Raw genomic sequence first — 72,089 nt, forward strand, 5'->3', positions numbered from 1 at the left:
TTTTATATACGTCGTGAATGAACATTGTATATTAATGACCTATCTAATATGAATGACTGCATTCATTGCAGTCAACATGTTGATGGTGAGATAAAGTCAGGCATCTCTAAAAACCGTATTGTGCATGACATGCGTGTTCCTTTTCTCGTTGTGCATGCAATGACAGTGTAAATGTGCTGCACGTGTAAGATAAATTTCAATTCAAAAAAGTTAACCAAGGGTAGCATGGTATTTCAACGTGTCTGACGTGACTTTCTGCTTTGGGTTCTCTCTTTTATCTTTATTCTTGTGAGAAAACCCTAAACACTCCATTTTCTCCGCCCACGCACCCTCACCCTCAACTATAAGCTAAACCAAACGGAGGTGACACCCTCTCATTTGTCTCACTTTGTTAAAAACTTCAAATATAACTTGTAATTTAATTGAGGAACAAAATATTAATGTCATTAAATATATAACTACAAATTTCATATTTATATATAGATACCATTAAATTGTTACGATAAATAATTAATTATGTGGATGAATGAATGCAAGGATTAATTACATGAATAAACTCATAATGTAAAAATATTGATAGAAAAAAAGTATGGATTAAAGCAATGATATATATAGATATAGTATATAATATTTTAAAAATAAATTATAAATACAAAAAATATATAAAGTTTTACTATATCTGAATAAATGACGGACAAATTTGTCAATTCCGAAGATATTTAGATTTACTTTGGAAAAGATCTGATCTGAACACTATACCTGAGAATCGGGCAAAGTCCATATGCCAGTAGATCGGGTCGGGTCGATTCGAGAAAATCCAACCGTCCATTCTGCTTTGCACTATCTCATCAATCTTCTATTCTCTTTTGCCGCTTCCTTCCGATTCCGCAACCGTCCTTCGAATTCCGGCCACCGGAGTTCTCTCGGTTTTCTGTCCGGGCGGTCTTTCTTCAATTCCGTTTTCCCTTTGATCTCTCTCAAATATTCTTTCTGCACCTTCCTAGGGTTTCCTTGACACCATGACTTTCTCCGAGGACGAGGACGAGACTCTGGCACAATTTCTGGAATCAGAGGTTCTCTCGGAGGTCTCTGACAAGGTATTGCGACTTTTCACGATTTTAGATTCTGTTGTGTGTTAGACGATAGATTAGGGTTTTTGATTTGGGGGTTCGCAGAGAAAATGTTTGTTTTGTAATGGCTCTATTGGAAATTGTGGCGTGGTAGCTTTAATTTGAGTTCTGTTGTTGCAGGAAGAGGAAACTGGGGAGGAACGAAAGACAAAGAGAAAGCGGGTAGAGGAGGATGAGAGTACTAAAGAAAAACCAAGTTCTGATTCATCACCTGCACAGAAGAACATTGTTGTCAATAATTCGGTGGTGCTGAGAAGGATTGAGACTGGTTGTTTCAGCAAAATTCCACCCGAGCTTTTCCATCATATCCTTAAATTTCTGTCTTCTGAGGTACCACGTAGCGCAGTTTTCGTTTTCTGTGTACGGAAATGTATCTTTTTAAGTTGTTTTTAATAGAGAACTCACCTTTAATCGTGGCACCTTATGTAGATGAATTTTATTTTCTTGTCTGCCTTGGCATATGAATTAGCTGACTTTTTTTTATATTGGTGCAGGACCTTGTTTCTTGTTCCTTAGTCTGTCGATTTCTAAACTGTGCTGCATCGGATGAGGCATTGTGGCGTCGTCTGTAAGTACATATTGTTTCTTACTCAAAGTTGCATCTTTTCAAAGTGTTGTTGAGATATGATATTTGTTAGAGATTTAGCTTAGGATTAGGTTTGTGGACTGGTTTGGATTTTATATCGTTTTGATTTGGGAGTTGATCACTGTCAATTAGCTAGTCTTGATGTTCTACTTGACTCAGGAGTGCCAGTCCCATATCTGCTGGGTATGAGAGACGGAACTCCCTGTTTGAAGTGGAGGCTGCTCCTATTTTATCAGCTTGGCTTTGAGGAGTTGGTTCTCCTCTTTTTAAGTTCTTGTTATTTATGTTTCCTTTTTTACATGTTTGTTATGCCAATAGTAATGGTAAAAACTTTCAGGTACTGTATGCGATGGGGCCTTCTTCCCCCTACACGGAAGTTAAGGGAATGTCCATGGAAAAAGTTATATATTCAGGTATTTGCACTATTTATATTTCCGTTTTTCTTAGTAGTATTTCATTGTTTCATCAATTTGTGATTTTTGGTTGAGGATTTTGATTACATAAATTGAAATATACATAACTCACGTTGAAGAATGTATTTTAATCTTGACTCTTAGAAACCTGGATGGAATTAATCAACTGTACTTTGTGAATTTGTGTGATCTCATATGCAGCGTGATGGAGAGGACATGATTGAACTTGTTAGGAACTGCCAAAATGAGTTTAAGGAGTACTACATTCAAATGCAAGCAGCTAAGCGAAGTCAAGCTCCTCTTCCTTCACAGGTAATGATTGAAACTATTATAATGTGGAACTCTATACTGGTGTGTTGAGTTCCTTTCAGCTATGTAAAGAAAAGCTAGATTAACAGTTCCAGTCCTTCTTCAAATTTTCATGATCTGCAAGTGTCTCTCCTTTCAGTCGAAGGGGGAAGAAGGGACGGAGCTGAAGTTTATATAGCAATGATTGTTTGCTTTTGTTCCTACTGTCTATCTTGATTGAGATTTTATAATATTATTGCTAATGTTGTTTTGGATAGTAAATTTTCATCTTTTATATTATGATTTCTTTCATCTACTTATTTATACATCTATATGCTTCATAACTTTTTGTTATTTGTCCCCTTTTTTCTGCATATGAAGTTGAAGGACGATAGGATAATTCTTGACAAAACATTAGCTGATCAAGTGGAATCATGGAAAAGCAGCAGGGGCCTAAGTAATACAGTGGTGACTGATCATACTTGTACTGGGGAAACATGCTCTTACTACCAAATTGGAGATGTATTTATTTGTGAGAAGACTGGACAAGTTCATGGTGGGAGCATTATCTATGTCTGCCAATGCTTCTAAGTGCTTTAATTGACGTTTTTTTACATTAAACTTTGGTCTGAGTGGAACTTATAATTTGCGTTTATTTTCTTTTGTAGTTTGTGATGATACATGTAGAGAAGTAATTATGGATCCCACAAACGAGCTTTTGGTATGTACAATATCAGGGCACTGTTTTGATAGATTATTGTCACCTTCCGAAATGGAGCCTGATACTGTAAGTCTGAGTGTTCTTTAACATGGTATTTTATACTGTTTTACTGCATCTATAATATTTTATATTGATCTTTTAAAGCGCCCAGTATCTATAATAAATTTATACTGTTAACAGAGTTAATCATATTTATAATAAGTAAGTTGATGGTTACTTTTGTGAAACCTCCTATTGGTTTCTATTCTTTTAAAATTTCAGGAGCAGCTGCAAGGTGCTGCGACTGATGAGGCAGAACCGTTTATGGGATCTGGCCGTTTTGGTAAACTTATCTCTTTGGCTTCGTTCCTTTTATCTGGAGTTGTTAAAATCAGCCCTTGCGCATCATCGCATGCATCTTCATTATTCTGACGCATCTTTCCATTTTAACAGCACGAGCTTATTTGCTGGGGTACAATTGTGCTGATGAAAAGGAGCTTGAAGCTACTTTGAGGTTTTGCTGATCCCCATTTTGAGCTCTATATTGGATGATCCTAGGTTTCATCATTTACGTATTTGGCGTTTACATTAAATATGATGTAGTTTCTATTGGCAGAAGAATACTTGCTTAGGTTAAGATTAAAACTCTGCTTTTGTCTTGTCTTATATATTACTAGTTTCATCCTTTTAATGTATGTATAGTTGAACTTAAGTAGAAAAATTCCTTTTCTCTCGTTACTGCAATAGTTGGTTCGTTATGTTACAAAATTAATATTTAGTGACATTTTAAAGTTGTTATTTTCCAAAGTTATTGCCAAAATTAATTGCGTTCTATACCTATATTACATGGCTGATTTTTGTGCCTTTTGTTTTTTTGCTTAAATTAAGTTCTTGTTGTACTGTTTAAATTAATAAAATCTAATTAAATAATTAACACTCCATCTAATCTATTCTTATAAATTATAAAATACAATATGAAAATTGAAATCTTGCTCTGTTCGTTGTTCTTAACTAGACATTCTTGATACTTTCCTCTGTTTTTTTTTTAATCTTTTTTATTTATTTCTAAATTGAAAGAAAATTGACAATAGTTAAAACTAGTTTTATATTACAATTTAAATTGTGAATTTAAAATTCAAAATTATATATTAAAATTTTATTATTGTTAATTTTTTTTATCCAATTTATTATAAAGTGATTACTTACCTTTGTCTTCATTCTTCTCGTATGAATGTGGAGAGAACATAATGCAATTGAGAATTAATTTACTTTTGGTTCAGACTAGCTCTCTTTATTGTATTTTCCTTTTTCAGTCAGGTTGTCTTTTGATATTGCAGGTGTTTAGGGTTATTGGCTTCTTTTGGAACTTCTTTGATTTTCTTTAGACTCTTCCATAAACTAAATAAACACATGCATACCAAAAACTGTCGTGTACTGTACTTATATATCATCTTAAGAGAATGACTCATTCTCTATTTGCTAGTAGATATGTCTAGTCTTTTTAAGTATACACTTTATTTCTTTTATTTGTTTAAATCAAAACACGAGGATGCCATAAAACATTTTTTAACCTTACAACTATTATTGAATTTATCTTTAAAATGATTGAATTAGAGCGTATACGAAAACAATTCATATTTTTATTATGAAATTAATCAAATATTTTGTTTTTTGAATTAAAATTGCAATTAAGATTTTGTTTGATTTTAAAAATAAATTTAATTATTTGGATAAAATCATATCCCCCCTCCACACTTTCTCATAAGTTGACTTAAAAATCCCTTGTACCAATGTCTTTTATAGTATTTCCTTAAATTATTTCCTCTTAATTTTACTTTCTATTCCAGGCAAGTGAAATTGGCTTCTACCTTGTCCTAGGTTTTAAAAACTAAACTATCTATTAATTGTTGTTAAAGTATTATTGATTTGAAAATTATAAAGATCTTATTTAAGCAATTGAAAACTCCAAAAACAAAAATACTGATTTCCGAAAGTTAAATAACTAAAATATATGATCACTAATAAAAAAAACAAACCACTTATTTCTCACTTTAAACCAATTTAAGTATGCATATTTTCATCAATAACCCTGCATCTTAACCAAAGGAGGAAACAGTACACTTGTGGCCAATGAGATAGTTAAGTAGAAAACAAAAACAAAAAACTATGCAAAACATCAAATACGCAGAATAAAACGGCGAATAATAAAACTCGAAAGTTAAAAAACTATGTAAATATTGTGAGCCCCTCGTATATTATATGAATGAATCAGATCCTCTTTTTTTTTTTTTAAGAATAGAATAGGATGCGTTAAATCAACCAAAATTTGTGAATATAAAAAGGTCATGACATTTTTTTTTATTTCCTTTACAATGGTAGTGATGAAATTAGAATCTACAACCTCACTAGAATGACCTAGTGGATTGAGTACAATTCCTTTTAAATAGAAGAAAAAATAACTTCCTTTATAGTTAGTGACATATATTTTAGTATTATTGTTTTGGGCATAAGCTTTATATTTTTATATTAAGTCAAATATATTTTCCCTTTTAGTACTAAAACTATAAATATTCCCATTTTTTTCTTGTTAACTTACTCATTTATGTTAAACAACTAACTCAATTGGGATAACAGATAAAATAGTAATATGTCTTAAACGTTTTCAAAATAAATAAATAAATCATAGAACAACAAATTACATATTTTAATACTAAAAATAATGAATTATTTAAAGCACAAACAAAATTCACGGTCAAAGAATGTATCTTTAGTCATTGTTGAAAGAATGATTTGTAAATTAATATAGTAACTTTTTATATGTTCAAAGGAAAAGTTTAATTTTTTATTTTTATGTATTGATATATATTAATGATAATTTATCATATTCCCAAATTTATTTGTTGTTTTGTACATAAATGGAAACTTTGGAATGGTCCCTACCAAAAAAGAAAGGTTTAAGCAAAAGCAGAAGCGTGACATTTATGCGCATACGATAGTTAAAGAAAGTGGGAAATTCCACGTGTCTCTCTGCTAGGGGCTTGATTGCATGCTACGCGTCCCTGACGCGTTATCCACCCTTCTTTTGACCATCTATAAGATACATTCTCTTCTTTCTATTCACAATAATAATAATACTTATTATTATAAATACCTATTTCTCACCCTCTTTCTTCCTTTCCAATTTCTCAATTTCTTTCTCGCCTTTCTGCAAAATCTAAATCTGTGAGTTCTTTCTTTCTCTTTATGCTTTCCCAATTATTAGTAACTCTCCACTACCAATTTTCATTGAATTCTGTGTTTTTACCTTCTTCATCTGCATAATAATCTTCCCTTTTTCTTTGTATTTCTGATGCTATATTTCTTTCAATTCATGATGTATACATGGCTGCTGCTTCAATGTTGTTGTGCTAGTTCATAATTCAGTGATGCTTAGGCTAATGTTATTTTATAATGGTTTCTCCTAAAATACCGCACCTTCTCATGTTCTTGTGTTCACAATGGTTTAATCAATATCGAAAATGAAAGTTCTGATTTGCATGCAAGATCTGTACGGCTTGATTCATTTTTGTGTTGGGTTGGATTGGAGAATGCCCATTTTATTTAATTTGTAAAGCTGTGTGTTTTCTTGTTTTCTTTATAGCTATGTAACTAATGTGTTATTTTTTTGAATTTATAGATTCCTGATAGTGAATCATCAGCTTTTTCCCTTGAAAGATGGGAGGTGGTAAGGACAAACATGGTGAAGAAGAAAAAGGAATGTTCTCAAATCTGGCTCATGGGGTAGCTAGTGCTTATGGTCACGGTGGCTACCCTCCACAAGGGGGATATCCTCCTGGCTCCTACCCTCCTCCAGGGGGATACCCATCTGGTCATGGCTACCCTCCACAAGGTGGTTATCCTCCACAAGGCGGTTATCCTCCACAAGGTGGTTATCCTCCACAAGGTTATCCTCCTGCTGGTTATCCCCCTGCTGGTTATCCCCCTGCTGGGGGTTACCCTCCCGCAGGTTACTCTTCACAAGGCTATCATGCTCCACATGGTATTATTCTTTCATTTTTATTTATCTTTATTAAATCTTTTAATCAACAAAATGATTGTAACATGGGGCTCATGGTTTAAAATGATCTTTTTGACATACTGGTGTCTTTTAAACCAATCTATATGCTGTATGATTTACATTACAAGTTCCATCAACATAAACTTGTTTAGCTAATAAACAGTTCATAAAGGAGATATGTTAACTTGGACCCGTGGTAATGGTTGTTAATGCTTTATGGCCACATTCTTGCTCTCAATTGTAGATTAATACTGTCTACACTGATGTTTTCATAATTTCAGTATGTATCATGACTGTCCTCTACTATGTTTGAAATTCGCTATCTGTTTTGTTGTGTTTGTTTAAACTCAGTTGACTTATGCATTGCGCATTTAAAAGGATTTTCCCCGCAGTTGGAAATTTTAATAATATACTTGAAGGAATCTAACTTCCATGCTTTGTCATTAGGATCTCATGGGTCTAGTGGACACAGCGGTATGGGGGCAGGGGCAGGGGCATTGCTCGCAGGTGGTGCTGCTGCAGCAGCTGCTGCCTATGGGGCTCATCATTTGTCCCACAGTCACCATGGACATGGTGGATATGGTGGTGGATATGGTGGTGGATATGGACACATGCCCCACGGCAAATTCAAAAATCATGGCAAGTTCAAACATGGGAAGTTCGGCAAGCATGGGAAATTTAAGCACGGGGGGAAGTTTGGCAAGGGTATGTTCAAGAAGTGGAAATGATGATAGTTTGTGTATATGCAACCGCAATTCTAGATGCTGGTGCGGATTGCTTTTATAAATAAACTCTACTTTGTTTGATGTCCATCTATACTTTGGTGGAACTCTAGTGTTTTTTATTTCTTTGACATAGACAAAGATGCATCATCAATTCCTTATGAACTGCAAATAGATCCCTGGATAATATCTGCGAGCTTGCAGTTCCTTTAGCAAAGGATTGATTCATGTAGCCTGGGTTTATTTTACTGAAATGAGAATGGATTCATCAATCTTTATATGAAGAATCTTAAACAGAATATCTTGTATGTATAGTGTATATGTTGTATTGTGTACTGGTGAAAATACTTCAAGGTTGGTTCATATATAACATATAGTATTCTGGTGACTGCTGTCTGAATGGGACAAAGTCAAAAGGGTTGTATTGACACTATCTTTTCATCACCATTGTGTTCTCCTTTTCTCCATGTAGAGGTTTAGGCTTGACCCATGACGGGTTTCATCTGCGCATCCAATTTTCTATTTATTTTTAAAATAATATGACATTTATGGTTAATGTTCATTTTAAAGTTAAATTTTTTTATATATTGAGTTTTGTTTATACTTTTATTATTTGCTTATTGTTACATATGATCTACTTTATTCTATTTCTATTTACTGTAGAGTAAGAAATGCTATCTTTTAGTATGAATGACAACTTTTATATATTATGTTCTCCTTTTTTCATGCTTTTGTTTCAAATTACTTTCAATCAACTTTGCATCAAAGCCTCAATATACCTCAAATCAACGAAAAGCTCAAATTAATATTCCCACACTTACATTTTTTATCAATTTCCAAAACAAGTTCAAAGCTACTTTAATCCCTAAGGTTGGACATATCATTGGATTTCCACTTTCAAAACTTGTAATGAGCTGCAAAATCATCAAGAAAAATGTTAATAAGGCTCAAAATAATATACTCAAAACACTTTCAAAACTTGTAATGAGCTACAATATCATCAAGAATTTTTTTAATAAAGCTCAAAATAATATACTATAAACACTTTCAAAGCTTGTAAAATCATCAAGAAAAATGTTAATAAGGCTCAAAACAATATACAAGTGGAATTAGTGCAAAATATGTTAATTAGGCTAAATAGTACAAATGAAAGAAGGTTTAAATAATATCAAAATCAATAATTCATGTCTGAACAAGTAGTATAAAAAAAAGAATCAATTCAATTTCACCACGGTATGTTCTACTAGAAAAATCTATAGCCTAATTATCATGTAAAATTTATTACACTGGGAGTGTAAGAAACAAATTATATTTTAAACCTCTAATTAAAAATGGAGAAAAGTAGATTGTTCATCAAAGTTTTAAAACTTAGTGTTCATTGATAACTATGTGAAACTATGCGAAACTAAACTAGTAATACACTCCATCAAATCAAACATTGTCTTCAATGCGAGAATATACTGCAGAAAGAATATCAAAACCAAACAAATAAAACAAGAAAAAATCAAAACAATGCACAATTTTTTTGTTAATACTTAAAACCTGCAACATGTTCAATGAAAGTTATTAAAGGAAAGAAAATAAAAAGAAAAAAGCATGGCAAGTAACCCAATATGACAACTTGTCAAAGTATATTTTCTTTAAATTTATGCAATATTGTTTACCTTTTAAACTATTCACAATTATATTATATATACAATTTTGAATTTTACTAACAAAAATATATATTTTGAAAAATACATTAAAATTCTAGTCTATTATTACCAAATTGTTTTGGAAGTAAATATGGAAACACATTCATTGGATATGGAATTAGGGAGCTTGTAATTTGTATACAAAGTACACCACTTCAAATATAAAGAAGGTGGTTGTTGAATGTGTGATAATGAAAGTGTTCTAACATAATTAATCGCATCGTGTGAAAAAAAAAATTGACACCTATAAGTATAATAGAAACTAGATGTATGACATAATTAATCTCATCACATGTAATATATATGTCATACACATATCAGAATCATAAGTACAACTTGTATGAGTTTTTAAAAATTGTGATAAATTAAAATCTAAGTGATGGCAGAGGCTCAAGCCCAAGTTCAAATACAAGTTCAAGCTTAAGCTCAAGTCCAACACATAGAAGATATGGGTCAACTACAAGAGCTATGGCTAGAAGAATTCAAGAGGATTGGAATACTGCTACTGATGGCAGAGAAACGTTCCTCTATATATTCAAAATGCCATAAGCTTAGTGTAGAGTATTATTTATTTTCTGTCAAAATTAGAATAGGAAATTACTGTAACTTTTCTTAGAATTTAATTTTGGCACATAAAATCAACCTAGGTTAATTTAGAGTTTCTAAAACCTCTAAATTTACCTAGACCAGTTTAAGCAAGGTAAAAGAGTACACAATTAACACATGCTCCATGTGTAAAATGTGCTGCAAGGCTACCTCCACATGATCCATATGAAACATGTGCTAAAAAGCTTTTCAACACATGTGCTAAAAAAGCTTTTCAACACATGTTAAATATGCTTCATGAGCTCCATGTGCCAAGATGCATTAGGCAGACATTCCAAAACTATTTCACTTGCATTTGAATTTCATTTGACCAGTTCTCCATTGCTATAAAAAGAGGAGTCTACCTCATGTAAAAAGGGAGATTAATCATAGAGTGAAATTGCTGCCAACTTTTTGTGCCAATTCTTCACTCTTGTCTACTTCCTCTCTAGGATAGGCAAGTTTAGTCTTCAACCTTCATCTTCCAAGTGAGTTGGTTGAACCACTCACCTTCATACTTTACCTACACCTCCAAGGCAACCATGATCTCCATGTGAGAGCCTTGTTCGTGAGCAATCCATGAAAGCTTCCGCAACTCCACCAAAGTTAATCAATCGGATGAAAGCATGCACCTATCAAGTGGTATTTAGAGTCATGGTCTTCAAGAGATAAATGCTTTCATCTTGTTTCTCTTTTTAATTTTGTTCTTCATATTGTTCCATGTTGTTCTTCCATTGTTCTTGCTTGTCTTGTTGTATTGAACCTTGTTTTTTATTTTGATTGTTGTTTGGATCAATCCAATCGGTGCAAACATGTTCAAATTGATCTTGAGCTTCTATATTGCAATTTTATGTAGGATTCTTTTGTATTTTGGTATACTGTTTTGATTTTGTTAGATTTTGAGTATTTCTTGATGATTCAATCGGTGCAAACTGTTTAGTTTCCGAGTCTTTTGATTTAATGAATCTATACATGTTATGTCAAAGTCATGTGCTTCCAAGAATTGTCATCAGATCTTAGTAGTACTTTTCTTGATTTGATCTTGAGTCCAGTTTATAATATGAATTGTTTGATCCTTTGGTGCATTTTTCTTTTAGATTTCAGATCATATTTGTGTGATAGGTCCATACAAATTCTTATACAATCCTTTTATCGTGTCTTTGCAAGTTCTCAAAACTATTTTAATTCCATATTAGGATTTCTGGAAAAAGTTTGCAGACTGTTTTTTATCTAAGAATTTGATACTGATGTTAAAAAATTGTGAAATTCTGGATTTGGAAAGGTTAAAAAAAAGAGAAAGAAAGAAGTGACTCAAAATTCGTAGTAGAAAAAAATGATAAATCAAATGCTATTAGTGTTCAAAACTAACACTGGAAAAACAGTGTTTTGGCAATAGATTTGGAAATTTTATTGCAATTAATTGGAAAATGTTTTTAATATGATTTCAGTGCCAAAATTCAGTTAATATATTGAAATGACTGTGGTTAAAATTTCAAAGTCAGATTTAGGTAATTTACCCCTCCTATAATTTCGGAAACAGCTCTACGACCCAGAGGTTAGCGACTGCAACTAGCGTTGGTACGAGGGGAGAGGGAATACTACTGGAACTGCTGCTGAGAGCGATATACTTTCCAACTGAGATGGAGAGGATGCGCTCCTACTCTCTTTCAATCGCCGATGCTAAAACAAAGAGGGCGTAGACCCTATGAAGAGGGGAGGTTGGGTCAGCAGCTAGTTTTGCCGGAAGGAATAGGAATAAACGATGCAATTCAATCTGTTGGAGGAAGGTAGAGCAATAGACGGAACAGTTCAACATAATTGTTTTAAGTCATATCTTTTGACACTTAAAATTTTGTAGTTCAATTTTGGTTTTTCTAATCCAATTCTAGTACCTTTCCCTAGGTTCACTTTGTGTGCTAGCCTTGTTGATTACCTTAGTTTTCTTGCTTGTCAATTTGTTCAATTACTCTTTCAAGTTGTCACATAATTATTCCCTTTGTTGTAGTCCAATTCCAAATTGAAATCTTTTTGTTGCTTTGAAATTTGTTGACCTTTATCTTTGGTGGAAGTTTTCAAAAGTGGTGCTTGGTTAAGTTTGGAGCTAACCTCTATGGTGAGTCCATTATTACTTAGTAGGTGTTGTTTTGAAGACTTAACTTGAATACACTTGGGAGGTTGAACAAGAGTGCAACAACTAGTGAGTTTACAAAATACACAAAGAGTGGGTGCCAATAGCAAGAGTAACAACAAGAAGTACCAACAAGCAAAAGAAGTGCATAGAATAGGATTTCTAAATTTTCTTTTGTAATCCAATTTCCATTGTATTTCTTTTGAGTTGTAAGTTGTTAAACATTCAATAATTAGTGGAATTAATCATGCCAATTAGACGGTCAATGTGTCTTTGAGGTTCTAAGTGCTAAAAAGCCTCACCATTAGGAATTCGACTAGTTTAAAGCTTTCTAGTTATAGTTAATCTTCAATTTTTGATTAATTGCGCATTAGACAGTGATTGTGTCTTCAAGGTTCAAAGTGCCAAGAAGCCTTACCTTAGGAAACGCCTAGTTTACAAGCTTTCTTAGATAGCAATTTTCTAGTAAGTATTTTATAGTTTTGCATTGTTTTTCTTGCATAAAATTGGGTATTCATTCTTGATTGTGCTCTAAGTGAATTACTTAGAAAAAAGTTTGTGAAAGTCTTGAACGATAGAATCTGGCTAGGAAAGGTTTGGTACTTAAGTGATCCAAGTGATTCACCTCCCTTTCCTGGGAATCTACCTACATTACTACATTTATCTTTCTTGTGGTAAATTACTTTTAACACAACTTTAATCATGTCAGCTCATTCTTCCAATTCAAGTGAAAGTGATAGAAAGTCAATTAAAGCTATTTTAAAACAACTATCAAGAGGCTTTCAATCACTCTCATATAGACAACTAGAACATAAGGCCCAACTCAAAGAGAGGGATGCTATCAACCACCCCCTAGGAGAACTAGAAGAGAAAGAAAAGAAAACGAAAGTGTTAAGGAGGTTAGGGTAGATCTACCTTATTTCCATGGGAAAAATAATGTATAAGCTTATCTAAATTGGGAAATGAAGGTAGAACAATTGTTTGCTTGCCATAGGGTAAGTGAGGAAAGAAAGGTACCCTTAGCCACCCTAAGCTTTCAAGGAAATGCTATGTATTGGTGGACTGCCTTTGAAAGAGACAGGCGCCTTCATAAGGATCCTCCCATAGAATATTGGAATGACCTTAGGGGAGCCTTAAGACGCCGACATATACATTCATATTATAATAGGGAGTTAATGGACAAGCTCCAAAGACTCCAACAGAAATCTATGAGTGTGGAGGAGTATAGGCAAACTATGAGTGTGGAGGAGTATAGGCAGAAGATGGAATTATATAAGATGGGAGCTTTCATTAGGGAATATGAAACCACCACCATAGCTAGATTCTTGAGTGGACTCTTTCTTGAGATTAGAGATAGGGTTTTTACTGTATACTAATATATCCACCCCCACGTGCTTCCCTCCCAACTTGCCTCCATTCCCTCACCTTTGTCAATAGCCTTTGCAACATCTTCGTCTTTTCCCTTTCCCACCTTAGGAACCTCACCCTCTTCAACTTCACCATCAAAGCCTTTGCTCCCTACGTTCTCCTCTCTCACATCTCCAACCTTCAAACTCTCACCATTTCACATGCCCACCTTGTCGGCTTTTTCCCTAAACACATCCACTCTCCCAACCTCACCTACATCGATCTTTCTTCCATCAATCTCTGAGTAAACGTACCCTCCTCCATCACCATGTTGGACGTCTTCTAAGTTTTTATCCTTTCTTATAATGAACTCAAGGGTGAGATACCCTTTTCCATTGGGGACCACATTTTTCTGAAAAACTTCTCCTTAAATTCTAACTCCTTCTCAGGCTTTGTTCCTGACTCCTTGTTTTTCATACCCGGTTTGGTTCACTATGATAAGTTTGAAAGATCTGTGTCTCCTCCATTGTCCAAGCATTCTTCTGCGGATGACAACAACAATGATGGAAATTATGATGAGGGTGATTATGATGATGGTGGTGCCATTGCACTTTCTGCCATGTGTACAACAAATCAGAGTCCACATTTACAGTTGTATATGACACATCAGAAACACTTAATGTTGTCAATCCAAAGTTAATAGGAAGGACCAACTTAAAGTATATTTTAAAAAATGATAAGACCAAATTGATTTTTTTAATAACCATAATAGTAAATTGAATACTGACCTCTAAATGTTAGGACAAAAAAGATAATTATACTTATATATATATTTATATTTTTGATACGTTCCATATAATCTTACATCGCTTAAAAATTAAGATTAAAAATAAGATTGTGATGAAATTCCGATCTCTATAATATCTCAAATACAATAATATTCACTTTATGATAACATCTCAATAAACTTGAAATTGATATATATATATATAATGAGTTTACGTATGTTATTCAATGAATCTAACAAGATAAACTAGTATAATTTCAATTTATTTATTTAACAAATTCAATTTTGACTAAAGTTTGAAGTATTAACTATTAAATCAATCTCAAAATTAATCATTGAATCGAATATCAAATTAGTTTGGAGTCAATGTGGTCAATATTAAGTTTAACAGTGATATATAAAAAAATCAAGGAGATAATATAATATAATTTATACCATTAAATAAAAATAAACATTTGATAGTTTTTGTAGAGTTATCTTTAGTTAAATATTATCTTTTATTAAATGTACTAGTACGACCGGACGACTCACTGAGTTGGCCAACACTCGGATCGAATCACCGCCTAAGCCATCGCGAGAAGGTCACGTGATGACACGTGACCGACCGACCCTTAACGTTGAGTCAGGGGTTGGTCAAGTCAGCAAAGTTAATCTGTGGTTAATGGTTGTTTACCGCAACCCTAAACACGAATCAATTCCCTAATCCGACCCACCAATGAAGGCCCATTAAGGTAATATAAATAGCACGCATTCCAAGGATAAATGTACGTCATTATCTATAGTACTCTGACATTTGAGTGTTAACACCCCGACTGACTTGAGCGTTGGAGTGCCTTCTGCAAGTACCATCCCCGCCTGTGGAGCCAGACGACCGAGAGGAGGAAGGTGTACCATAACTTGGAGTATTGTAGACCAACCGAAAGTGGAAGTTGAGAACCCGTTCAAGAACAATTGGCGCCCACCGTGGGGCCGAGAGAAGAGTGTGAAGAAACAACAGTAGATGGTATCGACCCACAGTATGGCAAGTGAGAGGATGTCCGAAGCAAATCAAGCAGCAATGATGTTGGCTCTTCAGAGGGAATTGACAGAGATGAAGAAGGCCCATGAAGAGGCAACCAGGAAGAATGAAGAAGGGATCTAGAACCTCTGAGAGGAGAACAAAGAGATGAAGAAGTTGGTGGATGGGGGACCGTCCCTTGTTCCAACCAACCAAGTTGGCAGGTCCTTTGCCACAGCTGTCGGCCTCCAGACCGAGAGGGAGTCGAAGAACAAGAACCTCACCTTGGAGATGGATGGTGAGTCCCACCCTAATAAAACAGTGAACACAACCTGTACTGTCGCGACTGACCGTCGTCACCCTTTCACTATTTTTGCACGAACACTTCCCTACCGGACAAGTAGAAGGGATTTAACAGAGATCGGTACGATGGGACGACCGATCCCGATGAGCACATGGACGCATACACCACTCACATGAGTCTATATACGACCGATGATGCGGTCCTATGCCGAGTCTTCCCAACTTCCTTGAAGGGAGGAGCTTTAAGCTGGTTCACAAAGCTCCCCCCGAACTCAGTGGATTGTTTTGAAACGCTGGTGGCTAAGTTCGATGTCCAGTTTGCAACGAGTCAACCCCACCACCTAACGTCCACTGCCCTGGTCAGCATTCGCCAGGAAAAAGGAGAGTCTCTGAGAAAGTTCATCGATCAGTTCGGGAAAGTCGCTATGAGCATTCGAAACCTCAGTCCTGAGGTGGCAATGCATCATATGCTGATTGCCCTCCGACCGGGCCCTTTCGCAGACAACTTATGTATACAGCCCGCGACGAGCTTAGACGAACTTAGGCGCCAAGCTCGGGCAGAGGCGAGTGGCGAGAAAAAAGATGAGAAAGAACGACAGGGAAGGTCCGGGTCTGGACGAGGTGATCCCAAATGAGACAATTGTGGGCCTCGGTTCTCATGGTACACACCCCTCAACGCCGACAAAGGGAAAATATTATAGGAAGCCCTTAGCGCGGAGTTGATCCTACCACCCCAAAGGGCTCTTACTCCCGACAACGCTGACCGTAGCAAGAAGTGTCGATATCATAAAAATACTGGTCATTCGATCGAAGAATGTCAGGCCTTGAAAGACAAAATAGAGGAGTTGATTCAAGTAGGGCACTTGTGTCGCTTCGTGCAAGGCGGTCGCACCACCAGACGCTCCCCCTATAGGGAGGAAGCACCAAGGAAGAGATATTGCACCCTTCTAGGGCCCAAGGACAACGACCGTCGTCAAGAACACCATCGAAGGAGGGACGATCCTTCCAAGGATGACCGCAGAAGAGGCCGCGAGGTCATAAATACCATCGTCGGAGGGTTCGCCAAAGGAGGGAGTTCTAACAGCGCGAGGAAGAAGCACCTGCGTGTTATCCATCAGGCAAACTCCGTGGCCATCCAGCTGAGGATGCCACCCATAATGTTCACAGACGATGACTATAAAGGGGTAGACCCCTCCCAAGATGACCCAATGGTGATATCGATCGACATCGATAACTTCACCATCATGAAGACCCTGATAGATTAGGGAAGTTTGGTCGACATCCTTTACTGGATGACCTTCAAAGCAATGAGGATCCCAATAGAGGAGATGATGCTCTACGATGACCATGTGGTCGGTTTCTCTGGAGAGCGAGTTGGGACGAAGGGGTACATCGAGTTGTACACCACCTTTGGCCTTTACAAGGCCAGCAAAACCCTAAAGATAAGGTACTTGGTTATCGATGCCAACACCTCATACAATATCCTTCTTGGACGATCATCCCTCAACAAGCTCGGGGCAATCGTCTCCACCCCTCACCTCACAATGAAGTTCCCCTCCCTGTCGGGCGACATATTGACCATTCACGTGGATTAGATGATAGCAAGAGAATGCTACACAGAAAGCCTGCGAGTGGAACCCACTCGATAGAAGGTCACAAATAGTTACTCACCCAGGCGCAAAATGCCTGGACGAGGGAGGTCCCCTTGAAGGAATGCACTACCGGCTGAACACGTGGTCGCCATGGTCGATCTCGACCCAAGAGAAGTTAAACTGAGACTCAAAGCGAAGGATGAGCTATGCTGCGTCCCCCTCATCGATGAGGAACGGTACACGAGCATCAGAACGTCAATGGCAGCCGCTGACTTCGAGCTCATCCATCAGACCCTAAAAAGAAACGTAGATCTCTTCGCATGGACGACAACTAACGTCCCAGGCGTAAATCCTGAGATCATTACTCACCGTCTCTCGGTGTACAAGGAAGCGCACTCGGTCCCGCAAAAGAAAAGAAACCACGGCGAAGATAAGAGACTTGCAGCCAGAGCTGATGCCGAGAAGTTCCTCAAGGTCGGGTTCATCCGAGAAGCCCGATACTCTACCTGGTTAGCCAATGTGGTGATGGTGACCAACTCAAACGACAAATGGTGAATGTACGTTGACTACAAAGAATTAAATAAGGCATGTCCCAAAGACTCATACCCTTTGCCTAACATCGACCGAATCGTTGATAGAGCAGCAGGGCACAAGGTGTTGAGCTTCCTGGACTCCTACTCTACGATAAGCATGCACCCCAAAGATAAAGAGAAAATAGCATTCACAACCGACGGTGCAAACTACTTCTACGAGGTAATGTCGTTCGGCCTAAAGAACGCAAGGGCGACATACCAGAGGTTGATGGACAAGATCTTCAAGGGAATGATCGGCAAAAGCGTGGAGGTCTACGTGGACGATATCGTTGTCAAGTCCGACTCGTGCGACCAACACATCAAGGACTTACAGGAAGTCTTTGATGCCCTTTGGAAGACCAACATGCGCCTCAATCCCGAGAAGTGTGTGTTCGGGGTTGAGGGGGGCAAATTTTTGGGATTTATGCTGACTCACAGAGGGATCGAAGCCAACCCTGACAAATGCAAGGCAATAACTGAGATGAGGAGCCCGAAGAATTTGAAGGAAATCCAACAACTGCTCGACCGGTTAACGACGTTGTCTAGGTTCGTCCCTCGCCTAGCCGAACGCATGAGACCCATGGCGCAAATGCTTCACAAAACCGCAAAGTTTAGTTGGAATGAAGAATGTGAAAACATCTTCACCCAGCTCAAAGAATTCATGTCATCACCGACCATCATTCTAAAGCCACGACCCGATCTACCAATTGTGGTCTACCTGGCCATGTCAGAGGAGGCGGTCAGTGTCGCCCTCGTACAAGACATCAACAATGAAGAGCATCAAGTGTACTTTTTCAGTCGCAGGCTCCACACGACCGAAACAAGGTACCAAATGATAGAGAATGTGGCATTAGCATTGGTTCTGACAACGAGGAGGATGCGACCATACTTTCAAAATCACGCCATGACGGTTAGGACTAACTATCCCATATCTAAAATACTGTCTAAACCTGATCTTGCAGACCGAATAATAGGATGGTCGGTCGAACTCTAAAAATTTGACATTCGTTACGAACTAAGAGGTGCCATCAAATCCCAGTGTTTGACGGACTTCTCAACAGAGCTGCCACCACAACCTGACACCTCCACGACATGGACACTATATGTCGATGGGTCGTCCAACAAACCTCGTGCAGTGCAAGTGTCGTCCTCGAAGGACCAGGCGACCTACTGATTGAACAAGCGCTACAGTTTGCCTTTAAAGCAACAAATAACCAGGTCGAATACGAAAACATCCTGGCTGGCCTCAGTTTAGCCCACGACCTCGGGGCACACGTGGTGACATGCAAAAGCGACTCCCAATTGGTAGTCGGTTAAATGAATAACGAATTTGAGGTGAGAGAGCCCCTCCTCCAACGATACTACCACATGGTCAACAACTCCATAGCCAAATTCGATAAAGTCATTATCGAGCATATACCTCGGCAAGATAACGAACGAGCAGACACACTGTCCCGCCTCGCATCCACCAAAAAGCAAAGCCACCATCGATCAATCATTCAGGTCCACTTGAAGCAATCGAGCGTTGGAGAGGCTGAATGCTTGGCCATCAACGAAGTCGATACTTGGATGAGCCAAATCATCCAATATCTGGAACACGACACCTGCAAACCAGACACTGAAAAAGCAACTAGACTACAATGCGCCCGATACACCATGATCGGCCAAGATCTGTACCGAAGGGGGTATTCGACGTTACTCCTAAAGTGTCTCACCAAGGAGCAAGCAGGCTATGTATTGCAAGAAATTCATGATAGAGCGTGCGGTAACCACTCTAGGGCATGAACAATAGCAGCCAAGGTTATCCAAGCAGGATACTATTGGCCGACCGTCTAAGAAGATTGTGCGGAGTATGTCAAGAAATGCCTGAAGTGCCAAGAGTTCGGCCCGCTTCATCACTCGAAACCAGAGGAACTCCACAGCATGACGTCACCGTGGTCATTCGCCATATGGGGAATAAACATCATTGGTCCTTTCTCACCTAGCAAAGGCCAAACAAAACACCTGTTGGTCGTTGTGGACTACTTCACAAAATGGATAGAGGCCGAGCCCCTCGTCGCCATATCTGCCAAGAATGTCCAGAACTTCGTATGGAAAAACATTGTGTGTCGGTTCAGAGTGCCGAATACAATCGTATTCAACAGTGGCCGACAATTCATCGACCAAGGCCTCCAGAGCTTCTACGATGACCTCAACATCAAATCCGTAACTAGCTCGGTCGAACACCCGTAGACAAACGATCAAGCAGAAGCGGCCAACAAGGTCCTTCTAAAATGAGTTGAGAAAGAGGCTCGACACGGGGAAAGGGAGGTGGACCGAGGAATTATTCGAAGTCTTGTGGGCATACTGGTGCACCGCCCAAACCACGACACAAGAAACGCCATACATCCTCACGTGCGGCACCCAGGCGAGAACTATTCAATTTATCTCTCAACAAGGAAAGTTTGTCGGTCGGGCTCGACCTCATCAACGAACTCCGTGACAAGAGTAAAATCTGGGAGGCAGCGTGCAAGCTTCGAGCAGCAAGAAGAAACAACACGAAGGTTCATACAAGAAACTTCCACAAGGGTGACCTCGTATGGAGGATGCGAAGCAACGCCAGGAAGGCGGACGACAAGTTCTCGTCAAACTGGGAAGGACCATTCCGCACTCGAGAAGTAGGAGAAGAAGGAGCGTATCATCTTGAATGGCTATCGGGAAAAGTTGTACCGAGGACGTGGAATGTCACACACCTGAAGTTTTATTTCAGCTAAACAATGAATAAAAGTTATGCACTCTTTCCTCGCTCGATGGAACCAGCAGTCCGAGAGGTTTTAAAGAAACGTTTTCATCAAACAACGTGCCAATCATAAAATCAACTTAAGAGACGCGGCTCGGTCAGGACGAAGCCTTAACCGGCATACCCTCCTAACGCTTCACACATGATTAATTTTTGTGGCAAGTGCACCGCGTTTGTCAGAAGTAATAATTGTCCCTAAGGACGGATATCGATCCCACAAGGAACAATAAATTATCAAGTACAATATTCGCTAAATATAACAACATAACAATAAAAAAAGTTTAGAAATGATTGTGTTGGCACTGATCAATAAGAAAACAAACAAAGAATTAGTTGCTTCAATTAGAAAAATAGGGATTAGGTTTCATCTCTCTCACTCTCATGTATTTTGATTAGCATGTTAATACTGAGTTCTTTGATTGAAATTGATGCACGTAGAAAATTCATTTATATCGATCTCTCGCATATAAATCCTTAAGAATGTTTCCTAAATATCGATCCCTCGCATATTTATAAAAACAACTTCACACTCAAACGTTAATGGCAATTAACATTTCAAGTCTATCCCTAGCACTCAAATATGCTAAGTATTGATGTTTAGGTCCAAACCCTAAAAATACCTCTCGGTCAGATTTAAGATTCTCAATTTGTCACGGAAAGTTAAAAGTAAAATAACAATACCAATAATCAATCAAGAACTGAATATTAATGTATAAGATATCACCTCAATACATAAGAGTTTGAGCAGATTACTCCCAATCCCAAAGGGTAGAATTAACTACGCATATTTCTAGCACCTTCCATTCTCCCAATTGGTTACAATTCACTCTATGGTGTTTTCCTCTCAATCTGGAACACTAGGGTTAAGCCTCTAGCCCTCTATTTATCCTAGTTTTCTAGGGTTAGGTAGCGTTGACAAACACCTTGTCACCTTTAGCCTCTGGCCAAGACGAAGCATCAATCGGCATTCCCTCCCAACACCTTGTCACCATAGTTCGGCTAGGACAAAGCCCTTACTGGCATACCCTCCCGAAACTTAAGTCCAGGTGTCGATCAGGACGAAGCCCTAACCGACATTCTCTCTCGACACTCATTTAAGCGTATCGGTCCATCTTGATATCGCTAACCATACCGACCATATATTTCAACTTGTCTAAATAAGACGTTCTTTAAACCTCTACATTTTAATGGTCGACCACCCTTAATTTGACAAACAATTCACTTGCAAACGACCGATCATTTCAACTTACACCAATTGAATTCATTTAGTTGGTTATTATTAACTCACGCTCACACCGACCGAAAGATAAGACTTGTACAAAAAGCCTGAATTTTAAGATGACCGATTATATTCAACAGGAAAAAGGTGGAGGCCACACCCCGACCTCAAGGGAACAAAACGAACAAAGAAAACCTAAAAGCCTAAGCTCCAGTGTCTTCGTTCGGGGCAGACTGATCGACGCCATGTGCAGTCTGAACCTTGAGAGCGGGGACCAGCTGGCCATCAGAGACCTCCATATCCATGCCAAATTGATCGGACGAACGAGGTCTGCCGTACAGCACCCCAGCTTGTCGAACGGCCAAGTCAAAGCTCGGGGCGATCAAAACCATGGTGTCTTCCATGGTCTTCAAAACCTCGGCCTCCGCCGCCTTCTTCCCTTGGCGCAAAGACACGACCTCCTCTTCTAGGGACGCACGTAGCTCGAGCTCGGTCGTCTAAGCACACAACTTCCTTTCATAAACTGTGTTGGCCTTGAAGACTTGATTCAGATTGTTGGATGCCTCTTCAAGTTGGTGTTCGAGGCGCGACATCTCCTCGATGTGCCGCCTACGAGCCCCGACCCCTCGCGGGTTAGTATCAGGTCCCGACATATCATCTCGACGCCACCGTCAAGAATGTCGTCCTTGTGAACGAACCCGATAAGCTTTACAAGGCGGGGGGCAAGTTGAAATTCATTGCCTGAGTGAAGCACTTGCCACCCCCAGCAAAGTCAGGGATGACTCTTCGGCGGCCACCACAGGCACGGTGACTACTATTTGTACGTCTTCGACGACACGAGCCGCCTCGACCTCTACGGGCGCTCGCCTAGGAGTGGGAGTTGGCATTTCACCGACTGCCCGGTAGGTCCAGGCTATATTACTACCCTCCCTTGACCTTTTCTTGGGGTTCTTCGACGAAGAACCCACCCGAGCAATCTCAGTCAAAGGGGGTCTGGCCCCAGTGACCGCCCTTTTCTCCTCAAGCTTTTCTTTGAATGAAGATAACATTCTAACCGCTTGTTGGACTTCTCGCTTGGCTATAACTGCAAACAAAAGCAAAGCGTTAAACGCAAACATAAGACGAAAGATCCAAACACTATAAACATTATGCATACCCTCGAAGGCCGTCACGCGATCGATCTCTATGTACAACGACATCAGTGGCCGAGCGGGGAGCTTCTTCGAAAGGTTATCAAACAAAGCAAAAACCTTTCGCTCGCCTTCGTTTGGATTGACCGGACGTGGACAATCCTTTATCTTTGTTGGACTCCTCGTTCAAAATAAGGGAAACCTTGACTGGTCGGCCTCGTCGAAAAAATAGTGCGTACCTGCTAGCTTCACGAACATCTTTAAGAACTTTTCCTTGAAGTTCTTATAGGAGGTCGAGAAGGGCTTGAATAACATGCTACCTTCCCAACTGACCAACGAATGCCAGCCGAGCAGTTCGGAGGGATGGGAAGCATAAAAATGCAAAAAACGAGTAGAAAGGGGGCACACCCCAAACGTTCGGCACACAATGCGAAAAGCCTGCATGCATGCCCACGTATTAGGGTGCAATTGGCTCGGCGCCACGTTGAGCGACCGAAGGACACTCACCATGAACATGTCAAACGAAAGCGACACATGCAAATTTGCGAAAAGACAACTATACATGAAAAAGAAAGGGGGTTCGATAAAAGACTGTTCCCTATATACACGATCATCCAATGAATAAGGGCCGAATGATAACAGAGAATCCTCGGCCAAAGCCTTCAGGACCGCGACCTTGTTCAAAAACTCAGTCACTGAAGCGTCAGTGTGAAACATAGACACAATCTCACACACCTTGGGATCAACCCAAGCAGGGCCCACATGAGGGTGCGGTCACTCAGAGGAGCTCGACTGGTCTGACACATTTCTAGCATCATCACCCCTTACTACCTCCACTTGTGGGGCAATAGTTTGAATTGCCCCGACCAAAATCACTTGGTTGAAGGAGGAAGTAGAAGAAGAGGATGAAGATGAAGAGGACGAAGACGACGAGCAAGAGGGGGGATCCACATGGAGGAGACCGAGCGAGAGAAGAATGAGACGTAGGACGCGAACGGGAAGACATGACTAACCTTAGGACGAACAAGGAATGCAACAAGGATCGCTCGGAATTGTTCAGGTATCGGAACTCTAAGAAGTATCAGAACGCGTGAGAAACCACTGTTCCCAACCCCTATTTATAGCCCGAAAATATCAACCGTTGGATCTGTTGAATCCAACGATCCATACCTCTTGGCGCCCAAAAAACCACTCATAAATGCACGTCACGTCATCTGCTCAGGTTCCGTTTCCAGTTACTTCACCCATCATTACACCACCGACCGGATCCCAACTCTCAAACTCTTTGGCTCTACCAGCTCTCGAGCCTAGGGGGCAACTGTACTGATACGACTGGACGACTCACTGGGTCGGCTAGCAGTCAAATTGAATCACTGCCTAAGCCATCTCGAGAAGGTCACGTGATGACACGTGGCCGACCGACCCTTAACGTTGAGTCAAGTCAGCAGGGTTAATCCGTGGTTAAGGGTTGTTTAGCGCAACCCTAAACACAAACCAATTCCCTAATCCAGCCCACCAATGAAGGCTCATTAAGGTAATATAAATAACACGCATTCTAAGGATAAAGGTACGTCATTATCTACAATACTCTGACACCTGAGTGCTAAAATCTCGACTGGCTTGAGCGTTGGAGTGCCTTCTGCAGGAACCATCCCCGCTTGTGGAGCTAGAAGACCGAGGGGAGGAAGTGTACCAAAACTTGGAGTATTGTAGACCGACTGAAAGTGGAAGTTGAGGTCGTTCTCTAGGCCCCAAACCCGTTTGAGAACATTAAACTTATAATATTATATAAAAAATATAATTTTATAATTAATTTTGATATATTTAAATTTATTCTTTTATCAAATTTAAATAATTTTATTATTTAATAAATACACAATTGTATAATATTGTAATAAAAAATAACTGTATAATCCACTAATCAAAAAATAAAATTATAATCTCATAATTTTTATTCTTACCCTCGAGGGAAGGCAACTTCATCTTCATGTGTCTCGTAGAGGCCACCGCTCCAATCATGTTCAGAGCAGGTCTACCCTAAAGTATATTGTAGGCTGATAGAGCGTTAACAACGAGGTACCTGATGTTTACAGTGCGTGAAGTTGTGCCATCTATGAAGGTCGTCCTCAGCTCTATGTGTCCACACACCTCCACCTGATCTCTAGCGAAACCATACAAGCAACCGATATAAGGTCTCAACTGGTCTGGAGACAACTGTAACTTGTTGAAGGTCGACCAAAACATCACATCGACTGAACTTCCCTGGTCCACGAGGACGCGATGCACCCTCCTTCCTGCTGTCACCACCAGAATCACCACCGGGTCATTGTCATGTGGAACAACGTCCTAGTGGTCGGCCTTGGTGAAGACGAGGTCGACATAGGGAGTCTGATCTGCCTCATGTACCTCTACTGCCATCACCTCTCGTGCATACTTCTTCCGCTGGGAGGCGGTTCTTGAGAACCCTCCAGAGATGGTATTGATCTCACCATGAATGGGCACCTCGCTCCCCTGATCTACTTCCATGGCTGCTAACACCTGATCCCCCTGCGGCTCTAGGAGGTACTCCTTCAAGAAGTCGTTTTTCACTAGCTTGTCCAACTGGTATCCCAGTGATAAGCAGTTGTGTATGGCGTGGTCATATGCTTGGTGGAATTCGCACCAAGCGTTCTTGCTGGGCCCCAACTTTTTTTCGGTCTTTGGGGGCGTATTCAGCCTTGTCGCTATGTTAGGAATAGCGATCAGGTCCTTGAGCTCTACACAAAAATTGTGCTTGGGGGGCGAGTCTTCCCGTGTGTGTGCCCTAGTATGGGGCTTCCCGATCTCGTAGGGTTGTTGCTTTCCCGAGTTTTTCTTCTTTGTTGTCGCCTCGTGCACCCTCATGGGTTGAGGTCGACCTGCTGCTCGAGGTCAGACAGAATCGACGCTGTCGCGTTTTTTTGTGACTCGATCTTTCGCGGTGATGTGCACCATAGCCCGACGCCTGATCTCGCAAAACGTCTTCGGGCAATATCTAAGTAGTGAGTCACTAAAGGGCCCTGGTAGCATTCTTTTGGTGAAGGCATGCACCATTATGGCTTCATCCTTGGGGTTTAGCCTCACCACTTGGATCCCAAACTTGTTCAATAACTCTTTCAAGGACTCTCCACTTGTGAAGGTGACTTTTGGGCCCATGGCCTGAGAGAACGGCATGGGGCGTGCCCTAGGTGGTATGGGTGGGTGATGCGGACATCCTCCAAGGTCTTTCTCAAGACGGAGGGAATGATGCGGACATCCAAGCCCAAGGGCCATGCACAACAAGATTGGAATATTAAAATAAAATAATATTATTATTTTATTAGGAGTTAGGATTTGAACTTAGGACCAAGTACAGAGTATCAACCTAACCACTGGACAAATGATCATTCTTGAAATATAAGGATTGTAGTATCGTCTTATTTTTTTACAAACAAGAAAAGACCTTTGTAATTTACACACTGTTGAAACTCAGAAGAGGGACGAATATTTTGACAATTTTTTAGAGTGTTTCTCTGCTAAGGTTTTTCCCTGTATCTTGCGATCTTATCAAGAATCCACCAATTCTTGTGGCGATCATCCTTAGGCTTATCAAACTTTGTTTGTGGCGCCTTCCTTTATCCAGGTTTTTTATTGTTACTATTTTGAATTTATTCTGTTCCGTAACCCTAAATTCCCAATTTTATTGTCATTCCTATTTGGATTCATATCAGTTGGTATTCAGAGCAAAGGTTTGAGTCATAATATAATTGTGCATCTTGTATTTTTTTCCCCTCGTTACTGTTCACGTACTGTTCATGACATTAGTCACGTTACTGTTCACGGGATACTGTTCATTTTTTTTAATTTTTTTTTATAAAAAAAGCAGAAACAGAAAAAAAATAGAAAAAAGAAAAGAAAAGAAAAAAATAGGAAGAAGAAGAGGAAAACAGAAATAGAAAAAAAAAAGAACAAGAGGAATACAGAAAAAAAAATAGTTCTTATTCAGTGCATATGTGGTGTTTGTTAAAAGTTCTAAAAGTGTCCTGTCTACATATTTTATTTTCTCTATATATTGTTTTTGCTTGTTGTTTTTTTTAATTGTCTTGCTTGTTTGTTGATATTGAAATTGTTCTTCACTATTTTGTTCTTTACTATTATTTTTAATTGATTCTGATTGCTACTTTTGAAAGTGATTCTGGATTATTGATTGCTTGATTCTTGTAAGAACCTTAAGTAGAGAAAGAGTGGTAAAAGGCAGTGTGATCATTAGAAAAAAAGCCTTATTGTGTGAAACACGAGTGTTGAGTGTAAACACGTGAGAGAGTGGTGTGAGGCCAAACTTATTGTTATTTGTAATCTGTTTACTTGAGCATGGCAGGGGAACCGTCAGATAGTGGACTGTCTCAACTACAGATGCAAGCCTTAACATAACACTTGGAAAGGATAATGAAACAACAAAGTGATGGACTCCATGAGAGGTTGGATCAAATGGAGCAAGCACAACAAGTAAATCCAGAAAATAGAGGGGGAGATAGGAGGAGGAGAAGAGAAAATGATGGAGAACAAAGAACTCTGAGAGTTGATGGAATAAAATTAAATATTCCCACATTCAATGGGAAAAGTGATCATGATGCTTACTTGGAGCGGGAAATTAAAGTGGAGCATGTGTTTGCTTGAAATGAGTACAATGAGGAGCAGAAGATGAAGTTGGCAGCAGCTGAATTTTCAGCTTATGCTTTAACTTGGTGGAATAAATACCAAAGGGACAGAACTAGATATGAAGAACCCATGGTAGAATCTTGGACAAAAATGAAAAGGATTACGAGGAAGAGATATATTCCAGCAAGGTACAATAGGGATTTGCAACTCAAACTCCAGAGAATGACTCAAGGAAATAAAAGTGTGGAAGTATTTTAAAGAGATGGAGGTAACCATGATTAGAGCTGGAATGAATAAAGAAAATGAAGCAATCATGGCTAGGTTTTTGAATGGACTGAACTACAATATTAGGGATGTTGTGGAGCTGCAAGAGTATGTTGACATTGAGGACTTGTTGCACAAGGCTAACCAAGTAGAACAACAACTCAGGAGGAAAGGAATCATGAGGAGGAGTTCTAACAATAATAATAATTCCAACTGGAAGGATAAGATGATGAAGGATAAAGGAGTTCCCTCAAGTTCAGCCATGTCTTCAAGTGGGAAGTCATCTAATAGATATAATAATTCACCACCTAAAAGGAAGACAAGTGATGTCAAATGTTTCAAATGCTTAGGAAGGGGACATTATGCTGCAGAATGTCCAACAAAAAAAACTATGTACATGTTATCAAATGGACAAATAGACAGTGAACCTTCAAGTGAAGAAGAGAAGGAGGATGTAGAGGTGGAGTTGGATGCATTGGAGGGTGATTTGTTGATGATTCGAAGGCTTTTAGGAAGCAAAATGCAAGCTTTGGACCAAACCCAAAGGGAAAATATTTTCCATACTAGATGTTCCATTCAAGGGAAAATATGTTCACTCATAGTTGATGGAGGAAGTTGCACCAATGTAGCTAGCTCAAGACTAGTTACCAAATTGAATTTGGAGACAAAACCGCACCCAAGGCCATACAAGCTTCAATGGCTTAGTGAAGATGGAGAGATGAGAGTAAGCAAGTGGAGGTGAACCTATCCATAGGACAATATAATGACAATGTCTTGTGTGATGTGGTTCCAATGGAGGCAACTCACATTTTGTTAGGGAGACCATGGCAGTTTGACACCAAGGCTATTCATGATGATTTCACCAATAAAATCTCTTTCATGCAGAATAATAAGAAGATCATTCTCAAACCCTTATCTCCTAGAGAGGTGTGTGAGGATCAAATCAAATTGAGAGAAAAGAGAGTCCAAGAGAAAAGAGAGATGAGTGAAACACCTAAACAGAGCAAGAGTGAAACACTTAAAAAGAGAGAAACACATGAGAGAAAAATGAGTGGATTACTGAAAGTGAATGAAGTGAAGAAGTTGCTACTTTCTAACAAACCTCTTTATTTACCTTATTGCAAAAACAACACTTTGGTTGCTGACCATTCTAACCAAATTAATTTTCTTCCTAGTGTTGATTCTATTTTGCAGGAAATCCAAACTCAAGTTGAAGAATTGATGAACAAAGGATGGGTACAAGAGACCATGAGCCCATGTGTTGTTCCAGTAATTTTGGTGCCTAAAAATGATGGTTATTGGAGGATGTGCATAGATTGTAGAGCACTCAATAACATTACCATCAAGTACAGACACCCTATTCCCAGGTTAGATGATTTATTGGATGAACTGTACGGTGCTTGTATATTTTCAAAAATTGACTTAAGAAGTGGTTACCATCAACTTAGGATTAGGGAGGGGGATGAATGGAAAACTGCCTTTAAAATAAAATATGGATTGTATGAGTGGCGTGTGATGCCATTTGGGCTAACAAATGCCCCAAACACTTTTATAAGATTAATGAACCATGTTTTGAGAGAATTTTTGGGCAAATTTTTTGTGGTGTATTTTGATGACATCTTGATCTATAGCACTAGTTTGGAATTACATGAGGAACATTTGTGTGTTGTTTTAAATGTTCTTAGAACAAAAAAGTTGTATGCTAATTTTGAGAAATGCACATTTTGTACTAAACAAGTTAACAAGGAAGAAAGAAAGTAATCTTTGATCCAAGCCCAAGGGCCATGCACAACAAGATTGGAATATTAAAATAAAATAATATTATTATTTTATTTGGAGTTAGGATTTGAACTCAGGACCAAGTACAAAGTATCAACCTAACCATTAGGACAAATGATCATTCTTGAAATATAAGGATTGTAGTATCACTTTATTTTCTTACAAACAAGAAAATACCTTTGTAATTTATACACTGTTGAAACTCAGAAGAGGGACGAATATTTTGACAATTTTTTAGAGTGTTTCTCTGCTAGGGTTTTTCCCTGTATCTTGCGATCTTATAAAAAATCCACCAATTCTTGTGGCGATCATCCTTAGGCTTATTAAACTTTGTTTGTGGCGCCTTCCTTTATCCAGGTTTTTTATTGTTACTGTTTTGAATTTATTCTGTTTCGTAACCCTAAATTCCCAATTTTATTGTCATTCCTATTTGGATTCATATAAGTGGGGCATGCTCATCCACTGCGCGCTCCCCTGCTTGTTGCAAACTTTTGCGCAGTTCCTCGTTGGTTCTGCGCAGCTCTTCGTTGTTTGCCTGTGACGCGACTATGTCAACCCTAGACGTCGCTACTGCCTCTTGGAGGGTGCGCATGGTCTCCATGATTTGTTGTATGGTGACGTTGTCCCCTCCAGAGGGCGCAACAAATCCTTGCCTCATACTCCTCATATTGCTGGTAAACTCTTAACATGATTGTGAGTGTGACCTTGTTTTATCGGACCCCACAGTGGACGCCAAAAGTTCTCGCCGCCGGTTGAATCGTTTGTCGGTTGACTCGAACGTCAGTCTTTGACCCGCCTCTCTCCGCCTCAGAATCGAACTTCCTTGGTTGAAGAATCTCTCACCTGCAAAGACAAAGGGCGCCTTGGCGGCCGTTTGCACTCCGACGCTCAAGTCAATATTGGGCAAAGAAACAGTAAGTGTATAAAGTAGTTTCAGTCTTAGAAACGGTGTACCTTGTTAGGGTTCTTAGCACCCTTTATATAGGTTGTAACTAGGGTTTACTTCTGTTCTGTTACCCATGTCTAGGGTTCTTGGGGGAATGTCCTTGCGTCGCTATTACACAATCCTAGCGTAATCTGACACATAAACTTCTTCTTTTTGGAGTGCAACGCTTAATAGAATGGTCGTCAAGGTACCAACTCATGCAGTAATGCTACAGGACCATCTGTTCTATGGGTGCCCTAAGTATTCACATGCCATGCATGCAATCTTCCCTTGGAAACCCTAACCCTAACGGGCCTTAGTGCCTCCAAGGGTTGTTTATTTGTGTCGCGCCCGAATTTGCTATACACACCACATGCAGGGATCCCTCGTGACTCAGATATTTTCTTAGTTTCTAGAAGTTGACTTCATGTTAACTCATATTGTTTGTGGGACCCAGTTTACGTGACCCATCTTTACTATCTGACACCGATGTCCAATGCCTGAGGTCTTCTCTAAAGTCGATGACCGAGGACTGGTCGGTACAAGTTTCACATTGATATATAAAAAAATCAAGGAGATAATATAATATAATTTATACCATTAAATAAAAAAATAAACATTTGATAGTTTTTGTAGTGTTATTTTAGTTAAATATTATCTTTTATTAAATTTATAATATTATATAAAAAATATAATTTTATAATTAATTTTGATATATTTAAACTTATTCTTTTATCGAATTTAAACAATTTTATTATTTAATAAATTCACAATTGTATAATATTGTAATAAAAAATAACTGTATAATCCACTAATAAAAAAATAAAATTATAATCTCATAATTTTTATTCTTATAAAATTATTTATATTTTAACATTTTAAAATTATAACTTTTATATATGAAACTATGATCATACGCGCACAAAAATCAATGAAATGAAATGAATTAATGTTAATTAAATTGTTTCCCAAACCACTAAGAAAGGTAATAGAATGATGACTATTATTATAACAACATATGACAACCCACATTACACTCTTAGTGTTATCATTTTATACCATACCAAAATAAATTACTATAAATTACAAAACTTATAAAATGACAGCTACAAACATTAAAAGTAAGATAATAAAAAAAATATGTAAATTTTTTTATTTATTAATTGTCATAACTATATATACAAATAAATAAATAGTTATTAAGATATTAAATGTAGAATTATAAGAAAGTAGGTGAAAAAAACAACTTAAAAATATATGACTGTAATCTATCATCTTGAATTCAAACTAACAAGGTGAAAAAATAAAAATAGAAGAGTGATAATCCCTGCAAGCAGAAGAATGATGTTATTGAAAAACACCTAAAAAAATAACTTATAATCATGAATTAAAATATATATTTGTCAGAGGTTATTTTTTACACACCGTGACTGTATTTTTTTTTAATTCTACCACAGAAATTTTGTTAGATATTTACACACTGTCATTATATTGTTACAAAATAAATTAATTGATTTTTAAAGTTTTAATATTACATTATTTCATATAATTTTGTTATGAAAGGAGTTCCTAATATTGAAAAAAAGAAAAACTTTTACCAATAATGCACTATATTTCATTTAGATTATTAAATATTATTATATGCTTTTATTTGGAAATATTTCATTTATTTTAATATTATTATATTGTTTAATGTAATTTATATTAATTTAATTTATTGTGACAAAAAAAATAACTAATCTGATTTTATTTGGAAAAAGTTATATACTTATATAATATGTTACCAAAATAGTGAGAAAAAAAGTAGAAGTGCAAAGACAAAATAAAAAATAATATAAAAATAAAAATATTTTTAAATATTAAATACTTTTTTCATATAATAAATATATAAAAATTAATGACTTAATTTCTCATATAACACTATTTACTCTTTTATTTTCTCCATCTAACATCTTTTTGTTTTTATTTCCCTATCTAGCACTATTTTATTTTTATTTTCCTATCTACCACCTTTTCAAAAGTAAAAAAAAAATTAAAAAAATTAATAATTTTAATTTTAAATGCATTAAAAAAATAAATATTTGTAATGTTAAAATAGTTATTATTGAATAAAGAAATGAGTTTTTATAAAATAAAAATAAAAGAAGTAATAAATTAAAAATGTGTAGTTTAATAAATGAAGAAAATAAAAAATTAAACCTTACAATAACATAAAAGTTGAATTTATAAACATAAATTAGTATTTATTTTTATTATTATTGATGATGTAATTATGTTATTTCAAGTAAAAGATATATTATATAATTATGAAAAAATCAAAATCAAATAGTGATAATATTAAAGGGTCTACCTTAAATGTAAAATTATGTGTGTCCATTATTAATTAATAATAATTAAATATATTTTTTTTATAATTATATAATGTATTTTTTACTAAAAATTAAGATAATTACATCAATAATAATAAATAAAACAAAAGATGATAGATAGAAAATAAAAAGTGAAAAATGAGAATAAAACCGGATAAAATCCGTATAAAGCCGACCCGATATCCATAGACCCAGTTTGAGTTGCAGGGTGAAGCAAGTAACCCTAATGCTATATGCTTTTCTGAAACGTTCTCACCACACGCCTTTCTCTTCGAACCGCTTTGCTCTCTTCCTTCTGTCAGGGGAAAACGAATCTCATCCTTTTCAACTCTTCGAACCGCCATGGCCGATCGCTTGACGCGTATTGCCATAGTGAGCAACGACAGGTGCAAGCCCAAGAAGTGCCGCCAGGAGTGCAAAAAGAGTTGTCCAGTGGTCAGAACCGGTAAGATCTGATTCCTCCCCCTTTCGATTCCAAACCCTAATTTTCCTCACTCTCTCAATTCTAACGGCTTTATGGGAACTCGATGTCATTACAGGTAGATTATGTATTGAGGTTACTTCAGCCTCGAAGATTGCTTACATTTCTGAGGAATTGTGCATTGGATGCGGTATATGTGTTAAGGTATTGTTGGAGATGCTGTTACTGTGTTTCCAGGTGGATTTCTGTGTGTAATCAGATTGTTGTTTGTGTAGAAATGTCCTTTTGAAGCTATTCAGATTATCAACTTGCCAAAGGACTTGGATAAGGATACTACTCATAGATACGGTCCCAATACTTTTAAGCTGCATAGGTGAGTTCACTCTGTTGTTTTGTAGTAGAAATTTGAGGCTGTGGGTTTTGTTGTTTGTGATGAACTGTGTTGTGTTGTGGTGGCAGGTTGCCCGTGCCAAGGCCCGGCCAGGTGCTTGGGTTGGTTGGGACGAATGGGATTGGGAAGTCCACTGCCCTTAAAGTTTTGGCTGGGAAGTTGAAGCCGAATTTGGGTCGATTCACTGTAAGAACTGGGAATTTGCCCGTCTTCACTGCTTAATTGTTTGGGTTTTATGTTGACCCTGTTTGATTTTTGTTTTTGGTTGCAGAACCCCCCTGATTGGCAGGAAATTTTGACCTACTTTCGAGGATCTGAATTACAGAATTACTTTACTCGGATTCTCGAGGATGATTTGAAGGTGAAGTCCACTTTGTTGTTTAATATGTATGCAAGCGAGGATGTCTTAATGGCTTAGACTGGCAGTCTAATACTGATTAGATAAAATATTCTCATTGATTGCCGTGTGATTTTCTGATTTGGATATTTTTTCTTCTTAATATTCTACTTATTCTTGATAGTGTACTTACTGGACCAATTCCCAATCATGTGATGTTAGAGTCCATGGAACTAGTCTGTTATAATTGTTTCCAGTGAGAAGGGATACACTAATTTTGGGATTGGCAACCGAGTTGGGATATTGATAGCATTGTTTAGGAATGAAGTTAGGAGAGCTTATTATTATACTGCAACTTCATTTATGGTGGAGTGCAGCTCATAGTGGGAAGGCAACTATCCATCACAAAATTATGACCGATGGTGAAGCCTTACGGTGGGAGAACGGAGAAGCATGATACACACTCACACACAAAGTGCACTAAAAAACTGCAGGTACAATGAAAGAGAAGTTATAAGTTTATATATGAAGATCAATAAACTACAAACATATAAAATTAATATATAGCTATCCAAATTCTCAAACTCGAGGGGTAATATGATAAATCTCATATGAAAATGAAAACCTGAATTATTAGAGAACAAGTTGATTACTGTCAGCTCTGATTAATAATATTTGGTGCTTCAGTAATCCGTATCATTATTGATATGCTATAATTATTACTCTATTTCATTTGTTTTAAATAGTAATTCACCAATTTTCCATGAATGAGGCTGTGTCATACATTGATTGATACATTAAAATGGTGTATTTTCATAAATAAATTGTCTCACTAAATACCACAATGCATATTTTAAGGTAGAGCACATATATATGTTCGTTTATCAAATGTCACTAATTGATAGGGATATGGGCCCATTGTTAATCCAAGTTGATGTGACTAGTCATTGACTAGTATGTAGTAGGAGGAAAAAGGGGAGACATCGAGGGGAGAAGCTTAATAAGAGAATGTTATAAGCAAGTCAATTATTTGGGGACTAGAGATAGGAGGTGGCAGGAGGCAACTAGGAATGGATTCAGCCACTATGGCAGGTGTCTCAGTTCTTTTAGTGTTTCCTTCTTTTAATTTCCATGCATGTTCTTTCCAGAAATTCATTCATTGTTACTATTCTTTGAGAATTCACTTCCTGAAATTAAAGAAGTAATGTCCAGGAATGGGATGATGTGTGTTTTGTCCTACATAATTATTATGGTGATACAAAATTTAAAGGCCTTGTAATATATAAAGATCTGTACTTCAACTGAAGGCATTGTAATCCTTTGGTAGTTATCCTACATAATTTTTAATCTTTATGGAAATTTTGGTTTATCCTTACATGATGGCTTGCATTTGCCGTGCATACATTTTTTTTGAATATTCATTCATTAACATCAGTTACTTGAATTTTTGTCTTGATCATATTAAAATAGTATTCTGATTAAAAGATAGCTTTCTTCTTTCTAGTAATTTTATATATATGGTATCATCAATCTTGGTTTGTTGACCATATTTGCACAGCTATTTTTATTTTAATATATCTGTATATGATTTATGTAGGCTATCATCAAGCCTCAGTATGTTGACCATATTCCAAAGGCTGTGCAAGGAAATGTGGGGCAGGTGCTAGACCAGAAAGATGAGAGAGATATGAAGGCGGAGCTTTGTGCTGATCTTGAGCTTAATCAAGTTATAGATCGTAATGTTGGGGATCTGTCAGGTGGTGAGCTCCAAAGATTTGCCATTGCGGTTGTTGCAATCCAGAATGCTGAGATATACATGTTTGATGAACCGTCTAGTTATCTTGATGTGAAACAGAGGCTGAAAGCTGCACAAGTTGTTCGATCATTGCTTAGGCCTAATAGGTTTTTTGCCCTTTTCTCCATTACTATATGTTTAAAAATGTTGTCTGCATCATATGTTCTTCACCAAATTACTTCCAATATAAATACTGAATCTGTTTGCTTCTCCCTTTTTCCAGTTATGTAATTGTTGTAGAGCATGATCTCAGTGTCTTGGACTACTTATCAGACTTTATTTGCTGTCTATATGGCAAACCTGGTGCATATGGAGTTGTGACACTTCCTTTCTCGGTCAGAGAAGGAATTAACATTTTCTTGGCTGGCTTTGTACCAACAGAAAATCTTAGGTTTCGGGATGATTCACTTACCTTCAAGGTATATTATGCTTCATGCATCCCCTTCATCTCATGTGCTGATTCTAAACCATTCTGAGGAAAATGAAAAGATTTGGTACTTGAATTTAGTGGTGATGGTTTCAACAGGCAAAAAATAAATGATTGAAGAACTGAAAATATTCTGTATGTGGGAGTTCACTGAATATATTCAGCAAAAATTATTTCATGTAGTGTTTTATCATTTATATTATTAGAGGCTCATATTTTCTGCACCTTAAAGCGAAATATTTTTTTGAACATTATTAATCAGTGCTTATTTTTTCATTACTGTATATTTTAGTGCTGAGTTTTAAAATCCAAAATTTTCCAGTTTTATCAAACACACCCTGCTCTCTTTTGCTTTGTCTAGGTTGCTGAGACTCCACAGGAAAGTGCCGAGGAAGCTCAGACATATGCTCGATATAAATACCCAACCATGACCAAAACTCAAGGCAATTTTAAACTTCGTGTAGTTGAAGGAGAATTTACTGATTCTCAGATTATTGTGATGTTGGGTGAGAATGGGACAGGAAAGACAACATTTATTCGTATGCTGGTATTCTTTTAGTCATACTTGTTTCTTAATGAAACTGAGTAATTCTTCAACATATCTGTTCACCTTGTTCTGGTAATTATTCAGGCTGGTTTATTGAAACCTGACAGCATAGAAGGGGGATCTGAAGCGGAGATGCCTGAATTTAATGTTTCATACAAGCCTCAGAAGATTAGCCCGAAGTTCCAGTCAACTGTTAGGCACTTGCTACATCAAAAAATACGTGATGCATATACTCATCCCCAGTTTGTTTCAGATGTGATGAAGCCACTTCTTATCGAACAGTTAATGGACCAAGAAGTTGTGAATCTTTCTGGAGGAGAGTTGCAGAGAGTTGCTCTATGTCTCTGTCTTGGCAAGGTATCATAAGCTTCGTTCACGATAACTGTTTGAGATTATTTATTCCCCATAATCCTCAAGGCTCTTCCCCTATTTCTTTCCTCTTTACATTCATGAATGCTTCCTGTTTTCTATAGGCAACTAATGTCAAGTGTGGTGTCATTCCATGTAGTGAAAATGAGTTTGGTGCTAATCTGTTGTCAATTTTTGTGGGATTGCTTGGATTTGTTACATGCCTCCTGTCTCTTAAATCTAGATAGCAATAATGTTCCTGATGCCTTACTGTTCTGCTTTAGTGGCCTGTTGACATCTATCCATGCCAATTCTTTGGCCAGATTTTTTGAACTGTATCACTTGGTTTTGTTTTGTGCTTTGATCTCCCATAAGATGCATGCATGCCCCTTTTTTCTGATCTGTTGCAATCCTACCATAACAGCCTGCAGATATCTATCTGATAGACGAGCCAAGTGCATATCTAGATTCTGAACAGCGAATTCATGCTGCCAAAGTGATCAAGAGGTTTATTCTTCATGCAAAGAAAACGGCTTTTGTTGTTGAGCATGATTTCATCATGGCAACTTATCTTGCAGACAGAGTTATTGTATATGCGGGTCAACCATCAATTGATTGTATTGCAAATTCTCCACAATCATTGTTGTCTGGGATGAACCTTTTCTTATCGGTGAGTTTCATACCTTTCCACTACTTTTTTCCTTTCGATCTATTGGGCCTTTTGCTTATAAATGCATAATATATATTAATGTATTCCTTCATTTATGCAGCATCTTGATATCACATTTAGAAGGGACCCAACTAATTTTCGTCCAAGGATCAACAAACTCGATTCAACCAAGGACAGAGAACAAAAGTCTGCTGGGTCTTATTATTACCTTGATGACTGATTCCATACTCATACTCAGGTTGGTTCGTCCTTGTGCACTTTTTTTCCTTAGAATGCTTTACGTGGCAAATGGAAACTGACTATATTGTGGTGTTGCAGTTGTTCTTTCATCAATACAACATTGCATCAGTTTGAGCTTTCATGGGATCGCAGATTTAGTTAATTTGATGCCTTGAAATATAAGATTGCCGTTTTTACCGATGAAAGCATCTTTTTTCAATGAATAGAAGAGCCTGCATACATTCTTATGTTGGTTGGTGCATTTGTATATTTACCCTTAAGTTAATGCAGTTACTCATCACCAGTTTTGCTACGACTTGGGTGGGTGAATCTGAATATTACATGAGTTTAATTGGTCAAGGTTTTCATTGAATTTCCCAAATCCATTGGAACATGATGACGTCAGACTGGGTTTATCGCCACTTTTGGCACATAATTTAAGTTGAGTATGTAACGAAGTTTACTTTCATTTCCATGCTACTTGATTTAGTTAGATATGTCCTGTTTGGAATATATTGCGGTTGAGAAAGTTGTCAATCTCAATAAATATTGTTTTCCTTTTATTTGAAGGGTTATTAGAATTTGGAGAGTATTGTCGATTTAATTGTTCAACTGTTAGCTAGACAAAATACAAGAGAAGTATATTCATTTTGTGATTTTGTTCGAGATTTTAAAATAATGGGACAAAGCAGAAATTTTGAAATGGGCACACACTTACAATAAGAAATTAGCATCGATCTGTAACTATTTTAAATTAGTTTATTTTAAGATTATTTTAAGAGTTTTTAACTAGTAAGTTATAGTTAATTTATTAATTTTTAATTACTTGTTATATTTCAATGAATTTCTTTATAGTTCTTAAATTTCGTACAATATAATTCAATATTGTATTGTTTTTAGTAGTTGCTTGTTCTTTTCTATCTAGTTCAAATTTAAAATTTTAGTATTGTAAATTTAAATAATTAATGTTTCATTATACAAATAAGAAAAATAAAAATTAAATTTGATTAAATTGACTTGTCCAAATAAAAAGTAAATTATACTATTAAATTTGATATAAGAATTTAAATTTTTTAAAAACATAACATTGCAATATAATTATAGAATGATATAATTTTATTTAAAATGCATAAATTTCATTTATACAAAATTAATTTTATATAATTATATTTTTTTATGTAATTTTACATTTATCAACTAATTTATTAATAATTTTTTAATCAAATAAATGGTCTTTTTAATTCAAAATTTGTTTAATTTAGCAGCTATTAATCTATCAACTATCATTTACTTTATTAAGATCTGCAAATTCAATATTATCAACAGAAAAAAATAAATTGTGAAAGTGATGGTATCATGAGTTTAAAATTTATACTCTGAAAATGTAATACATTTTTACTCAGTCTATCAAAACTGAGCATATTGTAAAATTAGTTGGGTAAACTGATTTGTCAATATGGTTTTGTATTTTTGTTTTTAAAATCTCTTCAGTTAAATCAATTGTTAGGTAATCTCGATTTCTCATTTAAAAAAGCTGTTTCTGTTTTAACTTTTCAAATTTAAAAAGGTTTCTTTTAATTTGTGTTGTAAAATTAAAACAACTTTATAAAATGTATGAAGATATGTTATAATAGTTGTGAATAATCTTAAAAGGTTTAAAATTAATTTAAACACATTAAATAACATTTAAAAAAATTGAGGCGTTGGTAAAAAAAAGATAATGATGTATATTTTAAAAATGATATTACTGTATTATGATTAAAATAAATAATTCCAAATATTTTAATTAATAAATAAATTATCAACATAAATATTAGAAGTTTTTAAAGAATGATAATCAATTTTGATTTTATAATACCAGCAATTTTAATTAATTATAAGAATTTTAAAAGTGTATAATCTTATGCCTAAGTAAAAAAGGGCTTGTTCAGGAAAATTATTTGATGTGTTTTGTATTTGACACATTGCATGATATTTCATAAAAACATTTATTGAAGGCAGATAAAAAGAAGGAAATGATAAATAAGAATAATTATATCTTTCTCTCAATTTTTCAATTATTTACTGTGTTACTTATTTTATTCATTTTGCTTTCTCTTATCAGAAATGAACATCGACAAGACTATAACCTGCTGTTTTTCTTAAACCTAAATCCTGGATAGATTGTCTCAATTGGGTAGCATCTTTCCAGCTTCCTGCAGCTACATACATATTTGACAATGATATGTAATATCCAACATTGTGAGGTTCCAATTCAAAGAGACGTTGAGCAACTAGTTTTCCTAACTTGAGTTCTTCATGATAGTTGCATGCACTTAGGAGAGTTCCCCAAACACCTGACCTGTCACACCCTTTTGCAAACTCGTAAGCCTCATCCATTCTACCTGATCTGCCCAACATGTCAACCACATAAACTTGATGCTCAGTCTCAGGTTGTACTCCATATTTCTCCAACATACACTCATAGTACCAAATACCTTGTTTCACAAGACCTGAATGGCTGCATGCAGATAAAAGGCTAACGAAAGTACTTTTGCTCACCCTTTCTCCTGACTCACACATTTCATGGAAGAGTTTGACTGCTTTCTCACCATTTCCATGATATCCATATGCAGAAATCATTGAATTCCAAGTTGATTCTGACTTCTGCTTGGCATGCCTGAATACGTGGAGGGCAGTGTACAATCTTCCACAGTTGCTGTAGAAATCTATAAGAGCTGCTGATATGAAAGAATTATCTCGAATGCCAGCCCTGAACAGATGGGCATGGACTTGTTTTCCATGTCTTAGGACACCAATTTGAGTGCAAGCAGAGAGAACACTAACAATGGTGATCTCATTTGGTTCAAATTGAAGATGGCGAAATAGTTCCAATGCTTCTCTACTTTCTCCATTATGAGATAAAGCTGAGATTATGCAATTCCATGTGCAAAGATTGAGAATAGAACAGAATTTAAACACTACTTTGGCACTGTTGATGTCCATGCACCTGTCATACATAGTAATTAATGAGTTCTGGACCCGAGTATCTGATCCCAAAGGAGTCTTAAGTGCAAGACCTTGCAGAGACTTTCCTAGGCTGGATAGTTCCAGGTTTGCACAGGCAGACAAGATGTTTACAAGGGTTATGGAGTCATAGTTGAAAGGAGGTTCCTGTCTCATCAACTTGAAAATATCTAGAGCCTCTCTGAAATGGTCGCATCGCACACATCCCACAATTAGTGTGTTCCATGAAGCTATATCTGCTAAAGCAGAATTCTCATGCAAAATTGAAAAACTTGCAGCTAAGTCTCCACAATTGATATACATGTGCATGAGAAAATTTATTAAGAGAATGTGGTTCCAAAATCCAGATTTCAACTGCCAGCAGTGGACTGATTTTCCAAAATGGAGACTGTTAAGGGAGTCGCAAGAAGAAAGAATAGCAAAAACGGTTGATGAGCTGCAATTTAGGTCACAACGTAGCATCTCTCTGAACAATTTTTGAGCTTCATCAGAATACCTGTTATGGGAATAGCAAGATATCATTACATTCCATGAGACCGAGTCCTTCTCTGTGGTAGAATTGAACAAGTGCTCAGCTTTCTCTACCAGGTTGCATTTTGAATACATGTCTATCAGGCTGTTCAGTAACATAACATGATGAGATACCATCATCTGTCTTCTCATTGCAAATCCATGGATAGTTCTTCCTTCTCTGTAGAGCATCAGTTCCGCACAAAGTGGAAGTACAGTAGTTAATGTCACAATATCAGGTGGGAAAGACCCTACTATTTGCATTTCAACCAGAAGATCAAATACTTCAGTAATTTTTCCATTTGAAGCAAATCCTTCTATCATTGCATTCCAGGAAACAGTATCCTCGCGAGCTATTTCTCTGAACACTGTTTCAGCAGCTTTGATATCTTCACATTGTGAATACAATGAAATGAGAGAGTTGGCAACTGAAACGTGCGAGCTGTCCTTGTAACCTAGCTTGATTCCCATCCCGTGAATGGACTGGCCAAAAGCCAGCTCTCCCAAACTTGAAGATGCTGAAATGGCACAGGACAGAGTGACAGTGTCTGCTGCTGCTTCCGAAAAACTCACCCTTTTGAAGTAATACAATGCTTTCACTGGATCACCATTGTAAACACTGCCTCTCATTATTGAATTCAACGAAACAATATCTTTACTTTCCATCTCTTCGTATACACACTCGGAAGAGATTAGATCACCACACTTAGCATACATGTCAATAAGAGCATTACCTAAACTGATATCCGTTAGCATCCCAGATTTTATACTCACACAATGAATTACCCGTCCTTGATAAAAGTTTTTTATGAGTAAAGAAGCTGATACCATAAGCAATAGAGTAGTGGAATCAAACCCAGTTTTGGCCTTGATCATTTTCTGTAAGAAGTCCATTGCTGTTCTATAGCAGTTATTTTCAAGTGATGCTGCAACAATAGCATTCCAAGCAATCACGTCTCTATTATGAATCTCATCAAACAAACACTTTGAAGAGGCAAAATCTCCAGCCTTAGAATAAACAGTGAGTAGAGATGTTGAGTTGGGGAGGTGAGCTAGTGCACCTAACTTTAATGCTGCACAATGGGCAGCAGTGGCAGTCACAATTTTGGGTTTCCTGAGGGACAGTTTGATATATTCAACAAGCTGAAAATGAATATATCTCACATGTAGAGCTCTGTGTGGCATTTCCTCAAACAGCTGATCGACAGTGAAAAAACAATGACAATAACATGAGAATACGGGGCCCCTGTGTCGCTTAACAATGCTGAAGTTCCCAGTTTGGTACTTACGCGAAGAAATTGAATGCAATGATTGTAATATTCCAGGTCCAAGCAAGGTTAATTTTTCATTAACCCATTTTGTTATAAGACTGCCCATATTCTCATCTTAACTTCATTCTTGATTGCAGGTATTAAAAATCCCGTCTTGCGCTGAAGAACGTGAACTTGAGAGCTTAGCAATTTGGAAGGCTATGTATAGCAATAAATAGCTCCTACGTAGTAACTCTTCTATTCATAGAAAATATTGTAGCAGTGTTTTTACGTTGCCAAACTCTATTTTTTGTATTAATAAAATATTTTTCAACTAGGGAGTTCTAGGAATTTTACTCCCAAGGGCTAATGCCAATCAGTGAGCAAAATTTAAAAAGGCTACATCCACTTGCCTGATTTAATTTAAATAAGAGGGGTGGTACATTCAGATGTCTCCTGTTTTAATAATTACAAGCAATTCAACCTCAACTGAGACATCAGGGTTCAAAAACTGCAATGTTGGAAACTTGGTACGAAACATGGTCTTCCCATTGTTACACAAAAACGACATTTTCTCATCTCTCTAACAACTAGCATCAACAGTGTGGATACAGATTCTGAACTTCTGTGAGTATACATCTTGGTCTTGGCAATGAGTTGGAAACCAAATCACCTTTTAATGAAATCTCTTCCTTGTATCTCCTGTCCGTAGTGTTAAAACAAACATAAACCTGAAGTTGACCTCACCATGGTGGATGATCATCTGCGGAAGTTTGAGGAGGGAGAGGCTTCCATTCAGGTTTCTCATCCCAGTACATATCGTAATAAATGTGGCCAGGAGTGTGATCAAGCACGCAGCACCATATACCCACATACCGTTTAACTCGTTTTCTAAATTTGTCCTCCCTTTCCTGATAAAAATAGCATGGCTCAGGACATGATAAACATGAATTTCTTAGCATTTTTTTGTGATAAATACAAATGTGAAACTTCAAAAGAAATGAGTAAAGTGGTCCTCGCCTTGTCGCTGAAACCTGTGAAAGCGTCTTGCATTGAAGAGAACTGGATGACTTTTATATCCTTGAATGATGAAAATATTTTCATGTACTGCAAATTCAAGGTAAAAACAACCGGGATCAACATATTTATATAGAACCCTGAAAATTGTGCATAGCCAATTTGTACTTTTGTCAACACCTCATCCATCTCAACCAAAAATATATTTATAAAGCACCATGAAATTATATGACCAGAAAATGAGAAAAAATAACTGAAATTATGAATTATTTGATAAACCAAAGGGATCAATTTTGATGGCATGAGGCTGCGGTGAGGGTGGTCACTACCTACATGAAAAGACCCTCCAATTATGCAATTCTTAGAACAATGTCCTTCATCTTCCAGGCAAAAGAGGGTAGAAAGCCGCCTACAGAAGAGACCAGTGATCTTGGTAACTGGAGTAGAAAGTCTTCACTTGAAGATATTTTGGAGGAATTACTTTTGAAGGAAGAAAATTGAGTTTTATGTTTTGGGTGATTGGTAAGGATTCCAGCATAATTTCTTCTGGGACCCAGAATTAGCTTTCACGTTGGCAGTCATACATTACAAGTTGGAAACCAAAATTACTTCTTTTGAGATTCAGATTTAATTTTCATACTCCAAACATATCTAACTAAAACTTCTCACACCATACTCTAAGTAAGCTTTCCGAATCAGCTGCTTATACTTAATGCAAATTCATATGCTTGGTATACCAAAAAAAGAGCTGGCACACAAAAATGTACTTTAATTTATAGGGTTGACTTGGAAGTACATAAAACAACCCTTAAATGGATCAAAATTTTATGTACCGTTTCTTCATTGCTATGCCTTGGAAATTTGAGTACTCCCCCAATAGAGGTATTATTTGATGCAACACAATCTTGGGTTCCTTCCTTACAGAGATGAACATCAAGCCATGACTTCTTCACCTGAATTTGAGAAACCCGGAATAAGTTTCCAGAGTAAGATACAAGAAGAAAGGAAAAATCACAATTTAAAATGGAAATGGCATTTAATTCACCTCTGAGGGGAGGGAGGGATTATCAAGTAACGAGTACTCTCTAATATCTATTCCGGGGCCAAACTCTTCCTCTGGAAGTTCTTTCAACATGGCATTTACCTGCAATAGAGTACATTTCCACAGCAGTGCATAGACAGTGAGAGAAAATGTTTGATTGTGCAAAGAGAAGAGAGGCAAGAGGAAGAAAAGATAGGCAAGAGGTTATATTAAATGTTGAAAACTCATGCGTGCAGGTAATTAAAAAGGGTTTATATTCTGCAGTATTAATTTGCAGAGCTCTTCTCTCTGTATCCTACTTAAAGACTACATCTAATTCATGAAAACATAAGATCTAAATTCGTGAAAGTCAAAAAATTTTAAACCATTCAAAAAATTAATTAAATAAAATAAAGCATAGAATTTCCCTGTTAGTTTTATGCATCGCAGGGACAACATATTTAACCTGAATCGAGTGCCCAAAATAATTAGACAAGCTTTCTTAAAAAATAAATAATCATGTAGATTATGGACTACAAGTGCTGAGCAATGTAGTCAAAATGAAAACCCATTTCCACTCTCTTCAAGTTGACTCCAGTTCCCTTGAGCTTCTTCTAAATTACGAGGGTATATATGATCACAATTACATCAAAGGGTATGCCTTGTCAAATAGCAGTAACTGATATTTCTACAATCATTAGCACATAACCAAACTTGGTGTTTATGTTTCTCCATGTGTAGAACTAATAAATTATAATTGCTTTAACCAATGAGGTTTCTAAGAAAAAATTGAAATTGTGATATATGTAGTGATAAACTATAAAATACTACTATAATAAATCAAAAGAACTTTTGAAATCTCAATAATGTTTGGTGGACGAGTACCAACTTAGTTTGAGAGACATGTAGCCGTTACTCAGTGAAAAGTGCTTACTATAGTAATGTTTAAGTATCTGACCAATTCTATGGAAGCAGGTTTTCAAATTTAATAGTGATTTTATAGGTTGCTGCTGTTAGAAGCATGTTGGCATATGGTTTTCCAAACACCAAAAGCTACATTTTATTTTTTAAAATTATTAAATACAAATAGTACCATTAAAATACATTTGATTGATTCTTAGATTTTCCCATGTTTGTGCAATATATTTTTCATCACTAATTTAATGCCTACAATTATAACAAACACTTTGATTTACATATATATGAACTTATTTTTCTCTTATGATCCATCCCACATATTGAAATCCAAAAGATTCACATTCAATTTGATTGGAGGAACAGGAAGGGAAAGGGAGAAATTTTGATGAAAAAACCCTTTCTTGGTTCAGAAGTTTGAAGGCGCACGGAAGATAAATCACAGGGATAAAGTCCATTTCCTCCAACTTTTGCCTCCTGTAGAAGCTCTGTCATTAAGTTTTTCTAAATTTTTATTTTTTAACATTCATAAGCTGATTTTAACTTATGAAGAAACTCATTCTATTTTTTCTTCTTACTTTTCTCTTCTAGAAATCCTTATGTGGAAGTTTGTCCAAACAAACCCTAAGTACTTGTCACCAAAATTTCTAAGGTTGTTATTCATCGATCCGGACAGTATAAAGATAAGTGAACATAGACAACAATAATTTAGGAGACACTTGATCAAACTGGAAATACCTCAAATACATGATCCAGTGGACAGAGAAAAGGTTGTCTAGTCATCGACCCCTCCAAAACACCAGGATGGGGAAACCATAGCCTATCAACCCTGCACCATAATGGAGGCACAACCTAAACATATACATAAAGAACCCAGTTAAGATCAAATTATATAATTTCTGATGTGAAAATACACTGCACAAGAGAAACCATTAATCATAATCACCAAGAAACCCCAAATCAGCTGTATCAAATGCTCCAGGCATAAAAGTTGATCAGATATATCAACCATGGCAACATGTTATGCCATAAAAAATTATTACATTTTCTATTTTGGATGGTAGGACTGCTTAAGAACTTTAATCATGAGAAAGACAACTCCACGCACCCCTTGTTTACACCTATAAATAACCTTTAGGCATCAAATCTTATTTATTAAAAGGAGATATTAGGGGCGAGGGTGAAGAACTCAACGGTGGAAATATGCTAGTTCTTTCAATTGAATTGACTAATAAGAAACCAATTACATTACATCAATAAGAAAGTGGAGAGAAAATCATGAAGACATCATGAAGTAGAAGATATTACTACTGTCCTAAATGATTTTATCTTAGAAAAAAAACTAAAATTGGTCTAGAGTTATGAGCATCATCACTTCACCAGTTCTTCATAACAAAAGTAGTCTCTCAAAAAATTACTGTCACCAAATTAGTCCCTTTAAGATCTAAATGTCACCATAACATAACTGTCCTTCAGAAGAACTGTAGTAGTGATAAAAGAAATCTTAAAGGGACTAATGTCTTACAAATTAAATCTGAGGGATTTGGTCACAAAAACCTTTGGGGACTTGAGTGGCGACAGAAGAAATCTTCCAGGGGTTAATTTGGTCATCAAAATTTTTGGAAGACTTACGTGGTGATGAATATAATTTAGAGGACTAGATTGAGGGTTTTCTCTTGTATTTCAAGAGCTATTCTACCAACAGTGGTGCTAAGAATACAGGAAGATGCAACAAAAAATAAACCTTAATTTTATGACACTAAATCATGTATTGGCATTGATCAATACATGTCAAGATATTTGGTAGATAAGGCTTCTATATCAAAAGGAATAATGAGAAACAAAACTTATTATAGGATTAAAGGAACAGTTAGGAAACTTTATCTATGCAAAACTAGGTGCCAAATGGCAATAACAATAATTACTGCATATATGATCTCATGATTTCAATAAGTGACAACTGAAATTCTGTTGAGGGAGCACACGATTTTTTTTCTACCACAAAATAAATGTAACATGCATTGATTTGGTTTGTGTTAAGAGGACGATGAAATAGGAATACACAATTATAGAATTAAAATAAGTAACAAGCTAATTCAAAAAAATTGATGAAAATGTTTGTCTCGTGTCAGTTGGGAAAACTTATTCGTCAATCTTTACCAGTTAGTCTTAATAGACAAGTTTTGTCTTTTTCTTAGTTCACTATGATATTTGGGGTCTTTACTAGATAATCTTAATAAACCTCTTTTGGTTTTAAATATGTTGTTATCTTTATTAATGATTATTCATAGTTTATTGAATTTCCAATTTAGGCCCATCTTCAACGACTAATAATATAGTGGAGGTCACGCCTGACCTTTCCCCGACACTATCTCTCGTACAAGATTCGATATCCTTTAAAAATGATTGGCCTATTACTATTCGAAAAGGTACATACTCTATTTGTAACCGTTCTCTCCATTATACTAACCTCGCTTATCATTGGTTTTCCACCACAAATTATACTTGTTTCTCCTCATTATTTTTTGTTCCTATTCCCAAGACTCTGGGTGAAGCTTTATCTCATCCAGAGTGAAGACAAACAAGGATGTTAAATGCTAAGCATGTGGACACACCAATGGATCTAAGTGTTAAACTTGTAGAACAAAAAGAACCATATGTTGATCCTGGGAGATACAAAAGTTTTGTTGGTAAGCTAAGTTACTTTATTGCGACTTATCTTGACATCACCTTTGTAGTGAGTGTAGTAAGTCAACTTTTAAACTCTCCTTGTCCAGACCATTGGAATGCACTAGTATGGATCCTAAAGAATACCAGGAATGCTCCTAGAAAAGGCCTCAATTATGAAGATAAGAGAAATATTCAAATTGTTGGATTTACTGGCGTTGTTGATTAGGAAGGGTCACCAAGCGATAGACGTACCACTTCAAGATATAGTGTTATCGTTGGAGGTAATTTAACATTGTAGAGAAGTAAGAAATAAAATGTTTAGGCTATATGAAATACAGAAACAAAATACATGGCAATAACATTAGTCACTTATGACAACCAAACAACATCACATTGTCTATAATCCTGTCTTTCATGAGAGGACCAAACATATTGAGGTAGATTGTCATTTCATAAGAGAAAAACTAGAGTCTAGAGACATCACCACTAGGTTTGTCAACTCTAGTGAACAATAGACCGACATTCACCAAGTCTCTAAGAGGACTAAGGACCAATCATATTTGCATCAAGTTGGGGCATACAACTTATATACTTTGACTTCATCACGAAAGTATTATAATTATAAAAATAAGGAGCATTTTCTATATTATCAAGAATATCTATGATTATATATATATATATATATATATATTGTGTTGTAAATAGCAAATTATTCGAATAAAAATATTCTCAATATCTCCATAGTAATTAGGAAAAAATATCTTCAGAATTTTTCTATTCATTTCAACATATTTTTATTTCCTTAATGCCAGTGTTAAACTAAAGAAGGAAGAAAAAAAATTGAGCCAAAAGTGTGTTTTTAAGACAACGCAAATGTTTTATTAATATTGAGAAAACGAAATCAATACAGTAATAAAGGACATTTGATATTCTCTAATAATAAAGATATTATATGAGAATAAATAAGAATGTTCCCGATAATAAGTTGAACCATGTAAGAAAATAAATATTTTATTAATATCTATCATACAAGCTTAATGAGTAAATATTGTGCCAAAAAAAATAGAAGTTTACAGCAACTGTCATGTAATTGCTAATGGTTGATAATTTACAGAAATTAGAAGTCAATTAACAGTGCTTATGAGACATTTGCAATTCAAAATGTAATAAAATAAGCATTTTATGATACCAGAAAATAGTTCTCACCAGTGTTCTGTTCAAAAGGGAAGCAATAGCAAGTGCTGCTCTGATCTGTTTTATCTGGACAAATTGACATACAACATAAATTAGGAGATGCAACATCAAAATTTCCATTGAAAATGCAGAAGTGAAAAGGATCAGGTCGATACATGCATACTTGGTAATTAACAAGTGTAAAATGTGATTCAATGGTATGGTTCCCACTTAGCAACAAGCTTTTTGGAATAGATGGCTTGAATGACAAGAACCCCCCTGCAAAGGTTGCTCATGCGGAGTCACTATATCAACCACATGCAGATAATGAAAATAATGCATTGAAACATTAAGTACCACTTTTGGGTTTTCAGCAAAAATATAAAGCAAAATATGTGCTAACCAAAATTGAGGGAGAAATAACTAATTACCGGAAGGATTATAGTATTCTGGTGGGTCATGGAAAAACATGGCTTCTCGAAGTCGGTGGCGCTTTCCTTCAGTGCCAGCATATTGAAATGTTGTGTGCACTGCATATGGCTCCAATCTGAGTTGCTGATACATAGCCTACAATCATGAATGCAAGTACATTCTTAGGAAAAACTGACACAGTTTGTTTATCTACATCACAGGGTCCAAGCAAGGTTCACTCAGACAGTTAAATATGTAAAAGAAAACAGAAAGTATATAACATATATAATTTGTAAAGAAGGTATTTGAAAATGAAATTAGATCCTACCTGGACAAAATATGTATGTCCACTACAAAAGATGCTTGAAGGCAAAATTCCTAGCTTTAGATTTCCATCATAAGCATAAACAAGTCCACTGTCCTCATCAACTGACGGTCCTAACTGTCTGTGAATAATTTCATTGAAACCATTCTGATCCCATATCTTATCATCAGCTAGGAGAAGTTCTTTCCATTCCTTTGCTAACTTCTTTGCAGACTCGGTAGGTCTCCAATGGAAAATTCCTATGTTGTAGGCAGCACCAACTACACAAGGTGATAGACACAATCATCGATATAGTATCTGTTCCATTAAAGCTAATAAAGAGTGATAACAAATGTAATAGAATGAGAGACCGAGAGGTTAAAAAAGTGAAAAAGAGCATTGAGATTCAAAGCAAAAATCAGGAAGAAAACAACTTCAATGTGTGGTATTTTAATTTGATATGCCAAACAATGTTCAATAACTTCAATAGGATTATCTTTTGTTCCTAAGTAGTGACAAGACAGATAATATAATAAAATTTTCAGAGACTTAGACAAAGTTTGCATATTGGATAGTATTTTTTGCTGGCTTCTAATCTAAAGCCATAGCAAACAAGTGATAGGAAACTCAAAAATAATGCCAGAAATGGAATTTGTATAAAAGGTTCTCTATCATTCATATAAAGAACATTTTCAAACCGCATATGTTGTTTGGTTTTGACTTGCAAAAAAGTTCAATATAACTCAAAATTGACGGAAGTGAAGGCTTACTACTAAAACCAATATGGGAACAGTAAAAATCAAAGCAGTAAGTTCTGCTCATTATATTATACAAAAATATTCACCTTCTTGCCAAATTTCCAGACTATCATCAACCACTGTTGGAACAACTTGATCACTGGATGTTAAAACATCTGCTCCAGGATAACGAGCTAGATATGGAAGTGGGTTCTGCTCCACAATCACATAATTGCATATAAGTTTTAAGGATAAAATATATCTCAGAAGAACAATTACATAATGGGGTTGGCGATTTCCTTAAAAGATAATTATGCACATTGAATATAACATGTATAAAGTCCCACAATAATTGCTCATAAAGAAGTATGAAGAAGATAAATAACGGACACCGGACAGGAACAGAGAATTAACAAGCTGGAAAAGAAACTAATAATACATGATAAAAGAAACAAATAAAAAAGGAAATGCTCTAATCGTACACATTTTGGAGCTACTATTAAAATTTAGATGATTCATAAAAAAACACAGCTAGCATATGAATCACCCTTAAAAGTTAAAATTAAACATGTATTAAGAAATGGAGAAAAGCACCTTCAACCAAACCATGTCAGTGTCACACATCAACAGCTCGTAACCGAAAGGCAGTATCAAGTTGATCAGAATAACTTTTTCTCTCCCCATTTTATGAAATTTTGGAGACCCCCAGCCAACATCTTCTGTACTCATATGGCTACCCATATCAAAAACTGGTATCCCTTTCCAATAAAGCGCTTCCAACAACTTGGTGTCCATTGCACCTAAAAGGTAAATTTCAAACCCTTTTCACAAACTCTGGTCAACTGTATACACAATAGCGGATATGCATCTCTATCAAGGGCAATAACAAAACACATGATAGTGAAAGTTAGAAGCCTTAAATTGAAACACTCACCAACAAGAAAATTAGAAACTTCCAGATTATTCAACTGTTGAACCCACGTCAGAATAAAGTCCATGAAGGCATAGTTAGCAAAGGTCACTATTATAACATTATCTTTCACCCTTTTCTGAATCAATTCTTTGGTCAATCCGAAAGCCTCCAAAGGTGGCATCTCTTTATTGCGTGGAGGAACATCCAAAATAGGTCTTGTCCTCACATCTCGTGCCTCAGGAGGAACAGAAGGCACATCAACTGTTGCAAACCGAGAACCGTTGAGCGTTTGTTCTGTAAGACGAACATCCTCATCTGAAAAACATGAACAGTTCAAGGTTTGAATTTGAAATCACACCCACATGTGATTTAACAAAGGGTCAAAAGGGAAAACACAAAAGAAGCTCAATGTATTGAAAAGTGCCACATACAAAAGGCACCCTTAACAAATAACAGGGCATTAAAGGACACAAAAGTGGAACCAATGTCAATTGCTCAAACATTATCTATCTCCAACTAAGGAAGGTTAACAACACATTTAAATTTGACAAAAGGGTATGTCACATTGACAAGAAGTAAGATAAAAGGTGTGAAATTTACGAAAAAAAAATGAGTACGAATGAGAGTGTGAAAAAGGGTAGAGTTAAGTAAAGGGTGGTACTTGAAAGGGACCAAGAAGAGGGGTTGGTGGAGGGATAGCGAATGGCGGAGAAGACGTAGAATGAGGAAAAAACGATGCCAATGATGACAACAGTGTAGATCGTGAGGAACAGAGGCCTCGAATGAAGCACTTCCTCACACGCCATCAATGGAAAGAAGAAATCACAGAGAGAGTCAGATTTGCATCTTCCAATTTGAGTGTCTTATTATGGCAATGGAAGGTCAACTCTTAATTCATCCCTCCCTGTTGAGTTGAAGATGAAACTCTGTCTGAACAACGAATCTTTTAACTACTCTGCTTCTGTTCATTTGGGATTCCATGCCTCAACACACTCACTCATTCACCCTAATTTTCATAATCTGCAACTGTAAAATAAAATTACCTTCTCAGCATAATAACTCTTAGCAATAATTTTAAAGTTACTTATTACAAAATTAAAGTCTATTTTGGGATATTGAAAATAATTTCCTACAGAAAAATATTTATCATATATGTTATTTTTTTAATAATTTAAAATATTTCAAATGATGCTAGTAAACATGGATTAACAAGATGAAGTAGTTTTAATAAATTTAAAATAACATTTTTTAATAGAAAACTATTTATCACATAAATGCACAGGTTACTTATAAATAATTCTAAGTGTTGTAGGTTAAACTCCAACAACAAATTTTTTAAATAATATTTTTTCTTGTAATAACATGATTTTGTTACTTGAAATATGCGATGACAAATGATTCTATTACTTGAAGTGTTAAGTGTTATGAGATGTAGTTGCATAATGATGTTAAAATAAAAGCATTTTCAATCCTATGTTTTTACATATATATAAAAATCAACATAACAAAATAATTAAAATAAACTATTATAGTCTTAAATAGATGTATCTATAGTACTTTGTCTATTTTATTATTATTAAAATCACTTTTAGATTTTTTTTAACTTATAAAGCGAACAATAAAATACAAAATCGAATAGAACAAATGTTAGTCAATTGCAATATTTTTAGAATAAATATTTTATAATTTACATTTTTATTATAATTGAAGGTAGTTCTTTTATTATTTATTAGCTTACTTTCTCTTATAAAATTATTACTACTTACATTATTATTATTATTATTTATTTTTACTATTATATTTATATTTATTTAAATGAAATATCGATGTATGTATATCCGTATGTATGAGAGATACAAAGGACATGAGAGAAGGAGAGAGCATGAGACGCGTGTTATTGGATTTTAAGAGATTTGACAAAGAGCGAAGAGAGATAAAGTGAGAAAGAGCGAAGATAGATAATCCTAAAAATTAAAAAATTCAAATTAGAAAGCAGCAACCGTGCATGAAAAAATGGAAGAAATGGAGATATATTTCAGAAAATTAAATTAAAAAAATTCTCTATATTTAAAATTGCTTATGATAACTGTTTTAATATGTTTTTAAAAAAATAGGAAAAGACGCAATGTCCATAATACAGTAATAAAAATAAATATTAATATAAGGATAAAATAGAAAAAAAAAATTAGACCAGTTAAAAAAAAATCTATTTATATATAGATATAGATTATTATTATATCATATATCAAAATATGTTCTATACTATAATAAAATATACATTACATTACAAGAAATTTTTTATTTAATATTGATTTTTAGTTACGGATTTGTATCCGTATATAAATTGAGAGTTACATATGGATATTTACATACAGATTTAATTTAGTATGTAAATACATATTATATACCGATTTTTTCGTATATAAACCAAAACTAATTACATATGGAGATAATTTGTATGTAATTTTAGTGACATGAAATGAAAATAATTACATATGGGTCATATCCGTATATACATGATTACATTTTTAATTAAAAATATATAAATGTTTACATGTGGAGTTTATCCGTATATAACGTATTACATATTTAATTAAAAAAAAGATAAATAGTTACATACGATTTTATCCGTATATAAGGTTTTACATAAAAAATTGAAATATTTACATAGAAATTATATCCGTATATAATTTGTTACATACAGATTTTAAAAAAAAAGGAAAATAACTAATACAGATTATATTTGTATATACAACATTACATTTTTAATTAAAAAAAGTGGAAATTGTTACATATGAATTCTATTAGTATATAACGTATTAATACTTAATAAAAAAAAACAAAAATAACTACATACAAATTCTATCAGTATATAAAATATTACATATTTAATTAAAAAAAATTGAAATATTTACATACAGATATAATCTGTATCTAATGTGTTACATACGAAATTTAGAAAAGCAAAAATAGTTACATACGGATTATATTCGCATGTAAAGTTTTACATTAAAAAAAAGAGTATTTTTTGAAAGTATGACATGTTTTGTTAGACATGAACCTTTCTCTCTCTCTGAAATTCACGAACTCTACTCTCTCAAATTCACCAAATTCACTGTGAAATCGAAACCCAAATTGAAAGCCACAAATCGAAACTCCATTTGCAATGCTAATTCTGTGGGGCATAATGTATTCAACTCCATTCGTCACTCACATACTAGAGAACTCCACAACTCGTTCTCGTGCTTGTCCTCTCCAACTCGTGCTCCTCCCTCAATATCCCTAACCTTCTTCCCAAAATCCCCTTCCTAAATCCCTCATCGTTGCACACAAAGAAACCCATTTCGTGGATGGTTGTGTGCAAGACACGTGTACAAACAAGGTGTTTTGAATACACCTGACACACTCACATACCTTCTTCATAACTGAGTGGAAAGCAGTTGGCAAAGTCAGTAGGGGATTAGGGTTCTACTTTTTCACTCACGAAACCTTCAAGCTTTCCTTAATAAAGGAAATTAGGATTTCCGTTCTCACAAACCTAATTTGGTGTTCTTTGCCTGCTGCAAATTGAACAAAGAAAAATCTGCTTACATGAATGAGGTAATTGTTTTTTAATTTCAAATTTAATGAAGTTTGGAGCATTTTTTTTTCATTATTTATACATTCACTTCTCACAAAACCCTTAAGCGGTTCTAAATAAAAGAAATTAGGTTTTCCATTCTCGCAAGTCTAAATTGGGGTTCTTGGTCTACTGCAAATTAAAAAGAGAAAAGTCAGCTTACATGAATGAGGTAATCGTTTTTTAGTTTCAAATTTGGTGAAGTTTGGAGCCTTTTTTTTAATTATTTATACGTTCTCTTCTCACAAAACTCTCAAGTTGTTCTAAACAAAGGAAATTAGAGTTTACGTTATTGCAAGTCTAAATTGGAGTTCTTTGCCTGTTGCAAATTGAATAGAGAAAAGACAGTTTACATGAAGGAGATAATCATTTTTTAATTTCAAATCTGATGAAGTTTATAGCCTTTTCTTCATTATTTATACGGTCTCTTCTCATTGGATTATGCATTTCATATTGATGTTAATCCGTTTGAATTTTTTACTATTGCTTTTGTATTTTTTTTATGCAAAGCATTTGTTTTGTTCTTTTGTTTCGTCATGCAATGAATTTCTCAATCACATCGTTCTCAAATCCTTATATCTTGAATTTACTACATTTCATATTGATGTTCATCCTGTTTAAATTTGTTGCTTTTGTTATCTGCAGAATTTTTTTTATCCAAAACATTTGTTCTATGCAGACATGATTTTCTTTGAGAAGCATTTGTGTTGTGCAACAACAATACTTTCTCTGAGAAGCGCAAAGCTTTTTTTTTTTTTATAGAGAAAATTGCAAGACAAGGTAATGGTATGAAAATATTCAAATTCAAAACTGATTTTTGATTTCATGTTCATCTGGTTTAAATGTTTCTTTTGATTTTGTGCAATATATTTTATATGAAACATTTGTTCTATTTTTTATTTATATTGATGCAATTTCAATATACAATTTCATGAGAAGCATTTATTTTATGCAGCAATAAAAAATTTGTTTTCTATTTTTTTTTCACAAAAATTGCAGGACAAGGTAATGGTATGGAAAATTCTAAATTCAAATCTAATTTTTGATTTCATATTGAAATTCATAATTTTTTTTTATCAATATGTAATCTGTATGGGATTATGTTTTTTATACATATTTATATTTTTACATATGAATTTATGTTGTATATAATACCAATTTTTTTTTAATAATTTGAATTAATCATTAATTCTTTAATGTAAGATATTTATAATAGAATCGAATTTATCAACCCAATCGTGAATTTTGAATTTGTTTAATTTGAAACAAAAATTACCCATTAAAAATATATTTTACAATTAAAAATAAAATTAATGCTTAATATGCAGAATTATAACTACATGATATTCAATATAATCCTAAAAATACTATCATTGTAAAATGAGTCTTAAAACCATTTTTCTTTGGAAATAATTATATTTAAAACTAATTCAAATAGATATTCCTTTTTCTGGTATAGATTATACTTTTCAATGTCAATTTATTTTCAATCACTCCTCTTATTCCATTTTTTTAACTAGTTATTATCTCATATTTATTTATTTATTTAACTGATGTTTCAAATTCCTTTAACCTTAACTTTAGATATATTAAATAATATCCCAAATTTAAAACAAGAAATATAAAGATAAATAAATTATGTTTACTATATATTAAAAAAAGATATTAAATTCAAAACTAATATAAATAGAACTTGTAAAATGACAAAAAATATCACAACAATTAAATATTGACTCAATAAAATAAAAATGTGATAAATATGTGAAAAAGCACACTGTGGTATGTTTTTGCTAATAATATATAATTGAGATTTTTATTTATTTAAAGTACACAAATTAATTTATTAAGAAAGCTTATTGAAGCACGACTCTATTAGGTGATGTTGAAGAAGGGTTAAATTTGTAAAGTGGGTGAGATCCACCTATTTGTAATATATATTCTTTCACATTTATATTTTTAAAATGAAAAATTATTTTATTTAAATATATATAATATTAATATAAATATTAAGTTTTAATTTTACCTTTATTTCTACTATATTTTATAATATCTTACATTTTTTTTATACAGTTTTATGATGTAAATTTACATTAAATCTTCCATTTTCACCATGCTAACCAATACCTTTAAAAGCAACATAATAGTTTAATTTATTTCTTATTTTCTAGCAATTAAAAACATGCACTCAAACGTATTAACTATTTTTAATTAAAGTTTTACAGTATTCATTATTAAGATCCCTTCTCTCATTTTCAAAGTAATTCATATATTTTTTATTCAAGTATCAAAAAATTTCTTAAATAATTAAAAACACTTTAAAATATCAATACTTCAATCTTTACCATCTCGAGGTAATATATTTTTTTCTTAACAAAAATATTGAATTTTAGTTTTATTGATAGAAAATAATGATCTCATTGAAAAATCACATATATACTCTTCTTTATAGAAAATAACTATCTCTGAAAATTCTTCATTGTAGTATTTATTATGTAATTTTATATTAAATTTGTTCATGTCCATGTCAATCAATATATTTAAAAGTAAAAAGAATTATTTGTTTCTTTTTAAAACAATTTAAAACATATATTAATTAAAGCATATTAATTGCTTTTAATTAAGATTTAAAATATTCATTAATAAGTTTCTTTTCGTCAATTGATAAGGATTCATTCACATAACATAAATTCCTTAAACAATAAAATTACATCAAAACATATTTATTTTTTCTTAATGAAAAGTTTATAATTTTAGTTTTATTTATAGAAAATAACAATCTCATTGAAAAGTATAATTCTATTGCATGTTAATTATTTTAACCTTGGCATTGATAACTCTATGAAAGTGAACTTTGTGAGACTTTTCACTAAAAAAAAACCATTACAACTAAATTTAAGAAATAAAAATTAATTAATCACACTGTATTAACTAAATTATATATTATTTTAAATATTATAAAAATATTAATATTTAATCTATTTTTTTATTATTAATAAAAAATTATAAAATAGTTTCTAAATTCAAAATAGGAACTAGATAACAATTTAGAAACTCCTTTATAATTTTTTTATTAATACAATCTACTCTAAATATCAATAATTTTTTTAATTTATAAAATAATATTTAATTTAATTAATATAGTAACTAATTATTTTGGTCTTTGTAATTAATTTTTATTTATGATTTTTTAATTTATAAAATAATATTTAATTTATTCTATATAGTAACTAATTATGTTGATATCTAAAATTAGTTTTTATTTATGATTTTCTTCAACAGTTTTTTTTTTTTTTTTGATTCAAGAGTGATTAAATATTAAATTTCTTTACGATTGAAAAATGACATGGTTAATTTAAAATAAAAATAAAAATTGTACCATGATGTTATAAATATATGTGGAAATGTTGTCTTACCATGTGTGTAATGTTTTAAATTTGAAAGTTCACACATTTTTTTAGTCTATTCCCTTTTTATTAGTCATTTTTTTATATATATAAATAGGTTTGTTTTGTATTAGTTTTTTAATTATTTTTTTCATGTTCTTTATAAATAGTTCTATATCTTTCTTTCTTTGTGTATGTTTATTTCGTTTGTGTCATTTGTTGATTGGTTTTCAAGATTGTTTCTTTTTTTATTCTTTTAGTGCTTGATTGATAACTACTGTGTTACTCTGGGAAGGGGTGTTGAATGTATTTTTTTTGCTACTTTGTCCATTTGTGTGATTTCTTGTTGGTTTGTACTCAAGATTCTTGGTTCTATACGTGTGTTTAGGAGTTGATGAATTTGAAGAAGGGTACACTACATTATGGGAATGAATTCGTGTTAATTAATGTTAGTGACTGGTCTAGTGCTAATTAAATGCTAATAGTGCTTAGGAGCCTAGTTAGGGTGACTTATAATAGGTTAGGTTATGGCTTTAATTTGTTTCATTATGGTAACTTTTTTTTTCTCATAAGAAGGATCGTTTTAAGTCAACTACAAATTCATAACCACATTCGATCTAATTTTTTTAAAATAAATTTTATTTCTTCAAATCACATGCACTAATTTATTGAACAGTTAATGTTGATTAAGTTTTTATGTTATTGCTTTATCATTTATGACCACTCTTCATAGTTTTTTACGTTGAGATTTAATTATAGGTTATTTAACTCGTCATAGGGCAATGTTTATTAGGTTAGAAAAACTGAACTAGTTTATTTATATATTAAAGGATTAGGTTTGATTTTTTGGGGTAACTTCCAGTTAAAAGTTTGTTAGTTGCAACCTGCAATCAAAGGTTTCTTTTGATTAGTTCATTCCTTTGTTTTCGATGTAATATACACTTCTGTTACCAAAATAAATAAATAAATAATAAGGTGATCAAATTAAACTACATAAACAAACAAAGTATATATATTCATGAGTGAAAAAAAAATCTTACAATGAACTATCAGTTATCTATAATTTGCATAGGTATTTTACTAATACATAGCATACAAGGTTTTTATATTCTCAATCAATTACAAATATATATGATAAATTTGTTAATTTTTATGAAAAATATATTTAAATATTATGGTTTAGGGTTTATGCAAGAAGGATTTCTGATAACGTGTTTGTTATTCTTTCCACAAAATCAAACTCATATTTTATCATGAAACTGAGGTACACTGGTATGGTGAGAGGAAAGGAGGGATGGTGGAGGGGGAAGAGGGAAGAACACTGGAGAAGAGAGGCAGACCTCAAGGCAGCTTCGTCGGTGAATAAATCTGGAGAAGGGAACTCATCAATGTTCTTTTTCTCAAACTTCCCTGACAGTCATGGAGAGTATGATATGTTCAGGATCTTCAGAAAATGGGCTAGAGTGAAAGAGGTGTTCATCTCCAGGCGGCTAAATAGGTGGGAAGAAGATTTGGGTTTGTGAGATTTTATCCAGTTCCTAACGAGGCCAAGTTGGAAAAGCAATTGGATCAATTTTACATTGGTAACCTCAAACTGTATGTTAACCTTCAAAAATATAGGAGAGCAAATGTCAAAGTTAAGAAGGGGAAGCCAAGCACATCTAGAAACGATATCATTCGAGCTAGGAGCCCTCGAGGTAAGCTGAAGGAGAAGGAGGTTTGGCGTGAACATAGAATGGTTCGAAAGGGCGATTCCTAGAAACCTAAGCAGTTCTACGCTGAGGTTGTACGTAAGTCTTCAAAAGGTAGCTGGACTGACCCTGCTTTTGAAATAATGTCAAATACCCCGTCTTGGCTGGCTTCGAGTGCAATTGGATGGATGTCTCCTGATATCTCTTTTGATACCTTGAGCGAAGAGTTTGTCAAGGGGGGAATGAGCAGAATCAAGCTTAGATTCATGGGTGATAACCTAGTGCTCTTAACACCCAAAGATGGTGATAGGATGGATAATATCATTAAGCTTAATAACGAATGGTTCGTCTCCCTTTTTGATTCTATTGAACCCTGGTCTGAATCCTACGAAGCAGGGCATAAAATAGTATGGGTAAGGTGTTATGGAATTCCCTTAACTTTGTGGAACAAACACTGTTTCTCGAAGGTGGTTGGAGAAGTAGCGCCCCTGGTTAAAATCGATGAGTCTACTCGGCTGTGGGAGAACTTGGAGTATGCTCGTCTGCAGGTTAGGCTACTCAAATCATGCAAAGCAGATATGGTGAAAGGGTTTAGGATTAACGGGCAGGTCTGTAATATTGTCATCACAGAAGAGGTACCCAGCCAAGAAAGAGGAGAATGTTCATGTCACGATTATCATTATGCCTCATCCGATAGTATCTCGTCTTCGGACACTGTAGTGGAGGAAACCTACCTTTCTGGAAGATCGACCGATGAAGGAGACAACCATGGCTGTGACGGTATGCGGTGGGACATGGTACCCAAGGCGGTGGGGCAAACCCAACCCTTGATACATACAAATTGGAAGTTTTTGGAGGATAAGGCTCTGAGCAATATGGGGTGTCAGTCTAAAGGTGGTTTTTCTTTCCTTAATGTGGCAAAACGTGTGCAAGGTGGGTCTAAAGGAGTGACAACTTTAGTTGTTGTTAATCAAGTCAACGAAGCATGTAAGGTGTTTCAGAAATTGTTGGCTAACCTAATGGAAGGGGCCCACGGGTGTAATTTCCTAGTTGCTGGGCTTAAGCAAGGTGAGGCCCAATCAGCCAAAAGTGGTACGGTTAGCAAAGAAGTTAACGTGAGGGGCCCAATGTCAGGAAGTAAAGGGGGAACAACGAACCTTCGCTGCGGTAAGGAAGGATCTGTTACCATGTCTTCGTCAACCTTTCAACAACCAAGAAAAGACGGGGATGACGACCACCGTGACGTGTTGAAACCACATGAGTGCGATTCCGATGCAAACCCCTGCCATGCAATTCGTCATTGCAGCGAGGGAGAGGGATCTTCTTCGGGTAGCTCGAATCCCCAATCCAGTGGAAGCGTCAAGCGGTGTAAGGCGATCAATGTTGAAGAGCCAAACACTGAAGACGAGGCTATATCTAGCGGAGATGTGGGTTGTAAATCATCACCGAAATTCCGAAAGCTAAGGTCCACGCGAGGGCACGACACGCAAACTGCCCAACCAAAGTGGAGGTCGAACGGGGGAGTAGGATCACTCTATCATGGGGTAAATTCTTCTTCAAGGCTTAGCCACTGTTCCTTTGCGGAATCGATTACCGATATTCATCATTGCAATAATCGGCTCAAGCTTGAAGTTAATGATACTGAATCCGTTAGAATTTGGGAGTTGGGACGTAATCTGGGAATGCAGTGTTCAGGGGATGAGGGGAGTTTCGTTGGAGAACTGGATCGCCTAGAGGTAAGGGACAAGGACGATAAAAAGGTCTATCAGGTGGGTAGTGTAAAGGAGTTACCATGATTATAGTCAATCTTAACATTAGAGGGTTGGGAGGGGGGACGAAAGCAAGGTATTTGAGTCACCTCGTGACTAAGAAGGGTGCTGAATTTCTTTGTCTGCAAGAAACGAAAACTTCCTCTTTTTGAGATGTCAAATGCTTTCTATTATGGGAAAGTTGTAACATTGGGTGGGTCCACCATGAAGCGATCAATGGGGCAGGAAGTATGATAACAATATGGAATAAAAAAGCCTTCGAATATGGAAGCCATGTAACAAGAACTGGCTTTATTGCTATTGTGGGTTATCATCTCGAAGCAAAACGTCATTGTGTGGTGGTGAATGTCTACGCAGCGTGTAATATACAGGACAAGATCCTTCTGTGGGAAGCTTTGACGATGTTCAAGCAATCTCACCAGAACTTGGCCTAGTGTTTATGTGGTGATTTCAATGCCGTAGGAGGTCCGAGGAAAGAAAAGGGATTAGAGGTCACTCAAGTCAAAAGAAGGAGATTGTTGATTTCAACAACTTTATTAAAACCAATGGTTGGATGGACATTCCATGTGTAGGGAAAAAGTTTACTTGGTTCAAAGCAAATGGCACAACAAAGAGCAGATTAGATAGATTTCTGGTCTTTGAAGAGTGGCTTCAGATTTGGCCGACATCCAAACAGTATGTGCAACAGAGAACAATCTCGGATCACTGCGCTTTAGTACTAAAATCGTGCACTAAAGATTAGGGGCCTAAACCTTTCAGAACCTTTGATGTGTGGTTAAAGGAATCGGGTTTTACGGTTATGATAAAGGAAAAATGGGAATCGTATCAGGTGGAAGGTAATAGTATATCCGTACTCAAAGAAAAGCAGAAACTTTTAAAGGCAAATCTTAAAGTTTGGAACATAAGTGTTTTTGGTTGTGTGGAATCTGATAGAAGACGTATTGAGATGGAAATTGAGGAGCTAGATGGTGAGGGTGACATTGATGCTCTAGAGGAAGAGGGGAGGATGAGAAGGATGGAATTGCTTAGTCAACTGGGGATGGTTAACAAAAAGTTAGACTCCATCTACAGGCAAAAAGCAAGAGTGAATTGGCTTAAACATGGGGACTTTAACTCTAAATTTTTCCATTCTGCGATTAGATGGAGAAGGCTAAAAAATGAGGTCAAAGGTGTTGAGGTTGACTCTCAATGGTGCGAGGAGCCGAAAGTTGTACGGAGGGAAGCAAAGTTACTCTTTGAAAAGAGGTTCATGGCTACGCAAGACTTTGGTGTACACTTGGGTTCGGTGGAGTTCAGGTCTTTACCCTTAGAGGTGAGTAGGAATATGGTTGTCAGTTTCTCTGAGGAAGAAGTGAAGAATGTTGTATGGGAATGTGGAGGATCAAAAAGTCTGGGCCCGGATGGGTTTAATTTCAACTTCATCAAGAGTTGTTGGGAAGTGATTAAGGTGGATGTTATGGCAGCAATGCAACTTTTTCATGCAACAGGGTCTCTCCCGAAAGGTTGCAACGCTTCGTTCATTGCTCTCATTCCTAAAGTAAGAGACCCGTCTTCGCTTGATCAATTAAGACCCATATCCCTTGTTGGAGTTATCTACAAGATCATCACAAAAGTCTTGTCAAGCCACATGAAGAAAATTATGTCGTTAATCATTGACGACTGCCAATCAGCCTTCCTTTGTGACAGAGGATTATTAGACAGTGTCGTTATGGTTAATGAAGTCTTTGAGGAGATCAATAGGAACAAGAAGAGTGGGGTATGTTTCAAGGTGGACTTTGAAAAGGCATATGATTCAGTAAGATGGAGCTTTTTGTTTGATATGCTTCATAGGCTAGGTTTCCATGACAAGTGGATCTCGTGGGTTAAAGGGTGCTTGGTCTCATCATCAGTATCTGTGTTGGTTAATGGGAGCCCTACGGAGGAATTCAAACCTTCTAGGGGGTTGAGGTAAGGTGACCCAATGGCTCCTTTTCTTTTCTTAGTGGTTGCCGAAGGTCTAGTAGGGTTGGTTTGACAAGCGGTGAGAACAAATGTACTTAGGGGAGTTAAAGTGGGAAGAAATAACATTGAGTGTTGTTTGCTACAGTTCGTAGATGACACACTCTTTATGTGTGAGGACTCCTTTGATAGCATTTTTTCAATCAAGGCTATCCTTCGCTGCTATGAAATTGTATCGGGTCTGAAAGTCAACTTCCACAAGTCTAAATTGACAGGTATTAGTGTGGATAGTTTTGCTATGAGTACATATGCTAAAACCCTGAATTGCAATACGATAAAGCTCCCTTTCCAATATTTGGGGGTTGAGTTGGGTGGAAATCCGAGGAAGAAACAATTCTGGGATCCAGTAGTTAAAAAGGTCGAAGCTAAACTTAGCTCTTGGAAAGGGAGATTTTTATCAATGGCTTGACGAATTTGTCTGTTAAAATCGGTGTTCACTGCCATACCATTGTTCTACCTCTCAATCTTCAAAGCCTCTGCAGCTGTGTGTAATAAAATCAGTAGTATACAGAGGAAGTTCCTTTGGGCTAGGGAAAAACAAAATAAATCGATATCATGGGTTAGCTGGGATAATGTGTGTAAGCCTTTAGAGGAAGGAGGCTTGGTGGTGAAGGAAGTGAAGAATTTTAATGTGGCCCTCCTGGCGAAATGGAGATGGAGGATCATGAGTAATGAAGGAGGGAAATGGAAAGAAATTATTTTATCCAAATATGGTACAGAAGCAGAAAATATACAGCTTAGGTCGAAACACCAATCATGGTGGTGGAAGGATTTGACCAAAATATGTGGTGAAGGTGCAGAAGACGGTTGGTTCCAAAAGGCTAATGCGTGGAAAGTAGGCAACAGAGCCATAGTGAGATTGTGGGAGGATTATTATTCTTGTCACTTGACCAAGGCAAAAAGGTGGGGGAGGTAGGAGGATGGAAAGAGAATAGGTGGCGGTGGAATTTGAATTGGAGGAGGGACAAGTTTGACTGGGAGACAGATCTAGAGGTAGATATGCTTTCCAGATTGAGTATGGGAGCAATGTGAAAGGACTCCCTTAATCAACTTCTGTGGAAGGGGGATCAAAAGGGTATATTTTTTTGTAAAGTCAGCATATTCTATGTTGGCTAATCACCAAATCCCTGCCTCAAGGGAAGGTGTGTTTAGCTTCCTATGGCAAGCAAAAGCCATGCCCAAAGTACTCACAACTGCTTGGAGAATCCTTATTGATAGAATTCCTAATAGAGTAAATTTGTTAAGAAGAGGCGTTCCTGTGATTTCACCCCTATGTGCACTTTGTAATCTGTCAGAGGAATCTTCTCAACACCTATTCCTAGATTGTGGTTATGCACAACAAGTGTGGTCCCGGTGTTATCGATGGATTGTATTTTGGGAGCCCAAAATAAGGATCTCATGAACCACTTTATGGATTTCCATCTAACACATCTCTCTAATAAACAAAATCAGATGTGGTTAGGTTTTTAGGTGGCTATCGTTAGCTGTATTTGGGAGCACAGGAACTTAGTGGTTTTCAAAGAAGGGGTGCCTGACTCTGATGAGATTTTCCAGAATGCTCAGTTGTAGTCTTGGTTATGGTTAAAACACAAGACAGTTGGCTTCTCGTATGCGTTCTCTGACTGGCTCTTGAATCCGAACCAGTGCCTTCTCTTGGTTCCCTGAATGATCGGTGTTCGAGCTGGAACAAGTATGGAATAACAGGGAAGAGAGGTTGTTTCTTAGCAATTATAAGGTGGAGAACTATCTGTCTCTAGTGGTGAGGCAACACGGGGCAGTAGTTCTGTTGGGGAGGTCTATTTCCGGAAGTGGAGCTAAGGCAGGTTTGAGTGTTTTTTATGTAACTGTAGGCTGCCTAAAGTGGTTAGTTGATTTACTCTTAGGGAGGAGAAGTATAATCCAGCTTCGTTATGTAGTTTGAAGTAGACCATGGATGAATGATTGAGGCTTTTCTTTTCTATTCCCATGATTGTGGTTTCTTAGATGAGGTTGTTGCAAATCACGTGTATAGCCAAAGCCTATGGATGCGGTTTCTTCTTGGGTCAGACCCTGTGTTTTTTTGGAGAAGCAAAGGGGAATCTGGTGCTGAATTGCTTCCTACCCAGGTAGCGGTTGGACACATAAATTGATTCACAAAATGATTCAGACCTGTACATAACAGTGAAGAAGAAATTTTCTGAAGCTGGTTTTAGTCTTTGGTTCAGAGTTTCTTATAAGACAACATGAGGTGCTGGTTTTTTGGCTGGTCTCTAGGTCCACGATTATGTAGTAAGGGACGGGCAATTGGGCCAACAATTGTGGAACATGTTTTGGTCTGCTTTTTCAAAATCAAAGAAAACTAGTTGCTTGGACAAATCACGACATGCAGGTTTGGCAAGGGCGTGGTAGGTGTGTGATGATGGAAAACATTCTTGGTGGGCATGATCATCTTCAAACCAGGTCCACCTTTGATCATATAGGGCGGGAGATTTCATCATATGACCTGGAGGATGCAGTTTGTTGCGACTGATGCCTCTCATTCTGTCTTGGTTTGGAAAAACTAAGCATATCATAAACTACCCTGTCTAGGCCGTAGCAGCTACTTTTTGGGGGTTCTGGAGGAACATTTTTGAAGGAGTTAGTTTCGTAGATGTAGGGACAAGTTGTTTAACCAGGAATTGATGAGGGTAGATTAAGATGTTATGCTATTTTTTGAAGAATGGATGTTCTTTCAGCACCTGTAAGATTAGCGTGGTCAACAAGCACTACCGGGGGAAATTTATCCCCATTCAACTTTGAAGCAACCACTTTGTTTCTTTCCGAGTTTGCTTCAGTCATACCCAACCAAGAGGTTTCTCTGTGCCATGTGCCAAAGATGGAAAGACCCTAATTTGCTATGTATGCAAAGCAAACTACCTCTGTTGGTGAGGTGTAAATCCTTCTTATGGAGCTGTTGGAACTCTTATTGTGCTTTACTTCGAAAGGAAACAGGATGTCGAAATATGCCAATGTTGCTTCGTTGGTGGTGTTGATGTCAAGGCATATATATCTCTTTTCGGGGTTGTTCTGTAAGATCAGCTAGTGTTGGACCAAGTATAAAGACAATATGCAATAAAGACATCATGCACCAGATACTAGAAGTCCTTAGCTAACGATTATTTTGTAGTTTTTGTAGGTACAATGCTGCTCAAACACATGGTTGAAGGACTGGTACTCCACTGGTGTCCATATGCTGAACCACTGGTGCTCCAAGTAATTCAGTGGCTGATGCTAGTACTTTTGTTCAGGCATTGGTCTGGTTTTTTCTCCTGGTTTTCTGGTGTCCGTAGCAGGATTTGCTAACCCTGGAGATGGTTCTTTGGGTCCAACCTGTGTGTTGATGAAGTTCTGCAGTGCTCATAGCTGAACAACAGAAGCAGGGAGCTGGTTGGTGCAGACTCTATTCAAATTGCTTTCGAATAGTGGATGTTGTATCAACACAATTGTTTTCCGAGTAAATTTTCTGGATTTATGTGTTATTGTAGCTGTCACAATATGCTCTGATGTGTGAAGTCTTGGAATTGGCTGTGAAGATCTGCCCAGTTGCCTACATCCTGTTTTGAGGCCACCTTATTTGTCTTGTTGAAAAGAATGTCTGCAAGACCATATAGGGTGAAACCAATGTTCAACATGGAGTAACTGGAAGACGCTGATGAAGATTAATAAGGTGATGGAGGTATCTATTCTTCTCGGGGAGCTCTGGAGGTTTTGATGCTGCAATTTCCTTTTCTTTTAGCATTTTAATAGAGGCAGGAATGGTGTTTACTGGTGTAAGGTTTTTAGTTTTATGCAGTAAACAACATGTATCTTCTTCTTTATTGGGTGCTCTTTCTTTATTTGGTTATCTCTTAATGTGGTCTGGTTAGTGTAAAAGGGTTGGGATACCCCTTTTGTATCCCTCTTAATTTAATTTCATTCTTTGCTGATAAAAAAAAAAATTCTTTCATCAAATAATGTTGTATTATAATATCTCATCTCATTTCATATCATATCTTATATCTCATCTAATATCACATCTCATATCATATCTCAACTCATTTCTCATCTCATCTCATATATCTCATATCTCATATTTGGACAACATAAATGACCTTCCGTATATCAAGATCCGTAAGCAAACATAAATGAGTTTCGGATCTCAATCCTCAACACCATTTACAGTACACCATTTCGGATACAAAAATCCGGAACTCATAACTCACTTCCAGATATGACCATCCGGAAGCTTAAATGAAATATGAAAATAACCTTCCGGATTTTGAAATCCGGAATGTATAAAAATGACTTCCAGATATTAAAATCCGTAAGCAAATGTGTGAAAAAGGGTAGAATGGGATTTTAAAATTTTTGTTCGGGTGCGAGTCAAAATTGATTGGGTGCAGGAAGCAATTGCCTTCTGTCGATTAAACTTAAGACAAGGAAGCTAGTGTTTTTTCCTCCAATAAACCCAACACATTGGAAAAGTTGTGCTATTTTTTTTTTAAATTTTAACAATAGAAACTCTTTTTCATTCAATTATTTTTCTCTGAAAATATATATATATATATATATATAAATTAACACGATGAAAAGAATTTATGACTGTGTTATTTTAAAAATATAAATTATAATTTTTTTTGTTATGTTATTTAAATTCTTTTATATAAATAAATTATTTTTCATAAAAATAAAATTAAAATTGATTTTGTCTTGAATCCTCATCATATTGATATGGATAATAACTCATAGCTTATACTTTATGATTCGTTTATCATGTTAAAAAAAATAAATAAGACAGTTTGACCAATTTCAATAATTTTCATATTATCAGAATCCATAAAATCCAAAATTTATTTATGAAAAAAAATCAATTTTATGTAATAAAACATGTTTATCCAAACAAAATTAACAGAAATAAATTTTCACAATATATATATATATATATATGTGTGTGTTTTTTTTTATAGGTAATACAACCAAACTCTTTTTCGTTGTGAATTCATACTTCTTATCGATATAATAGAAGCTAATTTTGGTTGTTATTTGTTTAAAATAACACTGCAGAAACTTATTTAAAAATAACACGATGAAATTTGTTTTTGTTGAATAAAAGTTAGATGGACAAAATCTTGTAGTGGGGTTTGAACAACAATGACGGGGTGCAAATAAGAATGGACAAAGTGCAAAACGCCCAAACCCAATATCTTCTGGGCTCATCAACAATCAAAATCAGGCAATTTCTTCCTCCACCATATCAATTTCAACATGCACCCAATCAACTCTAGAAAATGACAAAAATACCCCTCCTAAATAACGAAAATAACCTTATATAAAAATGGGAAAAATTATTTTTGAAACTTTTATCTGAAATATTTTGGATTTCAATTTTCGGAACATATTTTTAATTCTGAAATTTAGTTGTGTTCAGAATTTTTTTTCCAGCATGTATTTTTTTATTTCTCAATTATAATTATTATTTTGGATTTTTTAATTTGGAATAAGGGTAGTTTTAGAAATTTAAAAAATTGATATGGTGGAAGTTAAAATTGATATGGTGCAGGAAGAATTTGCCTCAAAATCAATATATTGTTCACACAAAAAAATTATAAGTTGGTTAATATCTTACCATCCAACTTGTCTCATACTATCACATGTTATTCAATAGATTAAATTAAAAAAAAAATACTCTATGACATTATACATAATGTGTAAAACAAAGAATTACTAAGAACACAATCAAGAGATTGTTAATTGATTGAAAATGTTCTTTGGAAATTTCAAAGAAAAATTTACTCAAAATTATTGATAATAAAAGAACTAAGTGTAGTGATTTATGAATACCAAGAACACCATAAATTAAAATAATAAACAAAAATAAAAACTCAAGAACACAATAGTTTTTATACTGTTTCGATTATTTATGAATCTACATTTAGTTAATTCAAACAATTTGAGTTTTTTTTTATTACAATATTAAAATATCTAATTATAAGAAATACATATGTAACTAGATAAGACAACACAATCACTCCTTTAAACACTATTTAAATAGATTTTGAAACATGTAATGAAAACACTTAATTACGTATGCACTAAACACTAGTGCACAAATTAAAATTCAAAATTATAAGAAAAAATAAAAAAGAATATCACAGATTGTAAAAAAAAAAACCTATAATATTATCAAACTTTATTTTTAAAGAAGTTTCGAAGTAATTGAATATTATAATCGATTATTATTAAAGATAATCTATTAATTGGTTTGTTCCTCAATCTATAAAACATTTTAGGATAATTTTAATTAATTCTATTTCAACTTAATCGATTATTTGCAAAATGTTAAATTTTTCTAAAAAGTTAGATATAATAAATTATTTACTGTTCATAATCAATATTATTCACTATTCATAGTTGATTTTTTTGTAAAAACAAACATTTACATTTAGATGGCATAATCAATTATTTGTAAAATTGGATAAAATATAGATTTGGTCTAATTTGAGATAACCGATTATAAACTCAACATAATCAATTATTATGTTCAAAAATATAAAAAATAGTTTTTAAATATATAAATGCTCAAGATTATTTTAAAGATTAATCCATGCTTACATTTTCATCATACTAAATAATAAAACATAAACTTTTGCTATAATAAAATGAGATAGAGTAATTATCAACACATCATCAAAATCACCAACAAATTAATACATCATGCTTTACAACATAAAATTAAAATAATATATACATATATTTTCATTGGATAAATTATTCTTACAATGGTGTTTAAACTATATACGAAATGTATAAGTTTATGAATGTCTCATTTTGTAATTTTTGTTAAGTTATCATGTTTTGAACAAGTAATAAATGGAGATAGTATTATTAATTAAAATATTAAATTGAATCAAATATTTGTTTGTTATATGTTTATAATTAAGAAAATTGTATTTAAGTAAAATATAGATTAATAAATATGAAGATCTAAACCTAAAAAAATATAAAAAATCAACAAATTACTATCAGTGAATGAAAGTTGAAGAAGACTGAAACTATATTGGTGTTCTTGACTGTTTTTTGTTTAGACATTGGATAATGGTTGTGATTAAAATAATCATAGTCAATGAACAAATATTTTAAAAATACAAATAGAAATATAAAAATAAATATTATAATATGATATGCCCAAATATTATGGGCAATTTGCAGCAAATTGAGGTGAGTGTAAGAGAAAAAAAAGGGGAAGTCACAGTCACAGATCCAAAGCTCATGATGGTTATGATTTGATCACACACTCACATTAGTGTTACTGAATTGGTGGCATAGACGTGGCTTTGAAGCAATACTAGGGAGAATCTATGCGCACTCACATTTTTTAAGTTTATTAATAATTTCCTTTGTTTCTTTCGCAACTGCTTTATTCTTAAACCCTCCTCTACTCACCAACTAATCCTATTTCCCATTTTTATTAAGTGGTTGACTATTCTTAATCCATACTAAATTGACTGTATTAATTATTATTATTATT

General features: G+C 35.3%; 5 protein-coding genes and 1 long non-coding RNA gene across 7 annotated transcripts; 4 read left to right on the forward strand and 2 right to left on the reverse strand.

Moving 5' to 3' along the window:
* The first annotated feature begins 692 nt into the window (after positions 1-692).
* On the forward strand, positions 693-3,957 carry LOC137811088 (F-box protein SKIP31). Its single transcript, XM_068612676.1, has 9 exons — positions 693-1,097; positions 1,251-1,460; positions 1,625-1,698; positions 2,054-2,129; positions 2,331-2,441; positions 2,799-2,973; positions 3,086-3,204; positions 3,400-3,460; positions 3,571-3,957. The coding sequence occupies exons 1-9, from the start codon at positions 1,020-1,022 to the stop codon at positions 3,639-3,641; spliced, it is 975 nt and encodes a 324-aa protein (XP_068468777.1). The 5' UTR covers positions 693-1,019; the 3' UTR covers positions 3,642-3,957.
* A 2,248-nt stretch (positions 3,958-6,205) lies between these two features.
* On the forward strand, positions 6,206-8,284 carry LOC137811089 (glycine-rich protein A3-like). The gene is made up of 3 exons (XM_068612677.1): positions 6,206-6,339; positions 6,794-7,156; positions 7,622-8,284. The coding sequence occupies exons 2-3, from the start codon at positions 6,832-6,834 to the stop codon at positions 7,900-7,902; spliced, it is 606 nt and encodes a 201-aa protein (XP_068468778.1). The 5' UTR covers positions 6,206-6,339; positions 6,794-6,831; the 3' UTR covers positions 7,903-8,284.
* Positions 8,285-33,195: 24,911 nt separating this feature from the next.
* Positions 33,196-38,740, forward strand: LOC137811090 (ABC transporter E family member 2). 2 transcript variants are annotated; one of them, XM_068612678.1, is made up of 12 exons: positions 33,196-33,467; positions 33,562-33,647; positions 33,719-33,816; positions 33,903-34,020; positions 34,106-34,195; positions 35,769-36,073; positions 36,190-36,385; positions 36,755-36,940; positions 37,025-37,297; positions 37,713-37,958; positions 38,059-38,196; positions 38,277-38,740. In XM_068612678.1, the coding sequence occupies exons 1-11, from the start codon at positions 33,365-33,367 to the stop codon at positions 38,176-38,178; spliced, it is 1,821 nt and encodes a 606-aa protein (XP_068468779.1). In that variant the 5' UTR covers positions 33,196-33,364; the 3' UTR covers positions 38,179-38,196; positions 38,277-38,740. The 2 variants fall into 2 exon arrangements, with proteins under 2 accessions (XP_068468779.1, XP_068468780.1); XM_068612679.1 differs by having other exon boundaries at positions 33,221-33,467; positions 34,106-34,665.
* Positions 38,741-40,192: 1,452 nt separating this feature from the next.
* On the reverse strand, positions 40,193-43,338 carry LOC137811091 (pentatricopeptide repeat-containing protein At4g19220, mitochondrial). Its single transcript, XM_068612680.1, has one exon. The coding sequence runs from the start codon at positions 43,068-43,070 to the stop codon at positions 40,278-40,280; it is 2,793 nt and encodes a 930-aa protein (XP_068468781.1). The 5' UTR covers positions 43,071-43,338; the 3' UTR covers positions 40,193-40,277.
* LOC137811092 (arabinosyltransferase XEG113-like) lies at positions 43,333-53,134 on the reverse strand. Its single transcript, XM_068612681.1, has 13 exons — positions 52,766-53,134; positions 52,126-52,419; positions 51,786-51,991; positions 51,299-51,404; positions 50,479-50,735; positions 50,171-50,306; positions 49,924-50,018; positions 49,773-49,826; positions 46,635-46,748; positions 45,006-45,104; positions 44,794-44,913; positions 43,964-44,050; positions 43,333-43,854 (listed from the first exon to the last, which is right to left on the reverse strand). The coding sequence occupies exons 1-13, from the start codon at positions 52,908-52,910 to the stop codon at positions 43,687-43,689; spliced, it is 1,881 nt and encodes a 626-aa protein (XP_068468782.1). The 5' UTR covers positions 52,911-53,134; the 3' UTR covers positions 43,333-43,686.
* A 1,993-nt stretch (positions 53,135-55,127) lies between these two features.
* LOC137811094 (uncharacterized) lies at positions 55,128-56,658 on the forward strand. Its single transcript, XR_011081028.1, has 2 exons — positions 55,128-55,895; positions 56,403-56,658. It is a non-coding gene; the product is annotated as an uncharacterized lncRNA (long non-coding RNA).
* The last annotated feature ends 15,431 nt before the right edge of the window (positions 56,659-72,089 follow it).

Source organism: Phaseolus vulgaris, chromosome 2, assembly GCF_000499845.2.
Source record: "Phaseolus vulgaris cultivar G19833 chromosome 2, P. vulgaris v2.0, whole genome shotgun sequence".
NCBI classification, from domain to species: Eukaryota; Viridiplantae; Streptophyta; class Magnoliopsida; order Fabales; family Fabaceae; genus Phaseolus; species Phaseolus vulgaris.

Excerpts from the sequence above, each read along its gene's own strand:
- LOC137811089 (XM_068612677.1), top strand. The coding sequence starts at position 6,832 with ATGGGAGGTGGTAAGGACAAACATGGTGAAGAAGAAAAAGGAATGTTC. Across the intron at positions 7,157-7,621 it reads AGGCTATCATGCTCCACATG|GATCTCATGGGTCTAGTGGA; the intron begins GTATTATTCTTT and ends CTTTGTCATTAG.
- LOC137811091 (XM_068612680.1), bottom strand. The coding sequence starts at position 43,070 with ATGGGCAGTCTTATAACAAAATGGGTTAATGAAAAATTAACCTTGCTT.
- LOC137811090 (XM_068612678.1), top strand. The coding sequence starts at position 33,365 with ATGGCCGATCGCTTGACGCGTATTGCCATAGTGAGCAACGACAGGTGC. Across the intron at positions 34,196-35,768 it reads TTCTCGAGGATGATTTGAAG|GCTATCATCAAGCCTCAGTA; the intron begins GTGAAGTCCACT and ends TGATTTATGTAG. Across the intron at positions 36,074-36,189 it reads TCATTGCTTAGGCCTAATAG|TTATGTAATTGTTGTAGAGC; the intron begins GTTTTTTGCCCT and ends CCCTTTTTCCAG.
- LOC137811092 (XM_068612681.1), bottom strand. The coding sequence starts at position 52,910 with ATGGCGTGTGAGGAAGTGCTTCATTCGAGGCCTCTGTTCCTCACGATC. Across the intron at positions 50,736-51,298 it reads TCTGGAAATTTGGCAAGAAG|TTGGTGCTGCCTACAACATA; the intron begins GTGAATATTTTT and ends CACCTTGTGTAG. Across the intron at positions 44,051-44,793 it reads GGCATAGCAATGAAGAAACG|TACATGAAAATATTTTCATC; the intron begins GTACATAAAATT and ends TTGAATTTGCAG.
- LOC137811088 (XM_068612676.1), top strand. The coding sequence starts at position 1,020 with ATGACTTTCTCCGAGGACGAGGACGAGACTCTGGCACAATTTCTGGAA. Across the intron at positions 2,442-2,798 it reads AAGCTCCTCTTCCTTCACAG|TTGAAGGACGATAGGATAAT; the intron begins GTAATGATTGAA and ends CTGCATATGAAG. Across the intron at positions 3,461-3,570 it reads TATGGGATCTGGCCGTTTTG|CACGAGCTTATTTGCTGGGG; the intron begins GTAAACTTATCT and ends CCATTTTAACAG.